This window comes from Cricetulus griseus, chromosome 7 (assembly GCF_003668045.3).
Source record: "Cricetulus griseus strain 17A/GY chromosome 7, alternate assembly CriGri-PICRH-1.0, whole genome shotgun sequence".
NCBI classification, from domain to species: Eukaryota; Metazoa; Chordata; class Mammalia; order Rodentia; family Cricetidae; genus Cricetulus; species Cricetulus griseus.
In genome coordinates, this window is record NC_048600.1 from 116,720,635 (window position 1) to 116,791,681 (window position 71,047).

Sequence of the window (71,047 nt, forward strand, 5' to 3'; positions counted from 1 at the left end):
GCTGAGCCATCCCCCCCAGGCTCCATCTCCTTGTTTTTTATTATGTATGCTGAGGATGGAACACAGTGCAGTGTGAATGCTAGGAAGTACTGTGTCAGAGTGACAACCCCAGTCCCTAGTTGTTTGAGTCCTCAACTCTTCTGGATGAGGTAGGCTACAATAAGACTTCATCTGGGACTTGCCAGGTCTTACTCTTTACTCATATATGCAGATCTGGTTCATATTCTTTCCCATGCTATCATCTTTAAGAGAAGAGCTTTCTGACTAGGAGGCAGCAGTCCCAATACACACATGGCAGGATTACCTGGGAACCTTAAGTATTGCTCTGAATCAGAAGGTCTGAGGATATCCCAAGAGCCTCTACTTTCATGTTCCCAGCTGCTTCTGAGGCAGCCACCCAGCCTGCAGCTCTCAAACACTGTGTATGAATGCTTCTGGCCTGGAAACAAAGGGGTAGTAATGACAATGCCAAGTGCTTTTTAAAAGTTTTCTAAATAAACTTCAACTTTATTCAGCTGACATGTTCTGAAAACAAGGGGTGTAAGTATAATTTGCCAATTAAAGCAATTTAAATTCAACAGGGCAAGCTGGCTTTCGAGAAAGCTTGGAGTAAAACCTGTAAAACCTATGTACTTGGTCCTCGGGTTCAGCTCTCCTTAAAGTGGCCATATATGGAGTATACATCTATTTAATACAGGCGCCCTACCTACTTCCTATCACACCACTTAAACTGCAGCACCAAGGTGCACACACCACCTGCTGGGCTGGAGCTTCTGGCAAGCTCCACTAAGAACTCAGCCCCACCTCCACTAGAGGGCATCCCATTCAGGCTCTCGCCCTTCCCACCACTGAAGCCTGAGGACAGTTGTACCCAGTCAGGTCAGGTGATCTCACAAGGCACTGAATGGGATTGCAAGGGAGGGCATCCATGAGGCAGCCAGCTCAATGCCCTCAGCGTCCAGATCCTCTGGCTACTCTTCTCTACCCCCAGTAAAGAGGCCCACTCTAAATTACTGCAAGTTTTATTCCAAAGTAGGAAGACCTGACTGTGAAGGTAGAACACCAAGTTCATCAAAGCCAAGGATCACTACAAAGAAAGGCAAGTGTGGGAACACTGTCCCAACAATCACTGAAGGGCAAAGGACAGGGGGCTTTTGCTGCCCACATTTTGAGTTCAAATGGCTCAGTTTTAACTTGCACATCTTCCAAAGCCCATATCTGGTGGGATCATCAGGTGCCTGGGGGCAGGGCAGTCAGGTCTGTGCAGTCTAAACTGCACTTTATGACCAGCCAGAAGCTCATGTCAATCTGCCTCCTGAAAGTGAGATCTAGGTCTGAAGATGCTACAAGCCATTGTTTTCACTCCACGGAATTACCAATTCTTCCTAGAGGAGTCACAGATCCCAACTTCCTGGCCATTGAGGGCCCATTTAGCCTAGAGGGGAAGGAGCAACAGACACTGAATCTGACCAGAATCTGAAATTAGTACCCAGGAAAGTCAGGTTAAAAGTGTGGCTGCTGATCCCCAAAGGGACACTACAGATGTACCCAAGAAACCAATGCTGCTACTCAATAGGAGAGAGGTGGTATGTAACACACACTGTCAAGAGGGAAACGGCACAGAGGACACTTAAGCAAACATAGGTAGGGCAATCAAAGGTAGGATTAATACTGACCAGGTTTCCAGTTCTGAGGAATTCTGGGTGTCCGACTGTCCCACCATGAAGCTACTAAATTTAGAAATGTCTGGGTGGGCCTGTGACTAGTGAACAAATAAATTCACTAGATCTTTCTGATACTTTCAGAGATTAAGCACAATAAGCATGCTCAAGATATATTAATTTTCAAACAAATTCTGCAATACACCAGGTATTGATATAGCCTTAATCATGGCTGGGCAAAGTAAAAATGACCTGGTCCCTGAAACAATCTCATAAAGATATACTTACCAGGGACATCTCCAGGGTGGCCTACCAGGGCTGGGGAAAATGGGAGGTTTAGTGGACTGATATATTACTAATATATTTCAAGGGAAAGGAGAGATAGTCACAGGAATTTGAGATGGCAGAACTAGATAGATCTGCAACTTACAAATCACCCTTTTCTCATGGCTACTTTCAAAGGGGCAAAGGCCCACCCACTGAAGCCTGGGTGGAGGTGCCAAGCTACTGTCTCTGAACTGTAAGAGCCAATTGCTGTATTAACTGGAAAAATACTGGTGACTCAGGACTTGTGTCCAGACTGAACACTCCCAGGAACACTGCTGGCCTCACCTCAGGAAGGACAAACACCCAGCAACCGTGGCATGGAAAAGCTTACACTATCAGCAGCAGCTCCAATGTCTCCACTTCTCTGGAGTAGCTGCTTCCAGGGAAGGGTGCTGGTGTTAGCAGTTAGTCACCTACATGTCATGTTTTCTTAGGGGCTGGGACTGGGGAGTGGCTAGAAGGATGTGAGAACTGATCTACCCCAGAAGGCACAAGGAGAGACTTCTTTCCTCATCTTCTCACTTGTGTTCCAGCCCACCCATCAGGAGCCACAGAGGGTGGGCGATGACAGAGAGTGAACAGTGTGGACAGTCCTGTGTGTAAGCCTCACCATGCAGGCTTTCCAGGGCAAGCATTAGCTGTATGGACAGATCACAAAACCCACCCTTCCCTCCCCTAGTGAGAACCAGAGAACAGGGTCTTGACCCACTTCCTAAGCACCACACATCTTGGTGACCCTAGTTCCCACTCCCCAGATGTCACAGAAAACAAAGGAGGTTTGATACTAAGCCACAATTAGTCCTGGGGGGAGGGGTGTCTTCACAGTTAGGGCATACATTTCAAAAGGTGGCCTCCTAGCCCATTCTTGCTTGCTCTGCGCACACAGTGGGAAGGCTGTCCCGTGCTGGGTACAGCTGGCTCACGTCAGGTACTGCACCACAAGGAACATGACTGCACAGGTGAGCAGCATCCCTCCAATCATGAAGCACTTGTCCTGGAAGGCCCGCTTCTCAATTAGCCTCATCACTGTGTTAGACAAGCCGAGCATGTTGGCAATGTCAAGGATCTTTTTCTGAGTCCCCTGGGGAGAAGAGAAGAGAAAGAAAAACAAAGATCAACATAATTTCCAAGAATGGTTAAAGAGCACAAGCCAGGGTTTTCCTAACAGACAGTGTCTTCTTGGTCATGCCCAGATGACGAAAGGGCATGGGATAGAGTCACTTTGCCATGGCCAACTTGTGTTTGGTCAAAGGAAAAGAAGCCTTTCCTCAAATGGTGCTGAAACTGGCTACATATCATATATGTGCATTATACATGTATGTATATGTGTACATTTCATGTATAAGTAAAAAAAAAAGTGAACTGTGATTTACATTACATACAAAACTTGGGGTTGGGAAACGGCTTAGTAAGAATGCTTGCTGCACAAGCACAAAGACCTGCGTTTGGAACCCCAGGATCCGTGTAAAAAGCCAGATGTGGTTAGCCTACAGCCTTCAGTGCTGTAGGTGGCTGAGGTAGGAGAATTGCTAGGGCTTGCTGGCCGCCAGCCTAGCTCCAGATTCAGTGGGAGGCACTGTCAGAGTCCTAGAGGAGGGTACCTACGCATTTGAGTAACACACTCATTTAAGGTGGATCTCCAAATAAACACAAAGGCTGAAAGTATAAGAAAGCTTCTTTAAAAATGACAAAAGAAAACAGAAAATCAGGAGATGGTCTGAAAACTGAGAAGCAATCCAGCTTATGTATCAACCAGAGGATAGATAAACACACTATGGCATACATACACATGGCTCAGAAATAAAAAGGACCTGATTAGCACATGTAATCAAATATGTTATAATATGAGTAAGCCTTAAAAACAGGAAGAAGCCACACACAACAGTATATGACTAGTATATGAAGTTCAGTACCCAGTACACCAATGGACACTGAACTTTCCCCAACCTTTTATGCTACTTTTGTTGTTGTTTTTTGTTTTGTTTCTTGAGACAGGCTTTCTCTGTATAGCCGTGGCTGTCCTGGAACTCAGTGTATAGACCAGGCTGGCTTCAAACTCATAGAGATCTGCCTACATGCCTCTGTGTGTGCCACCACTTCCCTTCTATTCAAACTACTTTGTCAGCATACCTAAGTCAATTCATGACAATTGTATTGCATAGGTATGCAAGCAGACATATCCCTCTACTAGTCACAGGTAAACTACATAGGAATGTCTTTGCTGGAGTTCATTAAATTTTTAGAGGCAAAGTAGCTCAAATAGGAACAAATAAGCTCGGAACACTAGACAGAAAAAATCAAAAATACATAAGAGTGGTAAAGATTAGTTACACCAGTCTGCTGCAACTGTCTTTTAATATTATTTTTGCTTGTTTTCAAGATAGGGTCTCCCTAAGTAACCCAAGCTGGTCTACAACTCATAGTCCTCCTTCCTCACCCTCTCCAGTACTAGGATTCAAGGCATGTGCTACCACATCCAGCCTTTCCTATCCTTGGAATATACAAGGATGCACTGTGTGCATCCAAGTTAAAACTTTTTGCAATGTTAAGTGGAGGACTGCTGCAGACAGAGCCACTATGAGTGGAAGAGCCCATGGCAGAGTGCAAGGCGAGCAGAGGGCAGACTCAAGGCAGACCAGATGATTCAAGTCTTGCTAGGATCAGAGGCTGGCCTGTCTCCTGGTCATCCAGTAGACATCTACTTTTTTGTGACCTGTTTTGGTCCTTATTTGCTTGTTCCACTATTTTGTAATTAAGGCAAAGGGGCTCAACTAGTCTAAGAATTGTGAACCACAATTCAGAGTGTCTTACTCAAATATTATTACTCTTCTAAAAATACATCTAATTTCTTTTCTTTTTTTTTTAGTTTTGGCTTTTCTGTTTATTTTGGTTTTGGTATTTTTGAGACAGGGTTTCACGTGAAACAGTCCTGGCTATCTGAAACTCACTCTGTAGACCAGGCTGGCCTTGACTCACAGAGATCCACCTGCCTCTGCCTCCCAAGTGCTGGGATTAGAGGCTTATACCACCACTGCCAGGCCTAAAAACATCTAATTCTACATACAATTTTAAAAACATTTATTTATGTGCATATGTGTATGTCTGCATTTATGTGTGTGCCTCCATTTATGTGTGTGTACCACATGCATGCAGGAGCCTGTAGAGGTCAAAAGAGACATTGGATGCCCTGGAACTGGAGTTACAGTTAGCCACAATGGGTAATGAGGCTCGAACATGGGTCCCCAGAAGAACATCTCTCATCTGCTGATAGACCTCCTACTCTACATACCATTATTTCCTAAGATGAAAAGCAGCTGAAAAGACAGGCTGGGCCTGGGGCCAAGGATTGCCATTGCTCTTGGGCACAGGACTGGTGGATTAGATGCTGGACAGTGGTGGGCAAGGGTAGCTAGTAGGTCTTCTCCAGGAAGGCTTACATACAGCCTGAGAACAGGTAGCACACCAACTCTAAGTAGAAGGGGCCACAATAGGAATCATCAATAGTGAATGGTTTCTGAGGATCACAGCTCCCAAGTAGCTCCATTTTAGCTTTGCAGTTTTTAATTCTCAGGCTGCTTTCATTACACACAGTATATAATCAGATGTGCAAAGTCTTCCTTGGTAACCCTCTTGCCTTATCAGCTGTGCTAGTGCCATGATTTCTTAGGCAGCTAACAGCCCTTGCATCCAGGGCCCAGCCTATGATCTAGCTGGAAGCAGCACTGCTGTCAATGGCCCAATTACCCAAAATGTTCCGTCATTACCAGTTTTCTGAAAACTTCTACAATGGGTGACAGACAAACACTACCCAGACACATGAGCAGCACTGACTAGGTTCGTGCTCAGCCATATTCCTGTGGACACTTCTAGAATATTTTATATTCTCAAAAGCTAATTGAAAAACTTCCTCAGCTCCCTAGCTCCAGCAATCCTTGATAATGACCCATTCACTCCATAGAGTAGAAATTTTCTTTAGGGCTTCTACTGAGTAAGTGAGTTGTAGTTGGTGTTTACAAGTGAGTTTAAAGTGGGAAAAGCAGCAAAGAAATATGGCAAAGGCTGGGCATGTGGTATATGTATCTAATCCTAGCAGTTGGGAGGTAGGAGCAGGCAGATCTCTGAGTTCCAAGGCTAGCCAGGGATACAGAGAGAGAGAGAGACAGAGAGAGAGAGAGAGAGAGAGAGACAGAGACAGAGAGAGAGAGAGAGAAAGAGATCGAGCCTAAGGACATAAAACCTCTTCTATAAATGTAAATGCTGCCACCCACCACAATTAACTGCCTAAACCACACGGCTTGGCCTGCCTCACTGTTTCCTGATGTTTAAAATATTTGCAGTTTCTTATGAAGTAACAAAACTCAGCACAGGTCATGACACATGGTGCCCACTGTGCTCACATGGACACTCTAGCCTCCAGTCCCACATGTTTTCTGAAAGGAATACCCATCAATAAGCAACTGAGAGAAGGGACCAGGTGAAAGAGACACAAGGTAACATGGACAGGATTCAGAGCCCATGGTCTGCCTAGACAAGGATTAACAAGCCAACAAGCCTCATCAAGAAGGATCTTGAGCCAGGAGTGGTGTCACACACCTTTAATCTCAGCACCCAAAATGCAGAGGCAACAGATCTCTGTTGAGTTTGAGGTCAGCCTGGTTGGCCTAAATAGCAATTTCCAAGCCAGCCAATGCTATGTAATGAGACACTGTGTCAAAAAACCAAACAAAGGAATCTTTGGCTGGGGATGTGGCCCACTGGTAGAGTGACTGGTTAGCATGCATAGGGCCTTACATTTGATTCTCTACATTTCAAATAAAAATAAAATGGAGGTCTCAAGTCAGACTGGTCAGCTGTCAGGGGGGATAAGAAAAAGTTTTCCCAACAGTGAGGAAATGGGAGCTCTGTTAAAGATCCTGCCTTAGAGTGAAAGTGCAGACTACTTTGTCGTCATGCCTTCTAGAACCACCTAAACGTGACCATTAATCTCAAAAAGTCACTATTCCCAACCATAACACCAAAGCAATTATCCCAGTTCTTTCATGCTCCTCTTATATGGTTTGGAGGAATATTCTCTGGCTCAGGTAGAAGAGATCAAGAAGAAAAGACAAGCAGAAAGAGGGACACAGAGAAAAGTGAGTCAGAGAATCACAAGGCTCAAGACCCACCACCTGGGCAGGGTTCCTGGCAAGCCACCTCTGCTACAGTGCACATGGACTGACTCCTCAGTGAGACTGCAGGAGGAAGCTAGCACTCCATCAATAACCCCACTAGCTTTGCCTTAGTGCCACGTGGATGTGTTTTTTAAAAAGTCTTGACTTTCCCTAAGCTGTAGAAAAGAGGGAAGTTCTCTACCAAAGAAGTCAGGACAGCCAACCAGTACCTGTGCAGACTTCTTTAGTGGCTTTTTTGAAAGGGGAGCACCCTCCTGGGCCATTGGAAATGCTGCAACTGCCAGGAGGTGAGCATCAGCAGGCCTATCTATTCCTCTCCCTGGTAAAGATGGGGGAGCTGCTCAGAAACACACTGGAGGTCTATAGAGCAGACAGCTCAATGTGCTCCAATAAAAACTAAGATAATAGTTACACTTCCAAGCGACTTTCTCACAACCCAATGGCTGACAATGCTTTATTCTGGGGGACCACACCCTGATAACAAGCAGAGCCCACACCCCCAAGCCATCAGGACTGATACAGGAAAAGACCGAGGTTGAGACACCATGACTGACATCAATCTGTGTGATGTTTCTGTAAACGACTCCCAGGGGTCAGGGTCAACAGTGCCAAGAGGGCAGGCTTCTTGGACATGTGGCTACAAGAGGAAGAGATGCATACAGACCACCATGTGCTCTGGAAGCCACCTACTTCAGGCTTAGTCAGCCTGAAGGCACAACCCCTGAGATAAATACAAAACAAAGCCTCCATCATAACACACTCCACAGCTGGAATCTAAAAGGAAAACCACCTTAGAAGACTGCCGTGCCTTCATTCTTATGAGAGCAAATCCAAAGAAGCATTTCTCAGCCTCTCATTGGTCCTTTTTTAGCAACCTCAATTTCATGCAAGGTCAGTAAAAAGACAAAGAAACCCTAGCTACCAAGAAATGCCACTGGGTTTCATGACAAGCACTGGCAAACTTGCAAGTTCAAAGGCTTGGACTTACTGTCGAAACATCATGAGCTGGGGACACAGAAACAAAATACAAACACAGATGCTAAACTGTAGGACAAGGTCAGAATAAGAGGCCTTCTTTCTATTCTCCAACAGGGACCCCACCTTCAAGGTCAGTCTCTGGGCCCTCAGTCCCTCCAGAATACTGTGCCCGCCTCCAATGAGGTCATCCATGCCGTGGTGAATGTTCTGGAGGGAGGAATTAAACTGCAGTGATTCGTCCATGGGTATGGTGGTGTCAGAGTCCTGTGAAAGAAATGCAGGCACTTGATTAACTTCCCTTGCTAGTCAGCGTCTGGGGTCTGGTGGCATCTTACTACTCTGCCTTTTGGCCAAGGTCAAGCCAGAAGAGCCAGAGGGAACAAGGCAAGAATCAAGAGTCAAACAGGGAAGAAAAAGCACATCAAAGGTGTGTGTGGGCAGGGATCTGCTTACGCAACAGCAGAGGAGGTGTCAGGCCCATCACTCTTCAAATGAGTCCTGCTATAGTGGTGTTTTCTGTATCTGCCACATTTCCCCACTGAGGAAAAGCTAGCTATTCCTTCAAGACTTCATTCATTTCTCCTAAAGGTTTTCTCTGGCTCCTCCCAAAGATAGCTGTTCATTCAAATGTTCCTTCCTGCTCATGTGCTATTACATATTGTTTTTGTTCCTTAGCTATTTTATCTAAAGTTATCCCTTTGGATAGACTTAGACTATAGATCAAAGGAGCAGTGCTTTCAACTGAAGGCTTAAGGGTGTTCAGGATGGGAACACACTTCTGAGGAAGCAGGAAAAGGTTGCTAAAGAAAGAAAGGCACAAAGACCACAGGCTGAGTACAGGCTATCTGACAGGCTTGGGACCAAAGTGTCTCAGATTCCTGGACTCTGAAGATGCTGGATTGGAGTTTACCTTCTGAGTAGCTCCTTTGGATGCTGGACTTTCAGACTGAAGATGCCCTATCAGTACAGAGCAAGTCCTTTTATTTCACAGGTCTGTTTCCCTAAACTCACTCAGCATGCTGGGAGTTATTTCTATTCTCCCCATTTTGCAGATGAAGAAAGTGAAGCCCAGAGAGACAGAATAACTTATCCGGATAGGCAGGATCCCAGGGCAGAGTGCACAGCCAACTCTCAGTTGTAACCACACTGTAGACAGAAACACTAAGAACAATTCTGGTGGCTCTAATCTCAGTCTGGGCTGGGGAGAGGACCAGGTGATCACCAGCTGTGAGTGTTCTCCTTCCTGCTGCCTGACTGACACAACCTCCTGCCAGGCAATGTCCTTTCTACCACAGAAGCCCCAATTCCCACTGGCAGGAGGATAAAGCATTTGCCCTGCTGCTCAAGTTCAGAACCTACCTTTAGATGGACATTCTGAATTTTCCACTAACATAAGAGCTGCTCAAAGGGAGGACCCATGTTTAGTAATTTTCTCAAATGTTTTACTTGGTACCTTGGTGTTGACTCTAGTATTTAAGAGAACTAATGACTCCCCTTATCTTATGAAGACAAGCACTTATTGACTTCACACAAATCTGTCTCACATCCATTCCCATCTGAAAAGGGACGGGTGTTAGGTACTCTCTTTTAGAACAGGTAAAATGACTAGAGAGAAGTTTCACTTGGATCAATGTTTCTGAGTAGCCTAGTGAATGTGGTGCCACAACAGGCTGGCAATCAACAAAGTAATCGTGAGAGGTCATCTCTGGCCTAAAAATGCCTGAATGTGACGTATTTTTCAGTATGCTACCCTATTTAGTATCATAAGGCATGCTGCATTTGTGAATTGTTAACCACCACAATCTGCCTGCCACCTACTCTGGAAAAACAAAACTATGAAGCCATGTCCTGAGGCACTTAGAGAAATGCACTGCAGCAGGGGATGGAGCGATGGGTTTCTCCTCCTGCCAGTGAGAATTGGAGCTGAAAAAGGTCAGTACATTGCACATTCAGAGAACAATCCTACTGAAGCTACAGGGCAGGGGTAGGGCTCTGAGAAATCAAACATGCAAACCAACAGACTACTGAAGCCAAGCAATCCATAACAGTAAACATCTGTTAACAAATTCCTCCAGGGGTAAACACATTTTAATGCATCTGAGGCTGGAAACACACACACACACACTGGAGGCAGCTTCCAAATGCATCTGAGGCTGGAAACACACACACACACACACACACACACACACACACACACGGTACCATGGCAGTGCCTGGAGGCACACACACGCAACACGCACACACACACCACACACACACACACACACACCACACACACACACACACACACACACACACACACACGACACACGGTACCATGGCAGTGCCTGGAGGCAGCTTCCAAATGCTGTCATCTGCATCTCTACAGATGGGTTAATCTGATCACAAAAACACCTCGACTGTGTGATCTTCCACCTCTGCCCATTTCTTCAATTTACCCACTTCCTCTTCAGGGTTTTGGAGAGAAATTCCCCATCTAGATATGGTCTTAGTGACAATGCACAAAATCTCCTGTCAGTCGACTTGTTCTCCTCCTCCTGAGTCTGCTTCAAGCACCCACTAAGAGGTGATGCCTGGTGACCTGCTCTCAGTTCTGACACCCCCAGTGTCTGGCTTACGTTAGTGGTGAAGGTTCGAGACAGAAGCTCATCTCGCTGTCTCAACTGCTGCTCCCTGGCATAGCGCCGGTGCTGGAAGTTCCTGAGGGCTGTCTGCAGGTGCTGCACATCATACTTGAGTTGGTCGACACGGCTGGAATTAATGACACAGAAGTTAAATTCCAGGAAACCAGAGGTGGCACACCTTGAGGCAGCCTGGCTTGGTACTCAGGGGAGAAGACCTTGCTTCATTTCTCCCCACAATGCTCATAACCAGTGCCTAAACTGACGAGCAAAGATGCCGAGTCAAGCAGCAGCTTGTGGTTTTAGATGGGTGGAATCACACACAACTCCAGCAGCTTTACTTAAATGTCTGCTGGACTGCAACTCTTCAGGGAACAGGTGACAGGAAGCAGGCTTGGTGACCCCTTCCTGACCTTGCACGAGTTATCCCACACTCCTGGAAGAAGCCCAAGGGCAGCTTTGAGGTAGAGGAGCAATGAAGTTTCATGGAACTTTTAGGAGCAGGGGTTGGAGTGCTAGTGAGGGTAGTTTCCTTTGACTTTCATGGTGGAGTATCAAATATTAGATCAGTACTTCATTATAAACAGACTGATTGAGGCGATTAGGACCAGGACATTTCAGCCCAACAGAAGCCAGTGGGAACTAAATAGCAGAGCCAAAATCCCCAGCACCATTAAGCTTTCAGTGGCTAGGGGTCTGGTCAGAAAAATGCATAATTTCAAAATGACCTCAAAGAAACAAGAGATCATAATCACCCTCAAAAGAAACATGGGACCATGATCACAGGCTTCTGAGAAACCTCATACTTTTAATCTGGAGGGTATACTGCTTAGATAAAACTGTGTATTTTAGGGACACTTTATCTTTGCATAGTCTTCATTTCTTTAGTATGTACCCAGATTTTCAGAATATCCTATAGCTTCTAATGGGAGAAAGGGCTACCTCGGTGGGCCTGCAGTATCTGAGCCACATCAGGAGTCAACACTCACAGTTTGGCACTCTGCCTTTTATTAGGGGGCTCCTTGCTGGACAAAATCTCCAGACGCTCTAGATGGCTGAATATCTGGTCTATGCTTGCTTGGATTTCATTTTCTACTACTGCACAAAAGAGAGAGGGAGAAAAAAAATTACTGGAAAACAGACAATAAATCAAATTAAGAGTGATAAATTGTGCTGGGCGGTGGTGGCATACACCTTTAAGCCCAGCACTCAGGCAGCAGAGGCAGGTGGCTCTCTGAGTTAGAAGCCAACCCTAGTATACAGAACAAGTTCCAGGACAGTCACGACTACACAGAGAAACCCTGTGTCAACCACCACCCTCAGAAAAGTGATAAATCAAACATTTTTCCATAACACAAACTAAAAACATGTATTTCAAAAGGAGCACAATGCACATAAGATGAATCAATTCAAGGCAAACTATGTTTCAAAGCATGTATATCCTTATAGCTACACATAGTTGTTAGCTGTCCTGTTTTTAAGGTATATGGCATGTCTGAAGACATAAACTCTCTACCTTTTGAAAACAAACATTTAAAAGTTGCCCAAATAACTCCATTAAGCTAAATGTTTTGATATAGCTCTATTTGGGATTGGTCTCAGATATGGTTAATAAACTCTTAGTAAAAAGGTTCCCAACTGAACTCCTCATAGATGAAGCTAAAAGAAAAGGAAGAAGCATAAAGAAAAGGGACAGTTAGTATGAAAACACCCAGAGGCGTTCTGAAAGCAGGGGTAGGCTGAGATGTGTTAAAGCCCTCAGAATAGACCACATATCAATAGGAAAGACCCAGGAAAGAGCCCTCGGAGGCAGAGGGTGTGATAGTCACTTTCCCTATCCCCTTTGATAAGGCTATCAAAAAGACCTCTTTCCATTTCTAATCAGGCAACAATGAGATTGTTGGGAAGGCAAACAAAGGCCAGTGGGCAGAAACTAAACTGCACAGATCGAGCATCCAGGCAGCTGCCTTCCCCACCAAGAAATGACAACCCTGGCACCAGCTGTTCCTAGACCTCTGCACCTGCAGCAAACACAGTTTAGATTAGTGCACACTGTAGGGCACAAAGCTAAGGGACGGGCCACCCTGAGGAGCCATGGAAAAAAAGGAAACAGAAACAGGCCTGGTGAGAGCTGGCCTTGTGAGAGAGAGGTGACAGGAGCTTCTGTGGGAGGTCTACAAGGCTGGCTCTCAAAGGGGAACTTTGCTCCAAGCCACAACCCCATATGCTTCTCAAAAAAAAACTGTGGTGTGGGAACTAAACTAATTAATATTGCTAGTTGTTTGAATAATCCTACTAAGAAGCCAGAGTTCTCAGCTCAGAAGAGATGGCCAGTTCCAGGTCAACATGTCTGAATTTTCAGACTAGGTAATTAGATTAAGACAGATGGAGAGAGAACTCCCATTCCCATAGGGCCATGTCAGGTTGAATGGAAGGGTAATGGGGGATAAAACTGGTGGAACTCCAGAGGGCACAATCAGGGAACTCTGTAACTTGGCCATGAGGTTTTTCTGTTCATCCTAACAACTCATTCCATGCTGAGTCATTAAGCCCCCAAGGCAGAACACAGTCAGGAAACCCAGCCCATTAGCCCCATGTCATCAGAGAAAGGACTCTGCTCTCCCTGGTTAATTACTCACAGTGCACAGACTGCCTGTCTGCCGTCTCCAGGCGTCCCATGTGAGACTGGATCTCGTGGACCTGCCTATCAAAGGAAGAGGGAGGAAATGAGTGAGACAGGAATAATCACTAGCACTTCAGTCAGGAAAGACAACTTGTTCTAATGCCATCTTATAACTGATTTAAACTGACAGTGCTGCTGAACTGTAAAATTTGTATGTGGCACTCTCGGCCACCCATTTTGACATCATTTCTAAGATCCTAATGCTAATAATAATACTGCTAGTGTTCAGTGAGTGCTTACTGTATCTGAAACACTGCTAAGTCAATAACCCTGAAAGGAAAAGCACTATCACCATTCTCATTTTATAAATAAAAACTGAAACCCAGAAAGGTCATGTAAGTTGCTCCAGGCCACACAGCAGGCGATAAACCTCCACCAGGATCCAGCCAATCCCACTCTCTGTTCTGTGACCCAATGTGCTGAGCACTGGTCTGTCTACCAAAAGTCAAAGGGCAAGAGAGATACAATCCTTGCCCCTGAGAAACAATGTAATTAGGAACTGACAGGCCAGATGGACATGAAAAATCCCTGAGAAGAATTACGGGAAAACCAACACACATAAGCAGAAACAAACAGAAAGTTGAGGGGGGAGTTGTGTACAGTGGGTCAAAGGAATAGAAAGGCTGGGGTTGTGTTTGCTTGTTTTTGAGACAAGATCACATTTATGCAGCTGAGGCTCATCTTGAACTTGTGATCCTCCTGCCTCAGTGCTAGGATTACTGATGTGCATGCCACCATAGAAAATGCTATGCAGACGACATTACAAGGCATTTCACATGGGGTAAAGTCAGGCTGGAGTGCTTGAAAGACATGAGAGAAAGAGCAGAGGGGAGTATGCAGTGGAAGGACCACTTAAGGGGATGGCCCTGAAAGATAGGTATCTCCTGTTTGGTAAACATCTCTCCCTGACAACAGGAGGGGACTGCCATCTCATTTGGAAATGCAACAGGTCCCAGACATTAGGCCCAGGGCACTCTCTGGAGACTCTCCAGGCCAACATCACCTTCAAACCCTTCCTAGTGGTTCCCTATCACTTGTCAGCTCTTGGAATGCTGCTTATGTTAGCCCCAATGCCTTCTGTGCTTATACAGGCACTCTGCACAGAGCCTGTGTGAAAGAGACCTCATCTCCAGTCCATAGCAGAAAGTACAACAATTTTTCTTCACTGTGAACATTACATACTACGATCTCAAATTTTACCAGGGCCAGCCAGGAGCCCTCTCTTGCTTCAGTGTGTCTCTGGCGTTTTTCACAGCTTGCTTGTAACTTCTAAGTGTGACCTATGGCACCAGAACCCAATCCAGCTGTGTAAGACTTCCTGAATGCTCCAAAGCAAGCCTTGTGACCCCGAGAAGCAACCTGTCAGCTGCTTCAGTAAGGGAAATACAGGGTGCTTTCGAAGGGATGGGGCAGGGCAGAGGCAGTGGAGGTGCAGAGGCTGATGCAGGGATGCAGATGCAGGTAACTGATATATGAAACACCCGGATAAGGACAACAGCAGGGACTAGTGGGTTGATGGGCAGGAAAATTAGGATACCTATTAGTAGAAGTAGATACAGGCAATGAGGTAAACTTGTAATGGTGACTTAAAGCAAATCAGAAAGTTGGTGTCATTATCCACTGGAATAGGAACAACAAAAGAAAATAGAGGCAGCAAAAACAACCAAAAGCATAACCAACTCAATTCTGAAATAGTATATGAAAGTTGACTTAATAAATAAGCAAATACATCTGTAGCAGATAACAAAAGGATTGATGTCCAAAATATGTAAATCAATGAGAAAAGTCCAACAGAGCAATTTTTAAAATGGCCAAAGAGCTGGACGGTGGTGGCACACACCTTTAATCCTAGCACTCAGATCTCTGAGTTCCAGGCCACCCAGGCCTACAGAGCAAGTTTCAGAAAAGCAGGGCTACATTCAGAAACACTGTCTTCATTGAAAAACAAACAAAAACAAAACAAAAAGACTAAAGGGCAAATGACAGAAAAGGAAACACAGAGTGTAGACAAATACATTAAAAAAAAAGATCAACTTCAATGATAACTCTGAAAAACACATGTTAAAACCAATGAGATCACATGACTCCCATCAGAACTTGAGAACATGGACTTAAGTAGGGAAACCATACATGACAGTCTCCCACCTGCCTGCCAGGATTCTAAACTGACTAAACCCTTCAAGCGCATTCTGACAATACCTGGTAGCATCACACACACACTGTATGACCCAGCATGACACATTTAGCAGCAAGGCTTACAGAGATTCTGGCTTATATCAAGAACTTGCAACAGATGTTCGTCAAAGCATTTTGTACAGATCTATAAACCACGGCCACATATCTATAATAAAAATTTGTAAGTCTGTAGCAAACCAATTATGTGGTAAAAATTGATAAGACTTGAAGATATCTTTGTTTAGTCCACAAAGTGTGACATTTTATTGCCCCTTTCATGTGTCCTGTGCTGTCCTTTTGTTGGAGATGTTAAATGACAAAAGATACATGCAACATATTCTCTTTCTTTCTTTTTTTTTTTTTTTTTGAGGCAAAAATAAAGTTGTTTTATTATGTAGCCTTGGCTGTCCTATAACTCACTATATAGACCAGACTGGCTTCAAACTCAGAGATCCACCTGCCTTTTGTCTTCTTAGTCCTGGGACAAGTTGTGTGTCACCATGCAAGAATTGTTTTCAGAAACAATTCTTTCTGAAAACGTAAAAGAATGTTCAAAGTTCATTGTGTTTAAGGGTTTCAAATAAAAGACTTCAGATCTATTCAATGAGAGATGTATGCAAATAATACTGTTAATAATATAATAACTACTGAAGTGTTCATCAAGAAAGAACTCATTAAATTCAGCAAATTAAATAAAAGCTAATAGGGTTGGCAAAATAGTTCAGTGGGTGAAAGGGCATGCTGCCAAGCCTGATGACCTGAGTTTGATCCCCAGAACCCATATGGTGGAAAAAAATAACCAATTCCTACAAGCTGTCCTATGATCTCCATTCTTTGGCTTGTTTGCATCTATGCACACTAAATAAATTAAAATGTTAATAAATAAAAGCTTGATATAGTCAATCAATGTGGACATGAAAAAGAAAAACCTAGCACATTAAGTATATGTTTTTGATAAATTTAAAACCACATAAAACAAGTAGCATATACTATTTATGAACACAAGTACAAGAAGAATAATAAAATCACTGATATATGGGTGATAAGCTCTGGGGGTGAGAACAGATGTAGGAGCTTTGGATTCAACTTGTTTATAAATCAATTATCTGAAGCACATACATTAATATGAATTCAACATTGGGTAATGCTACTTATTCACTCATTCACACATTCAACAAACAAATGGGCCATGCAACCACAATGGTCCATGGGAAAGCAGGAAATGAAACGACAGGCCATCAACAGTGGGAAGAAACACAATGAGGATCTTGGCTAATTTAAAGATGCGTTGGTTTCTTCCATGGTATCTACAATAAATACAGCCTGAAGACAGTGCAGATTGAGATTTGTGATTAAACAAGGATACCAAAGGATGCTCTTCAAATAACTGGGATGGACATAAGAAGTAAAAAAACTGACCCTTTCCAGCGGTGACTTTCCTCCCTACAAGAACATGCTTCTCGAAAAGGATCTCCTTCATCCCTCTCCAGAAGAGGAAAAGAAACACAAGAAAAAGTGCCTAGTGCAGAGCCCCAATTCCTACTTTATGGATGTGAAGTGCCCAGGATGCTATAAAATCACCACGGTCTTTAGTCTTGTGTGTAGGTTGCTCCACTGTCCTCTGTCAGCCTACATGCAGAAAAGCAAGGCTGACACAAAGATCTCCTTCAGGAGGAAGCAGCACTGAAAAGTACCTGATTCAAGATGAGTGGGAACTATCCTAATAAACACATTTTGGATTAAAAAATAGAAGAAGAGGAGGAGGAGGAGGAGGAGGAGGAGGAGGAGGAGGAGGAGGAGAAGAAAAAAAAAAGGGTTTGTCTCCTACTTCTGTTTTAAGGAAGTCTCCAAAGCAAAAAGCACATGTTCCATGACACCACAGTTCAGTTTTACATAGGAAACAAATGACAAACTGCACAATTATGAACTGTCTTCTTGAAAAAAAAGAAAGGAAAACACCCCTGCCTCTGCAACACCAGGTCCATGGACTGTCTGGGGTCTTACAAGGGTCTTCATGACCAAAGACAGAACTGGAATGGAAGCTATTGTCAGTCTCTTTCAAGTCTGAGATTCTTAAGGACAGGTGAGACAACACCATCCTAAAAACACTCTTTGACCAGATAAAAAGGATAATTTTAAGAAATTTCAGAGAAACATAAACAACTTTCCCCATTTAATTTCTATTTCTAAATTCTGTTTGGCTCTAAATAAATTAGAAAAGACAACCAATAAAGTAGGTCCAGCCTCTACATCCCATGCTAGGAAACAAATGGGAACATGCCCTGTGTGACTGGCATGGTGGAAGCTCCTAACACAGCACTTGGAGAATCCTTTCCATTCAACTGGGAACCACACAACACCTACACAGCCAAGTGACAGATACCCAAATATGATACACATGGGGGTGCAGACATGAGAAAAAAAAGAAGTTTCAGGCTTTTGTAACATGGGGTCCACCATGGACTTGGGTGACAATATAGCTAAGCAAAGAGCAGGTACACATTAAGCAAGAAGCATTGCTGTTATTTTTTTTAAAGCTTTACACAGGTTGTAGCAAGAATTCTAAATGAAATTGCTCTTTAAAGAAGTCAATGAATCAGGGCTGGAGAGATGGCTCAGAGGTTAAGAACACTGTCTGCTCTTCCAGAGAACCCAGGTTCAATTCCCAGCACCCATATGGCAGCTCACAACTGTAACTTCAGCTGTCAGGGATTTGACACCCTCCCACAGACATACATACAGGCAAAATACCAATGCACACAAAAATAAATAAATAAAAAATAAATAAGAAGTCAATGAATCTGTTGGGCCCAGTGATGGTAATATCTATAATCTCAGCAGGAGTATTTTGAGTTAGAGAACAGCCTGGGGACTGAACCAAGTGGGGAAGAAAAGGTCATGAAACTACCTACCCACCTCCACCATACACAGTGACTTTGTGTGCTCACTGCCTCTAACCACCATGAGCAAGATAGGGCTTGGGAGTTAAAGGCTCTCAGTTGCAAATCTAGTTCAACTATGCAAGATGACAGACACTTAAGTCATTTAACTCCTTGGTGCCTCTGTCTTAACTATACAGAGCTGCTAATGGTTAACAATAATTTGAGAGCTTACAGAAACTAATGTTTAGGTGTAACCTCAGCAGCATCAAGTTAAACTGCTGTTGCTTTTAAAGTAATGAGTGTAGTGGTGGTACACATCTTTTTTTTGTTTTGTTTTTTGAGATAGGTGGTACTCATCTTTCTCTGTGGTGGTACACATTTTAATCCCAGCACATAAGTGGCAGAGGCAGGTGGATCTCTGTAAGTTCCAGGCCAGCCTGATTTTTATAGTGAGTTCCAGATCAGCTAGGGCTACACAGTGAGACTCTATCTCAAACAAACAAACAAATAAAGTAGTGGGTTAACCTGCGTGTGGTGGTGCTCACCTGTCGTCTTAGCACTTGGGTATAAGTGGTGGTAACATCTATAATCCCAGCAGGAGGCCAGTCTGAGCCACACAGCAGGTTATAGGCTAATCTTAGCTACATAGGGAAATCCTGTCTTGAACACACACACACACACACACACACACACACACACACACACACACACACACACACACACACGATTTTCACATCTTCCACTCTGCCTCTGTAGCTAGTTTTTACACCCCACAAGGCAAATTGACAAGTTGGTCTTGAGATAATAGTTCTTAAAACAAACTACTCATTAAAACCACCTGGAAAGCCTGTTCACTACAGAGCTGTTTGCATCTAAGACCTACTTAACCTGCATTGTTTAGAGATGAGATCCAGAATGGCAGACTGGACAATACAAAGAACAAATATAACCATCTTTACAAACACTAGTATCTCAAAAATGGAAGCCTGGCGATTAGCTTCTCCATAAAGTTCACCTTAGTGGACAAATGCTGAAGTATAAAATGTCCTGTTTTTCATCTTTTTTTTTTTTCATTCATTTGGTGCTCGGGACTTTTCCAGTTATCTGACTTTAAATAATTGATTTAATGTCAGTGTACTTTCACAATAAGAGATAATCACAGATTAGGTTCAAAGTTCTAGAGAGATGTTCTAGAGAGTATGTTCTGATGTATGTTTTGTCAATTCAGCAAATAGCATATTAACCTCAATGCACTGCTAGGCCCATGTAAAGGATCGGTTCTCGGGCTATTTTTTTAATCTCTTCCTACCCTTTTTACATAATACACAAATTATCATTATAATGTAGTTTCCGAATTTTCCCTCTCCCAAATCACTCTGTTGGCAAAGTAAAAAGAGAACCATAAACTTCGAATATAAGAAAGAAAAAGAATAGCCACGATCTTATTTCCATTCCTTTTGTTATGAGTTTACCAAGGAGGCCGGATTGACTAGCTTATTTCATTTTCAGACCCAGGGTGTATGACAGTTCGGTGTTGTTATAAAATCAATAGAAAGGCCTTAAAACGGCGTTAAGTATGGCCCTTATCATGTCCAGCTACATAACACAGCAAGTTCCCAAAACACAGGACAATATGAATAAAGGGCACATCACGGAAACTAATTTAGTTATGAACAGACAATCTAAAACTCAACTTTCCTTAAAGCTAACTTGTAACCCAATATGACTAACAATAATAGTCTAGGTTACCTGTATTTCTCTGTGGCACGAAAATGTGTTCTTTAATGTCCAACCAAGAATACAAAACACTTTTTTCGCACAGCCCCTGACACTCCCACTAAGCAATGAACTCATGGACACGGGCTTCGTCAACTGCTCCTCTGTTCTCGAAGCTCTACCAACCCGGAGGACTAAGCTGGCAGGTGATGGACAATGCACTATAACCTGTGTGTTGCTATTTTCCCCTCCCAACAGGCAGTCACGGTTTGCAGCAGGAGCTACCCGGCCCAAGCTTCGCGCCCACACCGGCCCCCTCTCGCGGCGGAGGACAGACATCCCGCAAGGGACTGAGAGATGCGGAGCAGCCCCGGCGGAAACGCTCGACCTCCACCATGGCAGTCGCCAAAGCCCCGAGCCCCGGGAGCCGCCCACCCGGCCGAGCCCAGCCCGCTCCCCAACGCAGCCCTCACTTGTGCGTTTGTTGGTACAGCGGCTCCATGACGCCGGCCGAGCCGGCCTGCGGCTTCCTCGGAACACGTCCTCACAGCCCCACTTCCGGCTTCCGACTTCCGGTCTCAGGACCCGCCCTCCTGAGTAGGGCGTCCGCTGGTGCGCCTGACCCGAGGTGGTTGTGAGGTCGGAGAAGGGGTTGCGAGAAAGGAAAGCCGTACGCGAGGGGTGGGTGTGGCTCGACACTTGGCCCGGCGCGGAGCCCCGGGGAAGTTTTCTGCTGGGGCTTGGCTTCAGGTTTGAATCAGGTATCGGAGAGGACGGTCGCGGGGTACTGACGTCAGAGCCTCAGGGAGAAGTCGCTGGCGCTTTCCGGCTCGGCTTTTTCACTGTGTGATTTCGGGTCTGAGCCGATTTCCCTCCTCAACGCGAATGCTTTTCCTGTCCCGAACTTGTCTGCCCACTAGTCTTCCCATCGCCTTCTGTTGATTTCCGTTAAGCCCACACACAGTGAGTGCGCGTTTAACATGTGTCCTGTGTGACGCGGAACAACCAAATTCCTCCTGGTCGGACTAGAAAAGGAAATACGATCTGTATACAAGTAAACATTCCAAAAGGTAGAAAAACCTCAATAAGTGCAAAGATAATAAACTGAGCTGGGGCTGTCGTCGATGGGAAATTTTTAAAAGACATGAAGGGCGGGTGGCATTTGGAGGAGGACTTGGAAGGGCTCAAGCACTTGTCTTCACCTAGGCCCGTCTCATTTCCATCCATCTAGGTGCTTATCTACAGTTCCTCCCAAGGGAGGAGTTGTTCCTCTTCCTTTAGTGAGTTGTAACTTCTATTTTCTGTATCCCGCATCCCTCCCAGTTTTGTGTCCCAAGAGACTGCCTGCCCGTTTTCATTCTTTCCCTAACATTAAATTTCCCACACAGTAGATGTTTACTGAACATCTACTGTGTGCCATGCACAGACGCGTGGGATAGGAACACAAGCAAAACACATTCCTGAAGTTTCTCTTTCTCACTGTCTATTGACAAGGTTCATAACCTTGAGGCCTAGTAGCAAGCAACATTTAGGCTATCACTGATGTAAGGACCATTTCCCAGGAGAGGAGCTAGAGGGATCCAGGAATCAAGAAGCATGGGTATAGGGCCTTCAAGAATCAATGGAAGGTTTGAGGGTGGGACGGCTGCATGTCAACTATAGTTGATTGGACAGTACGATTGGGGATCATTAGATAAAGGGCTACTTTATTATATTTTTAGTACCTCAGTGGTGAGGAAAATGCAGGGAAATATGTGTACTTGTATGTACCGGTAAAATTGTTTTGGGGTCGTATGGGGCCCTAGGTAAATATTTTTGTGGGCCTTGCTATGTAGGTCTTTTGTTTTTAAATTGTATTACAAAATCCATGGCCCCATATGAAGAACAGTAAGGATAAATAACAGAAAAGAGGAATCTTCATACTCAATTATTTTGTAATAAATACAGCAAGGACTCCTTACAGTATTCATACAACACAAGCCCCTGTTTGGGCCCAGTAACTATATATCTGTTCTTGTCCTTTACTTTTTGAATGTGCTATTTCTAGCCACCATGAAGAGAGAGAGACAGAGAGAGAGAGAGAGAGAGAGAGAGAGAGAGAGAGAGAGAGAGAACAAAGCTGTTACTTATAATGCCACGACTCTTCTGTCTGCTTGGTCTTGGTAGCGCGTGTGGCTTTCCAGTTCCTTGTGCCATTTGATACTACGTCCCTCATGATGCTTCATCCCCTTCCCTCTGCTGGGGATTACTGACTCAGTTCATTACTGTGCTTTGCTAGTGATGGCAGGCGTTGCAGGTGTTGCCTAGAGTCCTGTGTTTGCTACTTCTCTCATCGCTGAGAAGCTACTTAGGAGAGGGAGGGTTAATTTTGGTTCACAGTGTGAAATGATACCATCCATTTTGTCAAGCAAGTCAAGAAAGCAGGCAGCTTTGTGGTGCTGGGAATGGGAGGTACATCTCAGCAGACTAGAAAACAGAGAAAGGAAAAGGCTACCACTCTGTTGAATTTCTCCTTTTCTCTCTCTCTCTCTCTTATTTAGTCTGGGACATCAACCCATGTGATAGTGACGCTCATATTCATGGGAGTATTATCCCCTTAGTCAGTCCTTTCTGGAAATACCCTCACAGACACATCCAAAGGTGTGTCTCACTTGTGTCCTCAGAGTTTCTTTTCTGTTATTTATGTGCCTGTATATGTGTGTGTGAGTGCAGATGCCTTAAGAGGCCAGAAGAGGGCATTGGATCCCCTGGAATTGGAGTTACTGGTGGTTGTGAGCCATCTGATACAGGTGCTGGGAACTGAACTCAGGGCCTCTGGAAGACCAACAAGTGGTATTAAGTGCTAAGACATCCCTCTAGCTCCTCTCTTAGTGCAATCAAGTTGGCAAATTTGATTGCCATAACAAGTAACCACAAAATGCTTCACATTCAGCTAGGGATTTTGTAGGATTAGTGTACAACAGTATAGCTTCTACTGCATTCCTAGAATGTAATTTTTTTCAGTGTTTACTGCACCCTGGCTTCCACTCACTGAAACCCATTGGTAGAGGCAGGGAGAAGATTGGTTAGGGTGGCTCTGGAAGAGAAGTCCTATTCGTGCAAGGCACGTTTGACTCTTACCTGACACAGCTTGAGTTTGACCCGGTAGCTCATGAAGTCATCACATTGATCATAAGGAACAGAGGAGATTGAATACAAAGGCCAGTTGGCCTTAGAAAGTAATAATATCAAATGGAAATAGACACGCCCACTGCTGGAGGACTGCCACCATGTGGTGTAATGCTGTAGAGGCCCAAGTTCCTGTCCTATGACACTAAAGGATGCAGTAGAAGAGATGATGTTTGAGCTACTGAATCCTTGAGTGGGTTCTGAGACAGTGCCTTGGTGCTCAGGATGGCCTCTAACTGACTGTCTTTCTGCCTCAGTCTCCTATATGCAGGGATTAAATGTGAGTCACCATGTCTGCCATAAGACACTACTTAAGTGGTTTGTTGTGTCGCAAAACAGATAGTTGACCTGAAAGAGTTTATTATCCAGTCAGGGCAATAAAGATCGGGACTTACGGAAAAACCAAAAATGCATGATAGCATATAAATCTGCTTGGGGAGTGGGGGGCTGGGAGAAGGCTTGATATGCAGCTCGGTGGTAGAGAACCTGCCTAGACTTGATATCCAGTACTACAGGGGGAGAGACACGGGCAGGGAAGAGATGTTCTTGAACCGTGACTGGAGAGGCTTTCCAGAGAGATAGGATTTCAGCAGGACCTTAAAGTGCACAGACGATGTGTGGTGATGCAGGCCACGGTATCCAGGCAAGTGGAGAGGTAAAGTAGGGAAGGTCTGTTTAGGTGATAGTCTGTGTGGTTCCCCCTTGACTAGAGCAGAGGGTTTTCTCTACCTTGTGACCTGGGATTTCTTTCTGGAGGGTTGAGCCTCAGACAGGATTGTGTGATCTTCATGCTTTCTTCCTCTGAATGTGTGGATACTCACAGTTCTAGGGCTCCAGGATTTGGAACATCACCCCATACTTAGCCTGTTTATTTCCATTTGTGGGGTAGCCAACTTAAAACACAACTACAAAAAACTATTAAGGTTGGTTGTGTATGCCTGCAGTCCCCATGACTTAGGAGGCAGTGGCAGAAGAAGCATGAGTTGTACCAGCTTGGGCTGAACAGGTTGATCCTGTTTTGAAAAAGAAAAAAAAAAGTTTTGGCCAGGCATTGGTGGAATACACCTTTAATTCCAGTACACATTCAAGAAACAGAGACAGGAAGATCTCTGTGAGTTCAAGGTTAGCTAGAGCTTCATAGTGAGATTCTGTCTCAAAAAAACAAAAATTTGATCTGCCTGTCCATTATGATGAAGATTAATTTTTACCTCTGAAACCACATGAGTTTGTGTCTCTGACTGTCTTAATCAGCCTGCACAGAATGATTCTGTTATCCCTTCAAGCCATCAACACCTCTTCCCCTCTATTTTCTACAAATCTTCAGTGTTTCTCAGAAAACTCAGATATAGTGTCACATAATGAGTCTCCAAACCACAGGACTACATCCTCCTCTTGTCACACAGAGCCCATCTCACTAGTCTCATCTCTGGCCATGCTCCCATCCCAACTGTAGTAATCTCAGCTCTCTCCCCAAGGGCCTCTGTGTCTTCTGGCTTTTGCATCTACTATTCCCTCTGCCTCAGGCCTGACCAATCCCCACTTATTCTGCAAGCTCCAATTGTGACAACACCTCCCCTGGGGAGTACCTTAGAGGCCTAAGATGCTCACTAACACTTGCTGTTTCCCTTTGTACTTTGTGCTCCCTCTTGACTCTCAGAAAAGGTGTCTCAATCCTGTGTCCACCATCCTTGGGGCAGGAGATGTGTCCTTTGTCTTTGCATAGCTCAGAGCCTCGTAACAGGCAGGTGCTCCTGGGGTGGAGATGTAGCACAGTGGTAGAATATTTGACTAGGAATTCCTAGATTCAATCCCCAGTATCACAAAACAGCCATCTTAAATAGATTTTTTTGTAACAACTCATTCTCCCAAGTATTTTTCATGGCTCTGTATTCCAGAAATCGAATTACTTGAAAACTGGCTTTTAGGTGATTAAAAATTGCCCACATCACTTGGCTCTGGCCTCTCTATCTCAGCACTTCGGAAGAATAAAACAAAGTCAACAACAAAAATCAACCCACACCAGGAGAGCTATCATCTGTGAAAAGTCTAAACTTAAAGTGGGTGCAGTGCCGGGTAAAATATGCTTCCTTTGACTTTAAACATGGCCTCTTCTCATTCTGTGCTCTCATCCCCTGCTGGGAAGCAGGACCAACGTCACCACCCTGGTTGTCTATGCAGAGACACTGAGCTGCAGAGACTTAACCTGGTGGCCCAAGCTGACTAAAGACGGAAGAGGACAAGGACCAGACTAGAGTCACATGCCACCCTCCAGGCAGCTGCTGTATCACCATCCTGCCTTATTGACTCAAAGTGCTTGTCACAGATAAACAGGACACCTCTGGATCGGGTCTGCTTTAGACAATAGCTTTCATCACCCCCCACCGAAGCCTAGGAGACATTGCCTGACCACCTCTGGGTTTGCTCTGACCCCTTGGATTGAAGCTGAGCAGACAGCAGGGTTGACAGATCTGAATTCAGGGACTGCAGTGAGCTAAGAAAAACACGCATCCTCTCCCAAACCTAGGACCCACCAGGTGGAGGAGATGTTGCCCCAGGTGCTGTGGAGGGGGAACTTGGTCTCCAAGGAAACTGCCCTCTACGAAGAGTCTTTCCCCAAATTGTCTCACGTAGCCATAACAGCCAGAAGCAAGGCAGAGAGAGAAGGGACTCGTCTAAGGAAAGCCAGTGTATTGTAAACAGGATAAAAGGCAATGGGAAGCCCCACTTACCACAGGCTAATGTGTCCCCAGGTCATCAGAGAACTGGATGCCCTACCAGCAGCCCTGAGTAAGGGAAAGAAAATTCCTGATTAACCCCCTCACCTGTGTACAGGGCCAGGGCAAAGGTCTTGCTTTTTATTTTTCTAAACGATTTCCATACTCCTTTAGCATTCAGGGGGACCATACATAGCACAGCTTCTAAGAAGAGCCCTCTCCTCACTAGAGAAATGACCTTGGGTGTCTCCTGGAGCAGGTAGCTGTCTGTATGGCGTTCTTGGAAGGAGTGCAAGTCTGAAAGAAGTAGGCTTGACTTAGACTTGGGGGACTGAATGAGAAATGACAGGGTGCTTAAGAACATTATTCTTGATGTTCTTACTAGGTCATTACTAGGGCCTGGAAAGTGTCTTAATGATAGAGTACTAGCATGCACAAGGCCCTGGTTTGATCCCTAGCACTGGTGGTGGCGGCGTGTGTGTGGGGGGCGCACTATCCATTCATTTATTACAAATCCTTACTGTTAGGATTGTTAGATACAATCGTATCTTAATAAAGAAGGAAATAAAGAGGCTCAGAGGGACTGAGTAAGAGATTCAAAATTGTTGCTGTCACAGCCTAAAGCACACTGCCTAGCACTCTAGCCGGTAGCCCGAGGAGACCAGTACAAATCACAAACTGAGATGTGTTGTGCTCCCTGCCGTCCCCACCCCGCCCCCAAGAACCAATGCTCACCCATAGCCTTGTTCATACCTTGTGAGTACAGACAGGATCTACTACTGAGCTCCAGTGTCACAGCCCTTGCTTTTTCTGCTTTTCTTTCTTTTGTGTATCTCTGAGAAGTGTAAGTAGACAGGCCATATTTTGCAGCTCCTGCTGCTTCTGTCAGCCAGTCTCCACTGGCTTAGAGCACACTTTTCTTTCCTAAGAATCATTTGTTTCCATTTTATGTGCATGGGTGTTTTTGCCTGCATGTGTGGCTGCACACCACATGCATGTCTAGTGCCCACGAAGGCCAGAAGAGGGCATCAGGTCCCCTGGACCTGAAGTTACTGGTTGTCAACCACCATGCCAGCACTGGGAACCTGCTCTTCTGCAAAATAGTAATTTCTCTTGAAATGGCTGAGCCAACCCTCCAGCCCCACCTTTGGCTCCTTGAAGGCCTAATGCTATCTGTCTTCCTCCTCTCCTGCTCCCTTCCTTCCAGATCACTGAGTCACAGACTCTGCCCTGAGTTCTACAGACACTGTAATCTCTACAGCAGGCTCCTCTGAGATCAGGGTGGGGTGTGTGGACAATCAGAAAGGGTTTCCTGTTGAGCATGAATGAGGCTTCAGGGCAAGACCCAGAGGAGGGCAAGTACATGAAAGTTAAGAATGGTCTCAGTTGGAGTGTCACAGGTGGTATAGGCATAGGAACCCTGCTTGCCTCTCCCTGGTGCTAGTCTGCTTAGATTTCAACATGGTGCTTTCAGGGGACGCTGCATGGCTGCAGAGGTCCAGAGCTAATGTCCTAGCAGACCCAAGGTGCTCTAAAACTCCTGCTTCTGAGGTGACCCCTTTTCAACACCCACAGAGACAGTCTGTGCCCCCCCCAAAAAAAAACACTCAACCCCAAACAAGGCAGCTGCAAGCCGTGGCTGTGCTGGCCATGAGTGAAGTCCTCCTTCTCCCCTGCCCCAGTCCCTGCTGTCCCTCTAGGAGACAAGCTGCACTAATGGTGATAATCTCGCAACTTTGAAGGAAGTACCCTGGACCCCGAGGCATGAGGCCCGAAAGAAACCCTCTGAGGAGAGGGCCAGACGGCAGCCATCCCTCAGAGGCCTCCTCCTTGCTGCAGGCCATGGGGCCAACATGTCCCAACACTGTCAGGCTTCCTTGCACAAGCCAGACCTCACAGAGTGAGGGGGACACATGAGGAGGGGGACACAAAGCTCGACAGGAGGATCTGGACTCATCCATCAAGAACCGTCAAACAGCAGGGCCGCAGCCTGCTGGAACGCTTGCCTTCTTAAAGGAGCCTTCTGCGGCTCACCCACCCCCTGCACCTCAGCCTCCTGGAATCAAGCACATTCCACTAAGGGGGGATTAGAGGGTCGGCAACCCGGACTGGCCCCCAGCCTGCTCTCCCACAGAGCTAGGACCAAACATCCCTACCCCCCCCACACACCCTCAAATGGAGCTGTGGTTAGGGAGCCCAGGGCAAAATAGAAATTGATGGGGCTTTCTGTCTGCCCCTGTGTTAAAGAAAATAGCATACTTTTGAAAGGTAATCTTTATTACCTTTTTTTGTTGTTGTTGAAATCAGGGAAGCTGGATTCTACTGAGGGTCTTCAAAACCTTGTTTATGCCAAGAGCTGGGGATGGAGAACAGGAAGATGCCCTTACAGGGGAATAGAGGACAGAGGACCAGCTGGGGCGTCCTTTCCTCCCAGCCCAGCACCTGCCAGTCTTCCTGAAGTTTGTGGGCAGCCAGCCATGGGCACATGAATACATTTCTGTTTCATATGCTGTTTCACCATCCCTGACTTCAGTTACACATAGACAGCCACGGCCACCAAATATTAAATGGAATTTTCTAGAGATACTTTATGCTTCAATTTGCCTTTATTATAGTATATCTTATAGTTGCTCTACTCTGCTTTTGGTTATTGATGTTCATCTCTTCATAGGCTGATTTTATAAATTAAACTTCACTTGACCTCAGCCAAAAGGCAGTTATAAATTGAACTTTATGAATAGGGCAAATACAGCATATGCATGTTTTGGTACTCTGTTTCAGGCTTCCATGGAGAACCCTCCCTGCCAGGTGGGCCAAGAGGAGCCTTGATGGAGAGTATGCCATCCTGAGAACAGTGGGACCAAGGCTGACACTTGCTCACTGACATCAGAAGGGTCTTGGGTGCAAATCCTGTCTCAGCCTACTGCTGCCAGTTGACCTTGACAGGCTACTTGGATTATCTGGATCACCCTCAGTTGGCAAGGGTCTATAGTACATTCCTGTACATTCTAGTACATTTCAAGGCCACCTTGCCTTGCCACCGGAGAGACCTGGTTTGGACCGGTAGTTGTTGGGGTATCCTTAAGCAAATCTCATGACTACTCTTAAAGATTGGTTTTTATTTTGTATTTATATGTGTGTGCAGTAGAGGGTTGGGATCCCCTGGAGCTGGAGTTACAGGGAGTTGTAAGCTATCCAACATGGGTTCAGAGAACTGAGATTGGTTCCTCTGGAAGAATAGCAATTGCTTTTAACCGAAAAGCCATTTCTTCAGCCCCTGAATGACTAAGCTCAAGGAATTTTTTTCCTTCCTTTCTTTCCTTCTTCCTTCCTTCCTTTCTTCTTTCCTTTTCTCTTTCTTGTGTGTGTGTGTGTCCTGAATAAAAACAAGTATTTGACGGTACTCATCTTAATACAAGGTTGATTAGACTATGAGATGGAATTCATTACTCTGCCTCCAGGCTCCCTTCTTTATTGCTCCATTTCTCTTGGAAGTTTCACAGTAAGAGCCCCAGTGGTCCTCAGTGCAATGGAGCTGGGCCATAGTTACAGGCTGGTCTCCAGGGAGGACCCTGTGATGGCTTGGCACACCCATGACACTCAAGCACTGCTTTTGGAGGTGAGGCTGCATGGTTACCTAGAGCATCCATGCTAGCTTCTGTGCATGCAAACCTGGACCTCTCCACTTCCTGGATAGATGACCTCAGACAAGCTGCTTAACCTCGGTGTGTGTGCTTCAGTCTCCTCATCTGTACACTGGACTCAATGATTGCACCTTCATGAGAGGGCTGTCAAGAGGTTTATTGTCATTCATACATGACAATGATAGATACCACAGATGCTCATTATCCTGGCAGGCCTTTTGCCTACCCTGTCCTGTTAGGGCAAGGAAGTCCTTGCTGATCCTGTGTCTGTGTTCTTACAGGAGAGGCAAAGGAGCCAAACTCCAGAAGGGGCCAGTATGAAGAAGGTCTTTTGCTCAGCCTCTGGGCCTGATCTCCTACCCCACCCATTAGCCCTGGGCCCATGCCAGGCGCAGACTGGCCCTCTCAGAAGTGGGGGCTGGGCTGGGTGAGCAGCACTGCTCAGGAAGGGGACGACAGGCAGGGAAGGATTTTTAACGCCCAGTGGCAGCACAAAGGTGGCACAGGAGGAGCTTCCTCTGCAGGAGGAAGGGAGAAGGTCGGGACCCACATCCGGCCCCGCCTGTTCCTCCTCGAATCTGTGGAAAGATGGCCTGGCTGCTCCAGTCTCTGCTGGGCGGGGCTTTCCTTTACACTAGGGCAGGTCCCTTGGAAGACCCTTGTGGACAGGCTGAGGCATACACTCACAGGCTCAGATCCTATCCTCCCTCGTGCTAGCACGCACACGCAAACACACGGACACAGCTCAGGGGCTGCAGGATAAAGCAATTGATTAATGACTTGGCTGAACCAGGCTGCAGAACTTCACTATCTGGGGGCACAGGGCTGCTGGAATGATGCTTAACTGCCAGTGTTCACTGTCTGAGAGTCAAGGTCCAGGCTCACTCTCTCTTTGTGCTTGACATGTGTGAAATCACCCTGCAGGACAATGCTGTGACTTCTAGGTGTTGTCCAACCTTGCTGGGATCAGTTACTCCAAGCGCTATCTTCACAGGGGACCTCTGGATTCTGTAACACAGTCTTGCTAAAAAGTCAAGCCCATTCCTCTAAGGCAAATGAGGTATCCCTCTTTTATCCTATATAGAGGCAGGTTTGGTACAGTGTAGAACTATTCTAGATCTTTTATGGTGGTGTTGGGCAGCATCTGCTTTGTGTGTCAGGAAGAGAAGGTTCATGGAAAGGGTCTTCAAGGCAACAGGCAATCTTATCATCAAACAGGAGGCAGAGTTCTGCAGGAGACCCAGGGCAAGGGTACTCTCTATGAGATCTTTGCTAGGATTCAGTTTTTCCTAGCAAATCCAAGTGGGAGCATTCTTACATTCACGTGAAAGCTTCAGGCATTGAGTTGGGAACTAAATGCCCTCCAGTTCACTCCAACTTTGCTCAGATATATAGTGAGAACCTGAAGAGCAGATGATAGAACTAAGTTGCTGTGAGAGCTGATGAGTTCTATCCACTCGTCCATCCATCCATCCATCCATCCATCCATATATGCATTCATCCACCAACACACACACACACACACACACACACACACACACACACACACACACCCATCCACCCCAACCCATCCAACTATTCAGCCTCTCACCTACCCTCCCATCCATCCACCCACCCACACCCATCCATCTATCCACCCCATCTACATATTCATCCACCCACCCATCCATCCATACATCCATCATCCACCCAGTCATCCATCCATCCCTCAAGTACTCACAGACAACCTGGCCTGTTGTTGAGTGCTGGAGATCCAAAGAGAAGAGACCTATAGTCTTTACTTTCCAATGGTTTCCCAGAGATAGACAGTATTGCTTAGGATGCAATGCCTGAGATGGCCTAAAAATAAGAAAAACATCCTTCTATCTTTTTTGCCTGACTAGCTCCTAGTCATACATAGTGCTATGTCATGATGTTGAGATGGCTGCCTCACATTTGGAGACTGTATGCCAATGCTGTAAATAGCCAGTAGTTTCTTCATGTGACCCCCTTGGGAGAAGAGGCTTTCTCACAGTCCCCTGTAGGTCCTCCATTAGCTGGCATGCTCCAACTACCCATACTTAAATCCATTTCCTTGAAAGAAAAGGGGATGGCCACACCTGACCTGAGTGAGTAGTTAGGCATGTGGTCAAAACTGGGATTTTTTTTTATCAAGAGCAGGAACTACCTATTGGATTGGCAACTCATGGTGTCTGTTGGCATCCAGACACAAGATTGATGTGTTTTGTGTTTCTTCCCTTCCCCAGAAGCAGCACGGCTAATACGTCCCTCACTTTCTGGGCCTCCTACTTTTCATGTTTGTTTTTTTGTCCTGGAAGGTCTGCTTGGCCACAAACAGAGTGTTTGTTGTTAAAACTTGGCCAAGTGAAAACTTCCTGCTATCACATTTTCACACACATACACACACACACACACACACACACACACACACACACACACTACACTTCTCTCCCTTCGATTTCCACTGCATTACTAGGAACCCTAGGGAAGTTGCACTGGACCCTCCCACCACAGATCTCCAGATCTACTCCACACAGTATTGGTCAGAGCAGGAGTCTGAGAATCTTTCTTCCTAGATAAATTACAACAGAGACCAGGTTTGACCTCAGCATGGGCAAACAACACCCAAGCTCCTATGCTCCTGTCCTTGCCTTCCCAGGTACAGAGGCTTACAGCTGGACACACAGAAGGAACAAAAGGACCTGTGGGAAGTGACTCAGCCTCACTCAAATGCTTCTGCATGCAGAGCCACCACTATTGGTCACACCCCTTAGGATTCTGGGAGCAGCTTCTTTCTTGTAAGACATCTAGGAACGCCCCATGCTGCACCAGAGCCAGACTTAAGCCCTTGGTGCCGAGCTGCTGGCTCTGTGTAACAGGCCTGATCGCACCCTGTTCACTTCCCCAGCTGACCCGGCCCCTGCCCCACTGCCTGCTTGTGGTGTAAGTGGGCTGGCCTTATACAGAACCCTCTACTTCACCCCTTCCTCTTGTCTTATCTCAGGCTTGTTTTATAAGTCCTTCTTTGAGCCCTGGAGTTATCCTTCCACTTTTATTTTATTTCTTTCATTGCATCATGCCTGATCAGAAAATACATTGTTACAAGCTCCTTCCCCAAGAATGCAAGCCCATTGAGATTTTGGACTGATCTCCCCCTGGGTAGATCTCAGGGTCAAGAGGACAGAGTTTGGTTTGTAGATTGTGTTCAGTTATAAATAAGTTAGTGAATTTCTAGTCCAGGCCACTTTGCTAGTATGAATTAGGAAGAAGGATTATATAGAAAGTGCCCGATGGAGAGTAACTTTGAGGTCATCTTCTCACCCCGAGAAGCCAAACGGCAGGAGAAGCAGAAACTGATGACCTTGTAGCTACTTCTTCCTCTTCTCCACCCTGTTCTCTAAGGTGATAGGGCTTCCAGGAGCTTGGGAAGCAGAGGAGGATGGGAAGCGGCTGTGAAATCATCACCCTGCTACATTATAATCATGCCAAACAGTAGTGCTACTTGAACACTGTTTGTGTACCAGATACTGAGCTGTGTGGGCGACTTTACAGATGAGGATGCAGTCTCTCCTGGGGGTTAAGTAACGGTCCCTGCCTTAGCAGGATGTAGCCAAGACTGTACACTCATACTCTCATAGGAAAGCAATGCCTTTTAACCATCTCTTTAGACTACTCCTTACCCCAGTGTAGGGTTACTGCAAGAAATAAATGCACTAAGAGTCTACCCACCAAACAGCTAACACACAGGCACACTCGCGCACTCATGGGTGCGCGCGCGCGCGCGCACACACACACACACACACACACACACACACACACACACACACACACACACACACACACGTCACTCTTGAAATACACAATTCAGTCATTTGCAGTATCTCCAGAGAACTCCCCAATCACCGCCACAATCTACGTCATCACCTCTTCAAAACCCCCATAGTTATTCGAAACCCTTCATTCCTTCCTTCCCAAATCCTGGGCAGCCACATATCTATTTTCCGTCTCTATGGGAATTGTGGATGCTGGTGAGTTTGTAGCATTAAGGACTGGCCCTATGATGTCAGTTACCTGGCACAGGGCAGACACTGGAGCTGAACATGAGAGGGGGGAGGAGGCTGACTTGTCTCTGGGCTCCTAGCTGACGTGAGTTTTCCTGGACCTACAGCTGATTCAGCTCTGCTCATGCGTCTTTGAAGCCTGTGGACCTCCTCCCTTCTACACCAAGCAGCTATGGGTACTCTGTAGTCTCCTCAAGAACTTGTTTGGGAGTTGTCTGGAGCATTTTACTTGAAACTTCAAAGCCAAGTGAGGCCAAGAGTTTGGGTCCAAGGCATCCCTAGCCAAGGACCCTGCCCTCACCCAATTCCTGAGCTATGTAGGATCTGACAGGGGTGGTCAGGCCAATGTTGTATGTCTGTTTTTCCATATACTTGCAAATGGGTCCTGAAATCTAGGAAGAATAAGGAACAGTGCGTGTCCAGGGCTGCTTTGCATTGGGCAGGATGTTAGAAGCATCACCAGGTCTGAGGGTCGAGTGGCAGAGACGGAATAGAAACCCATAACCTGAACCCACCTAAAGGAAGAGAACCAACTCCATTAAGTTGTCCTCTGACCTCCACACACGGGCTGGAGCACTCATGCATCATAAGCTCACACTACACACATGGGCGTGGGGAAGAGAGAAGAGAAATGTTGTTGTTGTTTTCAAGACAGGGTTTCTCTGTGTATCTTTGTAGACCAGACTGGCCTCAAACTACTGCCTGCCTCTGCCTCCCAAGTGCTGGGATTAAAGGTGTGTGCCACCCCCACTGAGGCTGAGACAAGAGAAATTTAAATGATAATAAGAATTGGGCATGATGGCAAGTGCCTTCAAAGTCATCACTTGAGAAGCAGAGCCAGGCAGAGCTTTGAGTTCAAGCCAGCCTGGTCTACATTCAAGTTCCAGAGTAGCCAGGTCTACATAGTAAGACCCTGTCCAAGAAGGAGGAGGAGAAGGAGGAGGAGGAAGAGGAGGAGGAGGAGGGGGAGGAGGAGGGGGAGGAGGGGGAGGAGGAGGAGAAGGAGCTATCTAGGAAAATCACAACCTTTCTGAACAGCTACAATACAAATACAGAGTCCTGTTAAGGGAATCAAGCACACCATCCAAGAGCATTGCCAGGCCAGGTTCTTACTGCAACATCCAAGATGGACACAGGTGTGACCATCTCTACCTCATGGCCATAGTCCAGAGAGGTTCCATTTCTTATAATATCCTATTTGCTTGTGGTTAGTCCATCTAGTCAGCCTGCAACTGGTGGATCCCGGGGCAGTACCTAGCGTCTGGCTGAATTCTTTGGAAGCACTTTGTAAGGCATAGACTGTGGGTAGAAGTTAGTTATTACAAGTCGTTGATGGGCTGGGGAGCAGGGTATCCCAGTCAGCAGCCTCTGAATTGACCGATGGCTGAACCCAGTCTGGGCGCCCTGCCCTGGGAGCAGGGCGGTGCCTGGAGATGGATGGCCCCATGTCCTCTCGGCCTGGTCCTGCGGAAGCCTAAGGCCACCTTCCAGTAGTTCAGCACTATGATACAGGCAGGGGTTGCTACAACGGAGGTAGGATCCAGCAGGTCCAGGCAGGTCTATCGTGCTGAGGCCCAGTGCTCCTGGTGGCTGGGACGTCCCAGAGAAGGCAGGCAAGCATGTCCTGAGCCCAGGCCCCTGCCCGGGAGGCCCCGCTAATGACCCCGTGCATTCCGGACTGCATGGCCCGGGAATTGGCTGAGGGCAGAGCCATTAGCTGGAATCCTCCCAATGCTCACACATCTGAGTGGAGGGGGGGGGCGAAAGGGAAAAGTTGAAAAAGAGCTAATTATCGCTTTTATCAGAGCGGTGGGTTGATGGGTCCTGCCCGAGGGCAGCTGGAGCTGCATTAAAGATTAAACACCAGGTGAGGGGGGAAGCAAGGCTGTCATTCCACAGGAGGGAGGCCAGTAGGCTGCCCCATGGAGACCTGGTGGCTTTCGGCAGCCTTAGATCTGTCAGCCGAGCCCTCTGTCCCAGCGCCCACCACCTCCACATTCCATCAGGGGACCCCCACGGCGCTCAGTGCTTCCGCCACTGTGAGAAGGGCAGCTGAAGTCCATGTCTGCTCCCTCAAGGGATGCAGGGTCGGGGCAAGCCTAATTACCCAATTGGTAGGTTTCCTGGCACTTGTCTTGGGGGACTTAATGACTCCTGCACATCATCTAGTGACCTCGTGTGTCAAACCTACATCAGAATTGTATGGGGCCTGAAAAGGACCCGTGAACAGGTGGTCTGACCTTCCTTGTTATTACAGAGAGAAGTGCCCTGGATCGAAGAGTAGGGACTTAGTCCCGTGAGGCTGAGTCACTTCAGGGTAGGGCTGCATCTTCATACAGCCCTTCAGTGAACTAAGGTGATAGATTTAGAGTGGTCAAGGCCAGGGGACGCTGTTATACCATTACAACCCAGGGTTGTTTGTGAACACTGGGCTGGCTCTCAGGAAGTGAATGTTAGTTGTGTGGATGAGCTTGGTGGTTAAGAGAGCAGGGCAAACATTCTCTACCTTCTGAGGACTTACGCACTGGCCATAATGAATGATGGCCATGTGATGCCTCCTTCAGTCCCAGCACTCGGGGAGTAAAGGGAGGAAGTATCTCTGTGAATTTGAGGCCAGCCTTGTCTACATAGCAAGTTCCAGGCTAGCCAAATCAACAGGTGAGACTCTGTTTCATTTTTTAAAAATGAAACCAAAACGAAACAATAACAACAAAAGAACGGATGAGGGTGGGTATTATTTTAAACTTTCAATGTGGAGGTGGACACTGGGCTGACCACGGAAGGGTAACATCAGGCTGATGGCTGTGATAGCCCAGCTGGGTTAGTCTTCATTGTGTACTTGGTGAAGATGTCCACCAAGGGCTGGGGGTGTAGTTCTGTTGGTAGAGGGCTCACCTACCATAACAAAGCTCTGGATTTGCTGCTTGGCTTCACATAGAACTGGGAGTAGTGGTGCTTGCTTATAATCCCAGCATCTAAGAGGTGGAAGCAGAGACTAAGAAGTTCAAGGTCACCCATGCTAAATAGAGAGTTCAAGGCGAGAGAGAGAGAGAGAGAGAGAGAGAGAGAGAGAGAGAGAGAGAGAGATCAAGACATTTCTACATCTACAGAGGCACTTAACGTTGATTCTTCCTGGGAACCCAAGTCCTGCCTGGCCAACCCAGCTCTTCTGAAAGATCTGCTGTAACCCAGGAGGTTGGATCAGGCTCCAATTGATGTTGTCTTGCTGACCATCAGGCCAACCTCTCTCGAAGCCTCTGGAAGAAGCCTGGGCTTTTGCACCAGTTGATGATTTGGGGCTTCCAACCTCAGGCCAGAACTTAAAAAGAAAAAAATTAGTTCATTCTTTGCGAATTTCCTACATATATCTATCCCCACACACCCTCTCTTCATCTTCCTCTGGCTACCCTGGGGTTTTCTTCTCCACCCATTTCTCTCCTAGCTTCATGTTCTCTTCTTTACAAAACAAAGGAAATAAACAAAAACCAAAAGCCCCACCACTAATTAGTACTGCCCATATGTGCATGGGTGTGAGACTGTCCACTAGAGCATGAGACACTTACCAGGGGCCACACCCTCAAATAAGAAGGATTCTTCCTTCCCCAGCAGCTACTGGTTGTCAATAGCTCCTCAGAAAGGAGGAGCTTTGGGAGCTCTTTCCCCACCTATGCTGGACATTTGGCTGGCTAGATCTTGTGCAGGTAGCCACAGCTGCTGTGAATTCACAAGTATAGTAGTGTGTCAAGATAGCATTTCACAGCATTTCTGCCGTTGTTTGGCTTTTACATTCTTTCCAAACTCTTACCTGAGGCCATTGGGTGACAATGATGTCCCACTTAAGGCTACTCGGTCGCTTATTCTTCGAACTTTGACCAGTTATGGGTTTCTGACTGACTGTTGCACACTGCAAAATAAAAGCTTCTCTGTCCCAGGTTGAGGAAAGCCCAACTCTATGGGTATAAACATAAATATTTAGAAGGCAGTTTGATAACATCCTCAAGTCAGAACTTGGTGGATTTTCACTTCTCCCTATGGCGAGACCTCACTGATGACTTGTAGATAAATACCTACCAAGGACAGGAGGATCCTGGCCTTCCCTACCTGCTCACATATACTGTCCCATAGGCAGATACCCGCAGCCCATGCTGATCTGAGGTAGCCCAGGACAAACCATAACGAACAAGTCTGAGTAAGAACACAGAGAAAAAGGAACAGGGGTACCATCCACATGGATGGTCAGGGATGTCACCCAGCATGATGCAGATGTCTACGAAAGCAGGTGCCAGAGTCCTGGGCTGCAAACTAGCTTTTGTGGTCCCCACAGAGCCCTCAGGGCGCCGGTAATTAGCCTTTTAATTTCTCATAGGAGGACTTGGTTACATACATTCCCCTACTATATTGTGAATACCAAGAACAGTTTTGCTTACCCCTAAGTCCCCAGCATCTGTCCTGGCATATTGAGGGGCAGAATAACTGATTGAAGGTTAAAAGGGGAGGAGAAAAGAAGAAATAGGAAGGAAGGAAGGAAGGAAGGAAGGAAGGGGTTTGGCCTAATTTTCATTGGGACTTTTGATCCCCTACATATTGTATATTTGCTTTTTGAATACCTACCCCAAGCAGGGGGAGGAGAGAGGGGGCTTTGAAAAGGATTAGGGAAAAGAGGACAAGGAAAAGGAAGGAAGGAAGGGAGGGAGAGGAGGGAGGGAGGGAGGGAGGGAGGGAGGGAGGAAGGGAGGGAGGGAGGAAGCAAGGCACCTTTCAAGAAATTGAGGCTGATGATAGGCAGTCTGGTGGGAGAGAGATGAGGAGCCCTTCTCTCTGGCTCTCCTATGGCTGAGTCCAAAAAGTTTATCAGCAAGAATCAGGTGGAAAAGGGGCATCAGGACCATCAAAGGACAGAGGAGCAAAGATGACACAAGGAGGAGGTACGGCATTGGCTGAACAGTGACAGAGGTGGTCAGGTGGACACTGGTTGAAAAGGTAGAGATGCAAGTGGGACAGACACTTGGTGTGCTCATGTGACACCCTTCCACATCCAGTTGAGAGGGGACTTTGAAACCTCCTGATGGAAACTTCAGTAGAACAGGTTTATTTGGTTTGCAGCCGAACTCTGGGTTCTCTGAAGTCCCTGCAGAGAGGACTCCTCCGGATCAGAGCACAGAGAAAGACTACCACTTGTGATAAGGGTTAGACTCTGCCTTTCCAAAGATGTTTCTGGATGCATGGCCATCAGGGTGGGTGGCAGGGGACACATCTCAAGGCAGGTAATTTCTTTGTTCTCGGTACACGGAAACTGTCAGTCTCTGAATTGAATGGATCACTTGAGATGAGAGAGATTTGAGAGTCCTCAAGGCTGTACCCACTTCCCTGTCTAGCTGTGACTTTGGGCAGGGTGTTGCGTTTTTCTGTGTCACATTTCCTAACCTGTAAAAATGGTGATGGCAGATCCATCTCAGAGCCAGAAAGAATTCAACAAAAGGAGGTATATAGACATACACGCAGATAAAACACTCATTCACATACATTTTAAAAACATGCTTTTTAAACCAGGCAGTGGCGCACACCTTTAATCCCAGCACTGGGGAGGCAGAGGCAGGAAGATCTCTATGAGTTTAAGGCCAGGCTGGTCTACATACACACAGAGGAACTCGTGTCAGAACATTTTAAAAAGCGGAGGCCCAGGCCTCGTCACAGTGGTGGGCCCACAGGATGGAGACTCACAGGAGTGTTTGCTGTCATGATAGCTTGTCTTCCTCTGGTCCTCACGTTTGATGCCCTCGTTACTCCTCTTCCACCTTTGTCTCTTCCTCTGAGGTTACTTAGAGAAACTAAGGCTAGCAAAAACTGTGTTTCTATACATGTTCATGTACACATATGTCTATATGCACACGGAGGCCAGAGTGCAATCTCTTCCATTCCTCAGTTAACATGTGTCTTTTTATCTGTTTGTTTCTGAGAGAGAGTCTATCTAATTCAGATAGATGGGTGAGAAGCAAGTCCTGGGAGCCTCCTATATCTACCTCCCCAACACTGGAATTACAAGCTTGTGCCACTGTGCCTGGCTTCTCATGTGGTTTCTAGGAATCAGCATTAGATTCTCATACTTACACAGCAAGTAAGTACTTTGCCAACTGATCTGTTCTCCCTAGATCCCGTGGCAAGATTCTTGAAGCTTGGTCCTGAGGAAGGCAGACTTGTGGCAGTCTTTAAGGACTCACTGGGGGGGACATTGTCCACAAGAGATGTCACATCTGTGTCTTCAAGAAATAGCCTCAGCTCAGGAATTGGCTTTACCAAGAGTCTCTCTAAGGCAGAATTTCACAACCTGTGACTCCTCGCAGACTGAAAGCTCCGAACATAGTCCCAAGTAGGGCACTGCCTGGGACTCTGGGCAATAATGCTGCAGTCCCAGGGGCTCTCACTCCCTGTGGTCAGCCTCAGTTGTTGTTGGCCTTCTGTGGAGGGTCTGTTCCCCTTCTCCCCCAGGACAGCCCATGCTTGCATTGGCAATCCCACCATTGCCATGGTTTTCAAACTGCGGGTCACAACCCCTTTGCCGACCCTCTAGCTCTAAAAATATTTACATTACGGTTCATAACAGTAGCAAAACTACAGTTATAGAGTAAAAGCAAAAAAAAAATTATGGTTGGAGGTCACTGCAACTGTATTAAAGGGTCACAGCTTTAGGAAGGTTGGGGGCCTCTACACTAGGGGAACTCACAGATCTGCATTCTTCCTCTCGGATCACCCTCCAGCTGGGCAGCCCCTGCTCCTTGTGGAGCTCTTTAGGCAAAGATAGGAAACCACAAAAATGTTAAGCTGAGATGAAGGAACGTAATGGGCTCTAATCTGAACTGACAGCGGCATTATTAGCCAGTAAAAGGCCGCAGGAGCAGCAGGGATAGGCAGGGAGGGAGGGGGAGAGAGATGGAGAAGGGATGAGGGGACAAAGAGACACAACTGCTTGAGGATGAGGCAAAGCCTCAGGGCGTGGAAATGCAGGCAGGGCTGCGGCTACTACATTTGGCGATCCCAGCGATGATGGAAATAATAGCAGCTTAGATGCTTGGCTAGCGAAGACCATGTGTCTGGCTCTGTTTGAAGCCATTGCACTGGCAGAGGCATTTGCATGATGTAGGTGCTAGTATTCACTTCCATGTTTTATAAATGGCAGAGAAATCAAGACAGAGGGACCCAACAATAAAGAATGACGACTCAGGTGTCAAGGCTGTGCGATGGCTGCTCACACACAGTCAAAAACAAAGGTCCCTCTTGGGACTCCAGGAAATGCACTCTTGTGTGTGTGTGTGTGTGTGTGTGTGTGTGTGTGTGTGTGTGTGTGTAGTGTGTGTGTGTGTGTGTAGTGTGTGCACATGCTTGTGTGGGAAGTCACTGTCAATATCTTTCTTTTCAATCTCTCTCCACCTTATTTTCAACAGAGTCTCTCACTGAACTTGGAGCACATCCATTCAGCTGGAAGTGGCTGAATGGTTACATCCAGGGATCCATGTCTCTCCTGTGCCCAGCACTGGAGTTACAGGCATCCGCCCTGCCCAGCTCTCACATGAGGGCTGTGGAACTGAACTCCAATCTTCCTGCACATACCAGGGTCTTTTTCTGACTGAGCCATTTCCCCAACCCCAAGCAGTGCACTCATTCAGAACCAAGCCGGGCTGAAGGGAGGGCTAGATGGAGCCCCTGCCCCAGGTTCTACAAGGAAAGACAAGATGCTCTTCCAAGCCACAGCTAAGTATGGCTCCTGGGGTCAGGAACATAGGGGTCAGAGGTCTCAATTAACCTTTTGGAAGACAGAGGTCAGAAGTCTCATTTAGTCATTTAGGGATCAGAATTCCATTTAACCACCAGGATCTAGAGGCCATGGTCACTGATAGTTGGCTGACTCCTGAAGGCTAGGATGCAATTGTACGTTAAGACATGACATCCACTTGATTCCGAGAAGGGAGTGTACATGTTTGTCAGCCCTTCCTGCTGCACAAATGTGGTCACAGACTAGAGATAGTGATCCAAGAGAGGAAGGGACCCTACTCTGTAAAGAGTGGCACTCTCCCACCCTTCACACTTCTTGATGCCCAGCGATGATGCAAATAAGAGCATCTGAGATGCTTGGCTCCAGAGGATCATGTGCCTGGCTCTGTTTGAAGTCATTGCACTCGCAGATGCAATTTGTATGATGTAGGTGTTAGTATTCACTCCCATGTTTTATAAATGGCAGAGAAATCAAGACAGAGGGCCCCAACAGTACCTCCTAACCATCTGGCTGGCTTCTTCCTGACCTCTCAAAACTGCGGGACTTTAAGCCCAGGGCCCTGGTTAACTCTTGTGGTGCTTAGCTCTCTACTGGGACAAGAGGAATGCTTCTCTTCCTGCCGTAGGGAACACTCCATGAGGGATCTGTTTAGAAGCTGGGAAAGCCAAAGCCTGAGCGTGTGAGCTCATGACGATCCCTTCACTTTTACATGCCGTGGTTTCCTTATCTGTAAAGTGGGGGTAGTGATTGTAGTATGGTGCTCCCAGTAGGTGATTGACAGAATTAGCCCATGGAAAGCATTTTTGCGCAGCACCAAGAGGCTTTCCTCTACTCAGAAGCTGATTTTCATGGCTACTTGTCCGGCCTGCAGCAGCATGGTTCTGCTCCTAGCTGGCATGGGGAGGTTTCTTGGTCTAAGACGGGAGATGAGCAATCACATGACTAAGGCTTTGGTCTCTTGTTTGATGGACCACTGTTTTAGATGGATCAGGAGCTTCCCTGACAAGGACACCCTGACCTCCTCTGTGCCTCCATGAGCCGAGGGGTACTTGGGTGGGAAGTGTCCATGCTACATGGTGATGGGAGATCCTGGCACCACAAATATATCAGTGCAATTGAACCCACAGCGTTTGGGCCCCCTCCAACTCCCCCCTACCCCGCACTGCCGATGACAGGAGCTGTAACTGGGAAATAATGACAGCACGGCCGCACATGAAGTACATTCTCTGTGCTGACACTTTCTAGGAACACTCTAATCCCCTCGTGACTCCGAAAGGTTGGTTTTTATGACCCAATGCCATGATCTCCCGAAGCCTCCCTTTCTCCCTCCCTCTACAGCTCCCTATCAAGCCAGTAGCTCCTACTGCTTCAGGCAGCACTTGGGCCTTTGAACCCCTGGGAACCTATTCTGACAGCCCTAGGCCAAGCCTGCACCCCACTTACCCACCAGTGTTCCCCTCTTTTCTCCCTTTGTTATAATTCGTCATTCATATCTCTAACCCCAGAACTCAGGAGGCTGAGTTAGAAAGATCATGAGATAAAACAACTCCTCAAACTTCATCTTAATTTATTTTATTTTATGGTATGTAATACATTCACATAGTTTGTGATTCAAACGCAATGACAAGGAACACAGAGAAAGCCGGGGATCTGCCTACCTCTTCCCCAGCCAGAGCTCTGTTGCCCCAGGTGGCAGGCTGTCAGTTTGAATACTTGTTTATTGTCTCTGTCCTTCACGAGAAGGAATTGTGCCCGTACCATTAACAGCTTCATCCCTCATACCAAGGACACAATAAACACACCGTGTGTGCCAACTTTCCATCCATTTATTCATCCACCCATCTGAGAGACCCATGTAGAAAAATATTGAGGCTAGGGACTATAGAGCATCCCTGTAAACCTAGCTTCAGCTGTCACACAGATTCAAGGCTGGCCTGGACTACATGAGATGTGGGAGGGATCCGAGGCTCTGTGAAAGTAACTTACCTGCTTCACTCTGTCTAACTTCCAAGTCTATGCTCCCTGGGGACTGCTTATCTGACCATTAAACCTACCAGCTGGGTGTGGTGGAGCATACCTTTAGTCCTAGCACTCAGGAGGCAAAGGCAGGCAGATCCCTGAGTTTAAGGCCAGCCTGGTCTACAGAGTGAGCTCCAGGACAGCCAGAGCTGTTACACAGAGAAACCACATCCACCCCCCACCCCCCAAAAAAACCCAAAACCAAAAACCACAAAAAAAGAAAGGAAGAAAGAAAGAAAGAAAAGAACCTTCTTCTGGGACATTTGATCATCCTCTGCGAACTGGACTCTGATTTCATTTTTTTCTTTTTTAAATTAATTTATTTTCATTTCATGTGCACTCATTTGCCTCCATTTCACCTGAAACTGGAGTTACAGGCAGTTGTGAGCCTCCATGTGGGTGCTGGAAGTTGAACCCGGGTCCTCTGGAAGATTAGTCTATGTCCTTAACCACAGAACCATCTCTCCAGCCCCTCTGATTTCATTTTTCAAGAGTGACTTTAAATTGGGAGCATTCACAGTACCCTTCGTTAATTACTGTAATGTAAGAGTCATGTGTCAAGAAGTAGACAATCAAGTCACCAAAGGCGTCTGGGCCCTCCAGTCACATCCCATTTCAGCAGCACCCCAACATGGCACTAACGATGCCATTGCTGCAGCCAAGCACCCTCAGGGCCTCCCTTTCCTGCTATCTAGTGTTCTATGGATCTGTGATGTCTTCTCTAGCTTAACCCCTTCCTGGCCAGGTCAGTGTGTCTGGAGACACAGCGGCCGAAGCTGGGGATTAACACTAAGGCTCAATAACAATTTGGGTAGGCATTGGGATGAAGGTAACCTCTTCCTATAGTCTCCAGATTAGCTCTGTCCCAGGCCATGTAGTAAGTACACCTTCCTGTGGGTCCTCTGGAGGACTGCAGGGAGTGGCAGCAAGGAGCCGATAGTCGTAGAGAGGCTGATAACCTGAGAAGATGCCTTCACCTATGTGCCAGCCCTGCCAGGGCCCAGCAAGCTATTTTCCACAGCGCCACCCACACCCCAGTGTGGGAACTCCAGGCTCACGCTTTGGCCTGGCCTTGCTCCTGGTACTGGAAAAGGAGGCAAGAGGGAGCAAAGGGAAGGAAAGGGAGGAGAGAGAAGGGCAGGGAACATGGGCAGTGAGGAGCCAGCATGTCAGGCCGGGACAGGGTGTCAGCTACAACAGGAAATCTGCTTGGCCTGGATCCTGCTGAGGGAGAAATGGGGGTGGGAGGCCAGGATGGAGACGATCACACACCTTCCTTCACCCATGCATTTGTCTTTCCAGTCATTCACCCATTGCAACAAAGAATGTCAATCAGAGAGACAAATTCTAATTGAGACACATGCCAAACGCTAAGGAAATATAAAAGAGGGAGCAATATAAACGATAGGCTGCAGACAGGCAGAGGTGGCACACGCCTTTAATCCCAGCACTCGGGAGGCAGAGGCAGGTGGATCTCTGTGAGTTTGAGGCCAGCCTGGTCTCCAGAGTGAGTTCCAGGACAGTCAGGGCTACACAGAGAAACCTTATCTCTAAAAACCAAAATAAATAAATAAACTTTAAAAATAAAGTAAAAGATAGGCTTCAGCTCTGGGGAAATGGAGACAGAAGGCTTCCTGGAGCTCATTGGCCAGCCAGTCCAGTGGAATCAGCGAGATCCAGGTCCTACTGTAAGAGACCCTGCCTCAAAAAATGAGGTGTGGGTCTCCACGTGCAAGCGGATACCTGTGCACGCACATCCAAACACATATATGAAAATGGAAAAAAAAAACAAAATGGAGGACAACTGAGGAAGACATGATGTGATGCATCATCACGCATGTGCATATTCATGACACATGTACACATGCACAAAAACAAATGATAATAATAATTTTTTAAAAGATGAGCTGCAGAAATGGGGACTGTCATAGAAGTAGGTAGATTTCACTGGAGATACTTAAGCCTAGACATGAATGGAATACAGAAGCAGGTGGCCTCTGTGCTCCTCTAGTTTCCTCTTTTCTTTTGTTTTTGTTTGTTTGTTTGTTTTTGATTTTGTGTTTTGTTTTGTTTGAGATAGAGTTTCTCTGTGTAGCCCTGGGTGTCCTAGAACTCACTTTTTAGACCAGGCTGGCCTCGAACTCACAGAGATCCGCCTGCCTCTGCCTCCCGAGTACTGGGATTAAAGGCGTGCGCCACCACTGCCTGGCCGCCTTGTAACAGTCTTGCTGGGTGACTCAGGCGAATGACCGGAGACCAGTTTTCTCAGCCTCAAGGTAGGGATGGTACCAATTTGGAGGGTTACCACACCATGCAAACACGATGACGCACCAGCACCAGCGAGGAACCTTGCGAGGTGCTTGGCATCTGTGCAGAGCATGCGCAAAGTCACTTCCTGTTGCTGCTACCAGCAGCAGTAGCCAAGGCAGCCGCTTCACCTGCAGAACTACAGGCCTCTTGTCTTCCAGCTGGAGAGACGAGCCAAGCGGAGGCCGTTCCCCAGCGTCCCCCATCCCCGGCCCCCCTGGTCCTTGGAGAAACATGAGAAGCTGAGCTTGAGGATCTTATGTATGCCCCCCACTTAATCCTTCCTGAACTTGGGGTGGGGGTGGGGTGGGGGCGGCACCACTGCCACACCTGCCCTGCTCTGACAGTCCCGCCTCTGGGCAGAGAAAGCAATTTCAGAAATGACATGTTGCCAACAAGCAGAAATCAGTTTGTGAATTAAAATGTGTCGGCGTCAGGTGACCTCAGGCTCAGCGGGCTGGCTGCATGGCTGCATGAAGACAGCTGAGATTAGAGGCTGTCAGCCATGGGAGGGGCTGCTGAGGAAGGGTGGTGAGACCTGGGGCTACCGTTACTCTCCAGGGCCTTTGCTGCCCGGGACTTGTTCAGACAGTGAGGCAGGAATCCCAACACTGGGCAGATCTGCCATGCATCTGACTAGCCCTTACCTCTCAACTAGCCACTCTTTAGAGTGAAAGCTAGTGTGTGTATGGGGATCTTGCTTCCTTTCCCTGTGCCAGCTCCAGCATAAACACACTAAGGGCCTGAGAAAGTTGGAGAGGAACATGGGCCTCATAGCCCCTGGGCGCTTAGGAAGGATGAGGGGTGGGGGGAATAAGACACCTATGAGGTAGCCAGCCTAGACTCTGCAAGTATGCAGAGGAGAGAGAAGAGCCCTGCAAGGGTGGAGGAAGGTGCTATCAACCATGTTGAGTGCTTGCAGATCCCCGGTGCCCTTTCTGGTGCTCCAGGCCTTGGCTCAACAATCTCTGCATTCCTAAGGCAGAGATGGCAAGTCTCTGTTCTTCATTGTGGGACCTTGCAAAGGCATGGAACCTGTCTCCAACAGGCATGTCCTATCTGATGGCTGCATACACACCAGAATAACTGTCTATCAATATTTCCCCCAGCTGGATATGGAACATGTGGGGAGATTGTTCTGTGCAACTTCGGGACTCTGGGGAGTAGAAAACTTGACCTTGGGACATCTCCGTAGCTCTAAGATTTGAGGTCACCATGGTGATGCTCCAAAAATTGTAAACCATGGCAAAGGCTGGCAAGGGCAGGGTTCTTGGGGACAGTGAGGATGGACACCAACATGGGGGATGGGCTGATTGAGAGCAAGCCTCGATCATAGGTTCAAGGGCATCCTGGATGTTTCCCCTATCTCCTGCACCTGTTATTGGAATCCCCTTGAGAATTCTCCTTGTCCTGTCCAGTCGCCTGAGAATCTTAGAAGATTCCAAAGGGAATGGGCCCAACACCAGGCCCTAGAGAGCCCTAAATCTTGCCTCTGACAGCTCAATCAACAAATATGTGAGGCTCCCCAGACCTCAGTTTTTAAAATCCATATAATAGGAGTGATGGTTTTACCCCACAGGGTGACTGTGAAGATGAAGAAGACTGTCACATGAGAAGGGGAGAATGAACAACTCTTCTATAGAAAACATCAACTAAGGGCTGTGGAGGTGACTAGGCAAGCATGAAGACCTGAGTTTAATACCCAGAACTCACATTTAAAATGCCGGGGACTTGTGTGCTTGCCACCCCAGTGCTGGAAGGTCTCTGGTGACTTGGTGAGTAGCCAGCCTGGCTTACTTGGTGAGACCCAGTCTGAAAAACAACTCCTGAGGAATGACATTTGAGGTTGTCCTCAGGTCTCCAAATGCAAATGCTTGTGCACACTTGAGCACATTTCATAAAAAATGTTATTGAGGGCTGGCAAGATGGCTCAGTGGAATCAAACCTGAGTTTGATTCCTGAGACCCACATAGAGGAAGGAAAGAACCACCCTCTGCAAGTGGTCCTCTAGCTAACACATATATCCACCACACTACACACAGATAAATATGTGTAACCTTAATAATTTATTCTTTTTTATATGTATGCATATGTGCTTGCTTGTCTGTTTGTGCCCTATATGCATGCCAGTGCCCCTAGAGGCCAGAGATGTTGGATCCCCTGGAGCTGGAGTTATAGGCTATTGTGAACTCTTCTATGTGGCTGCTGGGAACCAAACCCAGGTCCTCTGTAAAAGCAAGTGCTCTTAATCACTAAGCTGTCCCTCCATCCACAATAATGTAATTTTTGAGAAATGTTACAAGGCAACCAAAGAGTTCCACAGTCTTGATCTGCCTCTTCACAGAGGAGTTGTGAACTTCAAAGGGAAAACAGTGGCTTCTTGCATGGGAGCTCTGGCAGAAACCACATAGTCAAGCGACGAGAGTGAACATTGCCAACCATGGATCTGCTTGTGGTCACTAACAACACACCACCCACACAGCTTCATGGAAAAAGTTAGCCTGAATCATGTTTCAGGAGACAATCACAAACCTTAGTTGGGAGACTGAGACATGCAGCTTGAGTGTCGATACATAGAAGAATTATCAGTGTCACTGGGAAGCAGGCAGGGAATGCATTCTAGAGTACAGGGCTGCAGAAACACCACTCTCAGTGCAATGCCTGACTCGTGAGTGTACCCAGGAATGGGAAAACAGTGTCATAAAGGACGTTTGAGGTCCAACTAAAAACAAGTGAGCATAGATGGTATCCCAGATAGCATCACAGCTCTCAGATGTGATGATGGCTTGGGCTTCTGTTGTTGGTCTTAGGGGAGTGTCTTAATGACGTGAATTCACAAATGAGTTGTCAAAATGAATATGCAAACACACACACATACACATGCACACACGAATGGTGTGTGTGTGTTTATCTGTATATTTATTTGTTTTGTGTGTGTGTGTGTGTGTGTGTGTGTGTGTGTGTGTGTGTGTGTGTCTGTGCCCGTGCGTGAGTGGGTGCATGGGCACATATGGATATGGACACCAGAGGGGACACTGGCAGTCTTTTTTAATCACTCTCTTCTGCTTGTTGTTTTAAGATAGGTCTTTTGCTGAAACAGAATCACCATTCAGCTAGACTAGTTGGATGGCAAACTCCAGGATCTGCCTATCTCCCACCACCTCCCCCCAACACTGGGGTTTCAGGCACATGCAGCCATGTCTAGTTTTTAAGTGAGTACTGGGATTATAACTCAGGTCCTCATGTTTGCACAGCAAATGCTCTTACTCACTGAGCCATCTCCCCAGCCAAGACGAAATGCTTTCTTTTATATTTAACATAATTTCTTTACTGAAGCTTTGGGAATTTCACATCATGAACCCCAATTCCACAACATGGGGCAGAAAGGACAAAGAGCCTTGAGTCTGCCTGTTGGCAGAAGGGACAGACCTCTGTACACCAGGTAACCATTCCAGCCTCACTTCCCCTGGCTCTGAGAAGGGAAGAGGCCGTGTGTCAGGAGGGGCTCAAGTGAGAGAGATGATAAAGCCCTGCACAAACTGAAGCCTGCTACTTCTGTCATTGCTCAGAACCAGCTGGAATCCATGCCCAAGAGCACAGGGCCCCAAACATGTTAGAACGGGATACAGGGGGAAACATGGGTACCCTCAGGGCTGTCTCCCTCCCTGAGGACCCCAGGTGAGACAATGTAGCCTTCAGCAGGGCTGAAGAACTGGGGCAGGGCAGGCCTGAGCTGGGAGAAAAGGACTGTTTGCTCCCCTTGCCCCGACTAGCTGCTTCCACCTCCCTTGCACCGGATCCTGGGGAAGCGATGTCTTTCCAGCATGTGCTGGGAGAGCAGGAGACCTGAAGCTGGGGGCATGGAGATGATACAGAAAGAGCCCAACCCATTGCAAGGCCGTACTTCTTTTTTTAAGATTTTATTTATTTATTATGTATACAACATTCTGCTTCCATGTATATCTGCACATCAGAAGAGGGCACCAGACCTCATAACGGATGGTTGTGAGCCACCATGTGGTTGCTGGGAGTTGAACTCAGGACCTCTGGAAGAGCAGCCAGTGCTCTTAACCTCTGAGCCATCTCTCCAGCCCTTGGCCGTACTTCTTGTTTGTACTTGGCTGTACTTCCTGAAGGCTCCCACTTTGCTTTACACTATTCATATCCTCCTCGTGTTGCAGGCCACAGAGCCAGGGCCTCTGCAAATATGTTCAGCCTGGTCTTATTTGATGGGCAACCTTTGTTGGATGATGGCTTTACTCTAGGCCTCAGTTTACTCAGAATTTATAACAAGGGGTGTGTTCTTGCCCTACCTACCCCAGAGGAGACATGGAAATGTTAGGAGGAAAGGACCCCTGTTTTGGAGGCTGGCAGATCTGTGTACAGCCTGGCACTGCTGCCTGCTGGTGGCCATGAGGAGCATTCCTATCTATTAACCTTTATTCTTTAGCCAGGGCAGGTGACAGCATCTACTGGGCAAGATATTTCAGCAAACCAAGACAAGAAGAGTACAAATAGGACTGGGGAGATAGCCCAGAGGTAGAGAGTTTATCTTGCAAATCCAAGACCTGAGTCCAATTCCCAGAACCCACATAAAGCCAGGCTTGGTGGTGGTGCACACTGGTAATTCTAGCACTAGGGAGGCCAGCAAGCCTGGACTACCTGGTGAGCCCCAGGGCAGTGAAAGAACCTATCTCAAACAAAACAAAAGGGGAGGATATCTTCTAGATTCTCCACATGCATACACACACACACACATACACACACACACACACACACACACACACACACACACACACACACCAACTATGAAAAAGGAAGCACAAATAACCAGTGCATAGTTTATTGGTTTGTTAGCTTTCTTCTCTCCAGCACATCAGCCTCATGAGGCTGGGACTGACTCTTAAGTGTGTGACAGCGCTGAACAAATAAGGGCTTCCATTGCAGTTCTCATATGTGCTCAGATGGGAAGTGCTGGAAGTTCATGGTTGTTGAGAGATGACACTGGAAAGAAAGACATGATCTACAGGGCTGGCACAGTCTGTGTGGTCATCCGTCTGCCAGACAACAGAGGGTGCCAGAACATCTGACTTCATGTAGGCCAGGAGACAGGTTCTGCATGCCCATGAAAGCCAAGCATGTATGACTTGAGGAAGGGCAGGGGACACTGGGCTAACAGGGAGTCCCTGCATTCTGTCTGGTGTGGCTCCCAATGCTGGCAGCCTGCCAGGATGCCAGTCCCATTTGCCAGTGCAACTGATTTTCAAAGAAAAAATTAGAAGTCCAGTGGGAAATAATCCATTTTTAAAGGGAGAAACACAAAAGAAAGCAAACAAAACTCATCCATGGGCTGGATTCTATAGTCTGATCATCTTGGGTAATGTGGGATGCAGGCCCCCTAAGAATAACCTCTACGAGTCTTTGTCTCTCCAGGGTTCTCAGGAAGTCCCAGTCCTGAGACATGAGACTCAGCTTGCTGGAGAAACTAGCATGTGGTCCAGGGGGAAGAGGGGAGTACACACAGCAAGGACCTCCCTTAGTTTCTAGGTTCAGGGTGAGATTGGTGGCTTTGGCTCTCAGGTTTGGAGGAGGTCCACTCGCCCAGTTCTTGGGGCATGTTCAAGTCAATATTCGCTCATTGTTCTCTTCTGTGTGACTTTGAGCACAGGCCTCCATCTCTGGGCCAAATCTGGAAAATGGGTACAGTAGTTTGGCCTCCTCTAACCTAACCTTACAGGGAAAATGGAGAAATCATGGGAGAGTGAAGAGAGGGGTGTTTCTAAATTTGGAAAGTGCCCATCCTTTTTGTCCTTTATGAGCAAAACCCTTTGGGCAGAGCAGAAAGGCCTCCTGGGGCTCAGAGGTGGCGAATCTGCAGACCTCACAAGAAAAACCCTGCTCAGTTTCACAAGGCTCATCTCAGGACACACATGTATTCCCAAGCTCCAAGACAGACTTCCATGAGACACAGGAACTGTGACCTCCCTCAGCTACCTGGTATCCTGCTCCGTGAGTGCCCCTGGGAGACCCAGTTGTGTTTTCCCAGAGGCTTCTGGGTAAACATGTTGACCCCCACATGTGGTGCCCAAGAAATAGAGAAGCTATATAAATAACATAAATACTTTCCCATATATCTTAGCTATATAAATTATTTTCTAAAAACTATATGTATGAGGTAGGCAGAAATACCCTGTGAACATCTCCCTTAAAGTTCCAGTCTGAGGGGCCCCAGCACAACTGGGGTGAGATTTTAGGGGGATAGAAAGAAAGGGGTCTTGGAGAAAGAAAGGAGAAGGGTGGGAGAGGGCCAGACTGGGGGTGCCCTAGGGCATCAGTGTTAATGACCAGCCTAGGCTTCAAGTCGACATTGACCTTTCTGCATTCCCAGCCCTCCTGACCATGGAGTAGGGGTACAGGTGGTATGGTTGTAGGTCAGAGTGTTCTAGTCCCCAAGATGTTTCAGGTTCCCTTCTTGCCTGTGTAGCCTCCAGACAGGAGAAGAATGCTTTAGGTTACCAAGGAACAAGTCAACCTTCAGCAGAAAAATAGAAAGCCAGCACTCAGTCTCTTTTCTCCTCCTGCCAAGCTGTTGGTGGTATTCTTTGGTCAGCAAAGTCATTCCAGGAGAGGGTCTCAGGTCACTGTGGCTCTCCTTGGAGCTCCTGCCATCAAAGATCCTGCCAGTATTCTCATGCTGCCCTGAGCCACTGAAGATAGGGTGGCCCCTTCTGGCCCATAGAGCCTCCTTCCTGGAGCTGTCATGGCCAGTATTCACTGAGCACCCACTGATTCCAAAGCTTCCTGTTCCCGCAGAGGGATAGTAACCCCAACAGGGTTCAGGGCGGAAGGAAGCTTATGGGGTGGGGGGTGGTTAGCAGCACAGCCAGCCAAGTGGCCAAAAGCTTCCCAAAGGAGGTCATTTCCTCCTGGCTGGCCTTGGGTCCTGCTCTGGGGAAGCTTGCAGACTCCAGCAGAGTGACCCCAGTGTCCTAGGCTGGAGAGATGAGCCCTGCTTCATGGGAAGCCTGTGCCTGGCCAGGCTGTGTGTGTGCATCTGTGTGGGCCTGTACCTGGGCACTGGCTTCTCTTCTTTCACAGGGCCTTGGTAGGGGATGATGACCACTTGGTCCATCAGCAGTCATTCTGCTCCTCTGATAGGAGCCCGAGTGAAGTGGCCATTAGTAAAGGAACGGACCACTGAGGAAAGAGGTTTAGCAAAGACTTAGCCAAGGCAAAAGTCAGCATCAGCATCCTGAGAGCAGGGAAGTAAGCAAACACGTGGCTCATGAGCCAACCATTCTTCACAAGTGTTACTAACATGTATGGGGGTCTCTCAGTTCAAGGAGACCCCAGTCACAGGGAACTGGCAGAACACACTTCACAATGGTGTTTCTATACAGAGCCTGCCATATCTCTTCCATGCATCAGGACACTGCCTCTCCTCCTCTGGGCTGTGATTAAAGGTTCCTTTGACCACCAAGGAAAAGAAAAAGGGCCTCTGTCTCCATCACTCAACCCTAATTGCATTATCCGAACCCCACCATGAAGACTGGTCCTGCACCCTTCTTATGTGCATTATGGGTCTCACTGAGCTGAATGGCTGTGGGGAACTCGGCTCTCAAGCCAAGGAGACAAGGAGGCAGCCTTGAGTACCAGGACACAAGACTTCAGGGCATGGACTCTGTGACCTGATCCACCCACGCCTAAAAAACTTTCCTTGCTCCCAATAAATATCTCAAACAGTCTCCAGTGTGCAAAGCACATCTCCCCCCAAAGCAGGGCAGGCATGTGGCAGCCAGAGCTCTCTGCCATCAGAGTGGGGCCACCACAACAGATTGGCCATGCTCAGTTGGATAACCCCCACCCGACTCCAGCTGGCTCTGCCTTCCTCTTCCATATCCTCCCAGCTTTTGTTGGCCTTGAGATAGGAAGATGTTTCTCTCTTCGGGCGTAGCATCTCCCCTGCCCTACCCTGGTCCTCTCTTCTTAGTCTGTTCTGCCCCAAGTCCTCAACCAGGTTGGTGATCCTGGGACTTAGAGGCAGGGCTTTATTTTTCTCTGCTGAGTGGTGATGAAGGCAGAAGGAGGGCCAACGATCAGTTGGGGATGAGCCATGAAGGGCACACTCTTGTGCACGGCATGTGCTTTGGCAGACAGGCGCTTGCCGGAGTCCCGTGCGACGGGAGTCCTGGCAGTACCACGGTCTCATGTGGCGGAGGCCTAGCGCTTGCAGGTATACACAAGTTCTTGCTGTGCGCACTGCTGGCACTCCACATAGCAGCACCACTGCACCTGGCAGTGGCAGGAGAAAGCCACCACGCGGCTCTGGGTGTCGTAGCCTCGCCCGCAGCATAGGCTGCTGCAGCTTGCATCACGAGAACACACCCTGCCCGCGGTGCCCGGAGAGTACTTGCTGGGCCGGCAGAAGCTGGGAGAGTCTTCCATGTAGACGAGGTCCCCAGGGCGAGGTGCTAGGCCCTTGGCAGGCCCACCTGGCTTAGCAGGTGCCCATAGCTCCAGACGGCCCAAAGCCTCATTGGTGGCACTGGATACCTTGACAGCCGTGTCATAGCGTAGCTTCAGCACCTGGCCAGTCTCCCGAAATGGGGAGAGCTGCTTCCAACAGGTACGCACAGCACAGGAGCCTGACACGCCATGGCACTTACAGGTTGTTCTCAGGCCACTCTTCACAGCCTGTAGAGAAGGGCAGAGTGGAGGCCTGTCAGTGGTCTAAGCCTGCTCCACCATGCCAGTTCTGCCAAGGAGTGTCAACAGAATGAAAGGGTACAAAGGCTTACGTGAAGGCGACAAACAGGACCGGAGTCACAATGATCTAAGACCCTCAAAGTACCTTTGTCTGTACTAGGAAAAAGTTTCCCTTCCTCTAGGCAGTGCACTCCTGGGCGAAGGCAGTATGGGACAGATCTCAGCCGACAGCTCCTCCACTTGGCCCAGAGTTCTTGTGGAGTGTACAGTCTCCACAACTGAACATGGCATCCCGGCTTCCTAATGGAATTAAAGTTCTTGTCCCTCCCCGCCTTCTCGCTCCAGTAGACATAGAGACTCACTGCTCTCAGCTCTCTCATGGCTGGGTGTCCCCGGCTAAGTTCCTCTCCTCTCTGGGCCTCCTTTCTCTTCTGCTTACAAAATAGAGGAGACCTGGTAGTTGTCATATTGAAGTCGTCAAATGACACTGGCTTTGTTGTTGGAATGGAGCCTTCTTTCCAAACACTCCTTTATCAAGGCATGATGCCTAGGAGTATGTGCCCTCAGTGCCTGGTAATGTGCAGAGAAGTTCACGGAGGGGGTCTGAAGTTCATCCCGAGACATTTGTGTGTTAGGGGTAGGGCACTGACCTCCCTTAGATCTGCTCCCTGCCTCTGTACCCTGCCTAGCATGGCACTTTGGGCAATAGGGAGGGGATTCACTCACCTTGATGCCCACGTGGGTGTTGTGGGCATCAGCTCGGGCTCGCAGGTCCTTGCTTCCTCTCTTGGGCCCCAGGAAGTTGCTTAGGAACTTGGTGCTGTACTTCAGGTTGTCACCACATACACCCCATTGCCAGGCCTGCCTGCTCTCCAGGCCCGGGGAGTCATCGCAGGTGCAACGCTCCATGCGTCCTGCACTACAGGCCCGGGCCAGCGCATGCGTGAGGGCAGCTGCAGACACAGCATACAGGAAGGCTGTCTCCTTGAAGCCTGTGCAGGAGGAGAGGAAGCTCAGAAGCCATCTGCAGCCCTTTGAAGGTAGGAGGTACGTGGGGCAGATAGTGGGTAGGGTAAGGAACTGTGAGCATAAGGGCACGGCTGTGTAAGGCCTTCCCCTGTTACCTGCCCTCAGACTCAGGCTGAAAGCTGCCCCTTAAACGGCCTCCAGACTTTCTCTGAAGCATGTGCCCAGCTTTGAGGGCAGCAGGACAGGACTGCTAATCTCAGTAACTTATACAAAAAGTGACTTGGGCACCTGGGACAGGACCAGGCTAAAGCCAAATAGACATCCTGATTTGAAGTACTTTTATGACAAGTTGGACAATCTGTTTCTATGGATTCCTAAGCTGTCTAATGTCTCTCAAATGTCCTCTGCCACCATCTGTAGGTGACCCAAAGACAGAATGGTCTGGGGGTCCGGTCTGACATCCACCCAGCACTTGGACAACCACTGTGCTCACATTGGAAGGTGACCCAAGCATGTCTCCCCAAGTCCTCTGCTCTCGGTGTATCTGGGGCACTGGTGATAGCTGAAAAGAGAGGAAAGCAGGCCACTAGCTCTGTCTCAGACCCTCCCTTCGATAGAGAGCAGCTGGCCTAGAGTGGGGCTGACCACTGCATTTTTGTAAAAATCCCCATTGTAGATCTAAGCGAGATGAATGGCTCACACCTACAATTCCAGCACTTGGGAGATCGAGGCAGGACCATTGTTGAGCATTTGAAATAAATACAGAGTGAGTTCCAGGCAAGCCTGAGCTACAGAGAACTAGTCTTCCAAAATCAAATAGCAACAACAATAAAAGTACCTATGTTCCTTCTGCATGGCAATGGAATCACACTACAATCCATTTTCTCTTCTAGAAGGTGCACTTTCCAAGGGAAACTGGGTCACACTCAGCCTGTGCCTCTGGCCCCTTGATAGTGCCTGGCTCATTGTGGGCCTCTGAGGATACTCAGCAGATGGATAGGGCGGGAGAAGGATGAGGAAGAAGTGGGGTCAGGTGGGAAGGGAAGGAGGGAAGGACTCATCAACGGATGTGATGAAGGGTAACACATGAGCACGTGGACAAAGGAATCTGCCTGACTTGCACATCTGGACCTCTTAGTAGGTGGTTGGGGCCACCCACCTCCTCTGTCATCTCTTCCAGGAATGCCGTGTCCTTTCCTCTCTTGTGTTATCTTTGCTCCTCTGTCCTCCCAAACCACTGGCCTTCAACAGACCTTACTAACTCCCCAGGTCTCTTCTCACTTGGGACTGTGCCCAGGTCGTCAGCACAATGAGGGCTGGGTGTAACCATCTCACCACCTACAACCCCCCACCAGCCCTCTTCCTCCCTCCCTTCATGCTGGCTTTCCTTATCCTCCTCCCCCTCGAAGTCCTCCCTGCTGTCCTCCCCACCTCTCTGGAGCAGGCCGGTCCTCCCCTCCAGGCTGCAGTTCCAGCGCTCCTGCCTGAACTGGAACTGACATTCCAGCAGCCCCAGGTGTGCAGCGTCCCTCAGGGTCTCAGCCAGGCCAGGCTCCCTCCTGCAGAGCTGCTTCTGCCGCCGAGACAGCTTCAGCAGGTCACACTGCTTCAGGTGGGCACCAGCCTGTGCCGGGGCTGCCGCTGTGCCCAGGCCTGGGAAAGGCGTCAGGACATCACGCCCTGTCAAGCTGGAGAGGATGAGAAGGGAGATGGTGAGCTTGGGGTCCCTGCCTGTGGAAGGCAAAAACTCATCCCATGGGGATGGAAAGAGGCTGCCTTCAATTTTTTACCCCCTTGGATGGCAGGCCAGTCCCCAAAGGGTTATGCTCTCATTTTATAGAGTAGAAAACCAAGTAACTATGTAGCAATGATTGGAATAGAACCTCAAACCCAAGTTCTCCAGATTCTAGTCAGTTCTTATCTACCCTGGTTCACCAACTTGCCCAATTGGGAAAATCCTGAGTGCTTAGAAATATACAGGTAGGCTGAGTGTGGCGGTGCATGCCTGTAATCCCTGCACCAGGGGGTCTAAGGCAAGAGAATTCTATGTGTGCAGGGACAGCCTGGGCTACACAGCAAGATCTGTCTCAGACAAACACAGATTTCCAGAACCTGCACTTGACTGTTCTGTTTCTATAGCTCTGGAGCAGGGCCTGGAAATGTGTACTTTTGTCACATCCCCTGGCCCCTATTGTGCTCAGGCAAGTATGGGAGATGTTACTGTAGCGTTAGTCACTTCCTGGTGGGGAGTGCCACCTTGCTACCAGGGTTACGCACAGGGGGTGCAGACTAAATACCCAGCTGAGGTCCCTGTATTCCTCTGTCCCTTGTGTTCTATTGCTGCCCAAGTAAGCCCATGCCAGTCTAGCTTATTTCCCGAATCCCAGGTGGATCATCAACCGTCTGGCCGTTTGGTGCCTGATACAAACAGAGGCTTGGGGAAAGGAAAGGGGAGTAGGAGGGAAAGAGGAAGGAGAGAGGAAAGGAGGGGGAAGGGAGGGAGGCAGGGGGGAGGGAGGAAGGGAGGGAGTCCCAAATCCCAGACTTCATGATCTATATCCAAAGCCATCAATCCTAGAGTCAGACCGCCAAATTCTAAGCTGCATCCTGCCGCATCCTAACCACAACCTTGAAAACTTGGCTCCCTCCTTGACATCCATGAACACCAATACCCTCGCCTCCCAGAGGCGCTGTGGGGATTGCATAGAAGGCACAGGCTAGCCAGGCAGGCTTGCTCTCCTGCTGGCCGGTACTTCCTTCTCTCCTCTTGAAAGGTGTCTTATATTCTAAGTAGGCAGTGTCTCCCTTTGTCCTGACATATATGGACAGCTTTGTGAGGAGGTGATAAGTAGCTCAAATGGTAGGCATGACCAGTTGGGGGCAAGCTGTGATCCAGAATTAGAACTGTTCCCTCTCCCCGAACCTTGCTGTGACAGTGATAGATGTTTGTTGTCCCCCACCCTGGTGTATGCCATGTGGATGAAATAGACGTCATTGTCAGACCTGAGCTAGAGAAAGCAGCTCCCTTTTTGAAACAGTAGGCTCTCAGCCAGGGTAAAAGAGGGACCAGATGGGGTCTATCAACAGTCCCACCTGGATGTGGTACTTGCCACCTTTGTTCATGTGCCACTAACTAAGGTAAGTCCTGTGGCCAAGCCCTGAGCGGTCAGAGAGGCCCTTATCCCAGAGTCCAGGGCACAGCATTACCGTTGGAGTTGCCTGCCTCAGCCAGGACATTTGGCTGGATGCCATAGCCTCTCTGTCTGCCTGAGAAATAGGAAGCCTCATTGGAGGGTGGGGGTCCTGGCAAGGTCCCAGGTGCCCCTGTAGATTCCAAGTCTATCAGGTGTGCCCAGCCTGGCGTGGAGCATATCTCCGAAACATTGAGCACAGACAGATGCTATCGGCTCCCCCAAGCCCAGCCTGGACCCGGCTCCCCTCCCAGACACGGTGAGGGAAGGGGCCCGTTAAACATTAATCAGGGGGCAAATGGGTAAGTTTCCAGTCCATCAGGCCTATACCCAGACCCCTCCCTGCAGCCTGGCAGGAAACCCTCGGAGCTTGACCCTGGGCAGGCAAGGAGCAGGGCCCGAGGTCAGGTCCTGCTGGCCAGGCCCCACCTTGAATGGTTTCCAGTGTAGAGGGCAGCTCCAGGGCTACTGGGAACATAGGTCATGTAGCCTCCATCAGGGGCTGGTGTAAGGGATAACTGGCTCACACAGTTCCTATTTCAGACACTGGAACTTCCCTTGTAGAAGCAGATTGACACACCAGAGAAGAAAATGGCAATGATGGGCATTTTAACCAATGGGGCTACACATTCTTTAAAACCTGTTTCATATTCATTAAAAAAATAATAAAACTAGAGGGCTGGGGAAGTGGTTCAGTGGGTAAAAGTGTTTGCCCTGGAAGCAGGAGGACCTGAGTTCATATCTCATGTAAACTCATGTAAAGCCAGCCATGGCCCCACACACCTGTAATCCCAGTGTTCCTTACAGTGGGTTGGGAGGCGAAGGCAGGGTTAGATCTGGGGATGTAGCCCAGTTGATAGGGTGCTCGCCTGGATTTAGCCCTGGGTCCTTTTGTTTTAGTTTTTCAAGACAGGTTTTCTAGCCAGGCGGTGGTGGCACACACCTGTAATCCTAGCACTCGGGAGGCAGAGGCAGGCAGATCTCTACACAGAGTTTCTCTGTGTAGCTTTGTAGACCAGGCTGGCCTCGAACTCAGAGATACACTTGCCTCTGCCTCCTGAGTACAAGGATTAAAGGTGTGCGCCACTACCACCCAGAGCAAAAAACATTTTTTTTAAGATTTTATTTATTTATTATGTATACAACATTCTGCTTCCATATATATCTGCACACCAGAAGAGGGAACCAGATCTCATAATGGATGGTTGTGAGCCACCATGTGGTTGCTGGGAATTGAACTCAGGACCTCCGGAAGAGCAGTCGGCACTCTTAACTTCTGAGCCATCTCTCCAGCGCCGCAAAAAACATTTTTAATCTGGGCATGGTCCAGTCATCCTAAATTACAGAGCTAGTTGCAAGACTGGTATGCAGCTCAGCTCAGTGGTAGGGCGCTTACCTAACATGAGCTAGGCTTGATTACCAATATTCAAAACAATTAATTAAAGGAACAGATATTATCTTACCATTATGATACTATTATATGCTATAACATATAATATATTAAAATATTACATTCACTCAGATGGTAGTGGCACATGCCTTTAATCCCAGCACTTGGGAGGCAAAGGCAGGTGGATCTCGGTGAGTTCCAGGCCAACCTGGTCTACAGAACTCGTTCCAGACAGCCAAGGCTATTACACAGAGAAACCCTGTCTGGAAAAAAAAAAACTGCATTCATTATATGCATATACAAATACACATGCCACTTTTTGAGTACCTACCTACTACTACTACTTAGGACTTCAAAATATTATAAACATGTGATTATCAAAATATTATGAACATGTGATTGTCTTCTGCCACTCATTCCTCCTATCACGGTTGCCATATGGTCCCTGTCCGTAACTGTGTTTCACATGACCAGGCTTGCCTCGAACTCAGCTGCTTGGATGATTGGATTGGTGATGAATTGATGACCCTAGTAGAACCAATCAGTCTTTTCTCTGTGAATTTAGAATTTGGATAATGAGAATACACTCTTGCTTTTCTTCCTTTCTTTCCTTGCATGGCTGGGCCCAAGACCCAGAAAAGAAACAGAAGATGCTGAGCCGAGGAGAAAGAAGAAGAAGGAACCAAATGCTTTGAGAATGGCAGAGAAGAGTGTGGAAGGGAGTTAAGTCTGCCCAGTTGATGCAGGGGATACTTCTGGCCCTGGTCCCAAGGATCGCCCTGCTCTTGCCTGATACACTTACACTGTGGAGTCGTGGCTGGGAGTTGCTTGGTCTCCCTAAGGTCATTGTCCTTTGTTATTGCATGCTGTGCCTGGCTATAAAGTAACAGAATTCTCCAGGCTGCCTTTGTGGTTCTGCAAACACTCGCACTCATCAACAGGCACCTGCCTTTTTAATTTCATGTAATAGGCACTGAGATTGATGGCTCCAGAAGTCCAGTATAAAGTCCGTTAATTTTATTAGCGGTAATGACACTTAGTAGTGATTAATGGTCAGGAAAGGCAGCCAAGCACACAGAGGCCTCGGGCCCCACTGGGCCCCAGTCTATCAAGAGCTGCTCTCAGAAAGGGTTCCCCAGCATTTTCATGGGGCTCCCACAGGGCCTAGGAGGGCTCCTGGGACTCAGTGTTGTTTTTATATGTGTTCTGTGTTGCCATTTGGGAAATAGTAACCTTTGAAGAAATGGTGATACCATAGAAAATGGAGAACGACTTGGCTATTTCCTTACCAGGACTAGCAAGACCCCCTCTGCTCACCTGTCCCATGGCACCTGACATGCGGTGTGTGACATTTTCATTGCATTCCGACAATAAAGTTTGCTTTGAATCAGAGATGTGGGGCTAGCCACTAGCTGGCCAAAATTAACCATAGATGTTTTGGAGGACTGAGGACAGACAGGTGACAGGAAGTAGTGAGGTGGGGTTGAGAGAGGATCTCAGCCTTTTGAATGGAGGAACGGGAGAGGAAATCACTGTGGTGGCTTCTCTGCCACTTCTCTGGTCACTCAAGTTCTTACCCTGATATCTGACTCCCAATTTTTTATTGATAAAGAATAATCAGATAAACGCATCAGATGTGGTAGGTTCTTTTGACCAACTCATCAGAATCCTGAGCATTGCAGATCACAGCCTTTTCAGTGGCCAGCTGGTGTGGCATCTGGCACCCCAAGTGCAAGGACTCCACCACATGTTAGCCCAGACACTAGGGAGTGAAACAGATAACGGAAGACTAAAGGGGTGTGTAAGGAAGACACTGCTCTGTGCCAATCAGAAACTCACACACAGGTCACGGTGTCACCTGTGACCAGGATCGAGATGACAGAGGGGGTGAGATTGCTAAGTGGCCTTTAGGATGGTGGGGACAGAAGTTCCTTAGGGCCTTCTTCTGCCTGACTCCACGCCCCTGAGCCACTGCAACCACAACCCGTGCTCTGGCCCAACTAGGCTCTCCACTCCCATCTCCTACCAACCCCCCAACTCCTGACCTCTCTTTTTCCTTACAAAACAACAGCCTATGTGATCATCTTCCTTCCATTCATTGCCAGTGTGCAGTGTCCCTTGGGTCACAGCCTGGGTCCACAGTTCCTAGTACTCAGGCTAGGGATAGAAAAGAAGCCGGCATGCTGAGACATCCTCTGGCTTTGACCCTTAGGCTAGACCAACTGTTCCTACCCCCAAAGTTGCTCTTGGGGACTTTTCTCAAGCATGACCTCCTCCAGATCTCCTCTGTCTATTGTTGGTCCTTCCTGTCCCTCCTCCTTTTACACCTCTCCCATCCACAGGTTTGCTTAAAGCTGCCCCATCATGATGTCACTTCAGGAAGCAACAGAAAGCTATTAATGAACTCCAGGGGCCACTCAACACCCCCCAAAAGAAGTGGAACACTAACCAGTACTCCAGTATGGAGAACTCCAGGACCTCATGTCCCCCAAGCCATTCTGCCCTGAGTAGTCTGGTCCCAGGCTTTCTTCTCATTCAGAGGTGACCTCAGGGATGTCATCCCTGAGCTCATTCCATTTCATAGGCAAGTATACACGCTGGCGAGACCCTGTGCCTCTGGGTACCTGGTCTGTGAGATGGAGACAGTAGCATTCTCTGTCTCTCATCAGGATTGTTGATGAGATCCTGCCAGCTGATGTCAGGAGAGGTCCTAGAACGGTCCCCTCCTGGCACACAGTATGCCCCCCGGCAAGTGTTTTGTTATTAAGCACCAACTGTGTACATGGTGCTGGATATAAGAATATGGTCCTGCCTTCCAGAAGCTCACAGCCTAGAGGGGAATTTGGTTGGACTAAAGAGTCATCTAAACTCTCTAACAGCCCAAGGATCCAGAAAAAGAAGAAAGCTTTGAATCAGGCTAGCCGCCTAAGAAACAAAAAGTAGCTGAGGAGCTCTCTATGTAGGTGACAGCCTGACCTTGGCCAGGTTCATCTTGCCAGATGCAGAGGGAGACAGGAACACTCCAGGCTAGGGAAGACAGCTGTTCTCCCAGCTCTTTCTACTCCAGATGATCTGTGGGTTCCAGTAGAGGTTGCCCCAGGATGTGAGTGGCTAGGTGGGATGGGGAGAGGCAGGGGGTACCCATGGCATTAGATTAATGCAGGGTATCTGGACTCTTGCTTGGAGGGCGAAGGTGCTGAGCCTGGTACCAGGGCCCATGCCAAGTACAGGCTGCTACTGGGATCAGGAAAGCCTGAGATGCCTGGGGCCTTGGCCTCAGCCCTGCAGAGCCCCATAGATGCTCCTGATAACGGCTTCCGCTGCAGGGCCGTTTGCATGGTCAGTGCTCCCTTTGTGCTTTCATCTTGAGTATCTTGGGCCCCCATCCTGGCCCTGTCTGAGCCTCGGCACACTCCCACACCCGTGTGCACACTCCCATACACATGTGCATGCCCTCACACTCGTGTGTACACTCCCACATCTGTGCACACTGTCCCCCTTTCTTTCTTCTCTCCCCCACAGGGGCAGCTCCATGGGGGCAGTACCTGCCTGGACACTAGCCAGTCTTTCTTAAGAGAGAGTATCCAACAGCCACCTCAGGCTGCTTACCTCAAGTCTGTCATGCCCTCTTGGGTATCTCCATCTTTGGACCCCCTTTTCTGAGACTCCTGGGTCAGATTGCAATTCCCTCATGAAGACATCTGTACTCGGAAGCCTAATTGGTGGGTACCCTTCCCATCTGTGCTACTGCTTTCTGGTCTTATTTCTTCAGTCACCAAGCATCCCCCATGGAGGGTCCACCCACAGGCACAGGACCACTTGTTATGTCTCTCCCTGGCTCCACTCCCTGCTCCTTCCATAGCTTTAACCTCATAACCCAGAGGCATAACCCTAGGGAATGGAGTTGGCCACATCCTCCTACTTGGAACTTATGCCGAATCTGGCTCCCCACTCTGGTCGCTCCTCAGAGAGAAAAGAGCCTGGCCCAGCTGTGGGCTTTGTCTCCAGCTTCCTGTCTCCCTGGCTGTGAGCTGAGTACAGCATTAGGGAACTGCTGGGGGAGCTGAGTGGGCAGTGGCAGCCGGCCATCCAGATAGCATTTTACATCCCAACAGTCTCCTGATTTAGAGCCGCTGGTTCAACATCTGCAGAGGAAACACTCCCACACCCTACCCTTCCCTCCGCACAGAAGCTCTGAACGGAGGCCTATGTTCCCGGCAGGCATTGCTCAGGTGGCATAATAGCCTTAGAGGGCCCCCCAAAGTCACTCCTGGCAGAGGGATTCTTGGCCTCTGAAGATCTGGAATTACAAGCATCTCCCAGAGCTTTGGCTGGGTACAGACAGACATCCCTGGGACCATGACATGTCAGGAGATGCCTTCTCAAGTGGACCAAAGGTTTTGGGAGTATTGTAGAGGCTGATAGGGAAGGAAGGTCTGATGCCCATGGAATTCATATAACATTTATCATCCAGGGTGATCATGGCAGGGGTGGGATGTGCTCCACATTTCCTGGAAGTTTCTGCCTGGTCATAAGAAGGTTTGTAGGAAGCAAAACCAGCCATTGTTGTGGCCAGTGCCTGAGGTACTGGGGACACAAAACACAAGGTTCTGGATGTTCAGGAAGGGGCCTCTCAGTACTTTCCTCGAGCTTCCTGGATATCTGGGAAGACTGGGACTTTGATTAGGGAGAGGAAGACCCTCCATTTAAAGGGCTATTTTCATGGTCTGAAATTCAGTCTCTTCAGCTGCAAGTCAGAGTAAGGCTTTAGCAGAAGTGGCCTGCCTCTTCATACTAAAGTGTGAGAATGCAGCACCAGCGCAGAAGAACTGAATTTTGTAGGTCGAGAGAGATATGAAAGGGGGAGGGAGGGGGAGAGACAGAGACTTAACTCAGTCTTTAGCCCATCTCTGAAGACAAGCATCCCCAGCGTCTTGGGTCCACAGGCCCGAGTAACGGCAGCATCAGGGACACAGGCCAGGCACAGGGGTGGAGGGTGGGCAAGGAGCACATGCCCTTCCCCCAGCTCCACCCTAACTATAGGATCTTAGCTCCTAGGCTGAGTGGCTCAGCTAGGGTATGCTAATTCTCTGACTCTGGCTGGTGCCCTCTTCCCACAACCAGAAGATCCAGGCCTGTGCATGCTCAATCTGGGTCAACAAGAGTCTGTGGTCTGTTGGCAAGGGCTCACTGTCTTCCTGTGGGTCCCAGGGATGGCTACAGCTACTACTCTCTTCCCTCTCCTCCAAGGAGAGGAGGGGCACCCCACACCCAGCCAGGTAGCCACCTCTAAATACTCAAGCAGAGCAAGAGTAGCCCAGGGCAGCCTGGAGAGTTGGGGAGTCCAAGATGTTCCCTTGGGAGTGGAGCAGAACCCCAACAGCTTTCCACCTTGGCCTGTACTGACTCCAGCCAGGGCTGAAGCAGAGAGCTGCACCCCTCAGACCAGGCTGGGATAGGCTCGTCCCATCTTCCTGTCAGGTCTATCTCAGTCCAACCTCCACACCCCTTTTCATGCTGTCATCCCTGCCTGCAAGGTCTTTTCCCAGGTTCAAAGCCCTGGTGTCCCCTAGAAACTTTTCTAGCCACTGCCTTTGAAAACCCTTGAGTCAATCATTCAGGAAGTGAGAACGGTGACTCTGGGGCCTTGTGTGACACCCAGCCTCCTCAGGAAGTCCTTGTTTGACAGTCCCATCTCTCGCTCTCTTTTGCCACCTGCATGCATATTATGCCTTAAGTTCTACACGATTGACTGCATAGCTTCTCCAAGTCATAGGTGAACTCCTTGGTGGGGGCTGGCACGACTTCTCAGACCCTTAGGGGCCATCCCTAGCTTGCCATTCCCCCAGGACAGATGTTTCTCAGACACCTGCTGCCTACATCAGCCCCTGTTGTTCAGTGTAGTCCGAGATCCCACTCAGCCTCCCCAGGACTCACTCCGATGGCTTCCCCAAAATCTTGCTCATAGGCTTCAGGGCCACCATCTTCAAACATGCAAATCTTTAGGGAAGACATTGGGAAGGATCAGGGCTCTGCAGGAGCCTGTCTGGGGCCATACCCTCCCAGTCCTCACCCCAATTATTTCTGCACCCTCTTCCCAACACCAGGCTTCAGGGGCATCTGACTCTAGCCACACAGCCCCTTTGAGGTCTCAGAGAGGTAGGCCAGGTCCCTCTGAACTACACATCTTGAGGTTGACATATGCTTGAGCTCCCTTTGAAACCTGGTGAGGACTAGTTCAGAGACTGACCCATGTCTTTCTTCAAATGAGCCTGCACAACCTCTCATGGTGACATGGTACCATGGGTTCACAAACCTTTATCAGTAATCCAAACTCCGGAAGGCTCAGTGAACCCTAAGGCTTTGGCACAATTGGGATGAACTGACCTGCCCAGAGTTCAGACCAAAGAGTGTTATGGTCTTTATTTATCCCAACCTATCAATGTGCTCCATGAAAGTTAACCAAGTGTCTGTCTCTAGGTGCTGTGCTCTGTGTGGGCAAGGACACCATATGACCTCTCTAGCTCAGTGGCATCTTGAATTGCAAACTGTACTTGGCCTGGAAGCTATTGTGACATCAAAGCAGACCCTCTGATCTTGCCCTACCTCCAGCCTTCAGAGCTTGCAGCGTTGACCAGAATGTGCTGGCTAAGGTCTATCCTTGCTCCTTCATTCCTCCCTTCAGTCTTCATCTCTCTAAAGAGGGGTCCCAGAGGTAGGCAACTACATGACCTAAGTTCTCATCCTCCTCCAGTTCATCCCTGCTGCCCATGACATGCCCAGTGTGGCCGACTCCAGGAGCGTGGGTGGCTTCCCACCTGCTCTTCCTCACATCCCTTGCTGACAGAGAGAGGTCAGGGAATTGGACAGGTTTGGGTGCAAGAAGCCAAGGATCTGCAAAAGAACGCTTGCAATGGACACAAGGGAAGGGGAAGGCCAGCAAGAGAAAATGAACACTGTTCACTCAGATAGTCACTCAAGGACCGGGTGACACCAAAGGCTATACGGACAGGTCCCAGCTAACAACAGGAGCCCTCTGGCCACAGGGAGCTTGAGAAACGAGCACAGGATAAGTTGGATAACAAGAGCTGAGGACCCACTGTGCAGGAGGCCCTGCACATGTAAAAGAGAAAGACAAGAGCAGAGGGCAGGAATCAGAGGGCCCCTGCTGCCAGGTAGAACAGGCCTGCTCAGCGGGAAGAATAAGGCAGCGGGGCCAAGAGGTTACTCTGGATTCCCACAAACTAGATAGATTTCAATATTGGTACAGCTAGCCACTCGCTGTGTGACTTTGGGTGGAGCACTTGGTCCGTGTAAGCTTTCTCCACCTGGCTATATAAGATGTTAACATACCAGCACCAATCTCCTAGGGTATCATAATGGCAAAATGACATCTTGCATATAAAGTGACAAGCATGGGAAAAATTCAGTTTGTTCCCAGTTATAGGGCAGTTGGGAGAGAGGTGACTAGGAAGAGAACAGATGTTGCCACAAACATTCTTTGGTGGGATGTGAGGTAGCCCATCAGATTTCTCCCAGGCCTTCTGTAAGGTATGAGGTGTAGGTGACATTTCAGTACTTTGGAGGCTCTTCTGAAGGGAGGCATTGCAGGGGAATGGAACCCAGGGCTTGCCTATACTCTTAGCAAGTGTTCTACCACTGAGCTACGCCTTTATTCCTGTGTGCAGTAGTTTAACCCTCACAACAACCTTGAGAAAGATCAGTCCATTTTCAATACAAGTCAAAATGGCTGACTTGTCCTGCATCATCCAGTAAGTCACAGTGGAGGATTTGAACTCTGAATGTGTGGCCCAAAGTCCAGTAACACTGACTGGCCTGGAACTAGCTATGCAGACCAAACTGGCCTTGAGCCCACAGAGATCTATGTGCTTCTGCCTCCCAGGTACTGGGAGCAAGGGTGTGCACCACCACATCCAGCTAGCCCAGTGCCCCTTCCATTAGAGCAGTGGTTCTCAACCTCCCTGCTTCAGCGACACTTTAACACAGTTCCTCATGTTGTGGTGACACCCTGCCATAAAGTGATTTTTGCTGCTACTTCATAACTGTAATCTTGCTACTGTTATGAACCATAATGTAAAAATCTGTGTTTTCTGGTCTTAGGTGACCCTTATAAAAGTTCATCCATAAAGGGGTCACGATCCATAGGTTAAGAACCACTGTACTAGAGGCAGCCTTGACTGTTTCCATCTTGCTCTGGTTGCTACCAGCATAGGAGTAACCCTAGTGGATGATTTGATCCATTTCCTGAGACCAGCCAACTCCCAAAGGCACTACTAGTATCTCATGCTTAGATGATTCCAACAGGTGAGGGTGCCTGTTCAGCTTCCCTTCCCCCAGTCACTTCTCTCAGAGAAAAGCTACTCCCATTCACTAAGGTGCCTGGTTTGACCCAGAGCTCAAGGCTAAAGCACTTGTCTTCAGGGATCACAGCTCAACCAGGGACTGGTGGCCTAAAGCCCTTCCCACAGACATGGTGATTCTTATCGGGGAGCGTGCCTTTACTCCATCACTCTACAGCTGCAAGGTTTCCTTTACCTTTTCCCCTCTTACCCTGTCTTACTTCTAAAAATAAGGGAGTGGAATTAAACCAAAGACAACACTCTCTAAACATGGAAGACATTTTAAAAATATTTGTTAAGACCTAAGTCAGGTGTGGTGGTGCAAGCCTGCAATCCCAGTGCTTGCAGGGTAGGGAGATGGGGAGCAAAGGGTCAGGATTTTAACACCAGATTTAGGAATATAATGAGTTTGAAGCCAGCCTAGGCTCCTGAGATCACCTATCCCTGTCCTACACATAAAGAACGTTGCCCAAGAGTCCTATAATGGGAACTACAAAATATTGTTGAGGGCAACTTACAAAGCCCCACGTAGACAGACATGGGTTGTTTCTGAATCTAGAAACCAATTCTGTGAATTCACAGAATTGGTTTCTAGATTCAGTACTGTCACAATCAAAAGCTGATGCTAAAATCTATGTAGAAACACAAAGGACCTGAATAGTCAGAGCAACTTCTGAAAAGTTGCTGGCTTACTATAAAGATCCATGTGGAAAATAGTATGCCTGGATCTGTACCTCACATCATGCACCTAAATTCACAAACTTAAGTGTAAAAGTGGAGTCTGTGAAGCATCTAAAAGGAAACATAGGGAGAAAAGGCATACAAGAAAAAGTTGGATGTTATCAAAATTCAAAAGCTCTGTCTGCCCCACCCACCACCCCTCCTCTTTCCTTTTCAGTACTGGGGACTGAACCTAGGGCCTCTCACATCCTAGGCAAGTATTCTAACACTAAGCTATAACCCAGTCCTCTTATTGTGACAGCGTCTCACTAAGTTGTTCCATCAGGCCTTAAAATTTGTGTATCCTTGGCCTTAGCCTCCTGAGTAACAGGAATCACAGGCTGTGCCCCTAATCCTACCTAAAACTTCTGCTCTTTAGAAGTATCAAACCAAAACAGGTAAAATATTGCCAATACTTTTTGACAAAGGACTTGTGTCCAACATATAAAGAACACCTATGCTTGATTAATAGAAAGACAACCCCCCAAAAGATATTCTAATGACGATATGAAAAAATGTTCAACACATCATTCACCAAGGGGACAATACAAATTAAAGCCACAATGAGATACCAGTACACACCTCATAAAATAGCAACAATTAAGGTTGAAGATGTCAAGCCACATGGAGCAACTGGAACACTCAGACATTCCTGTGCAAATGGCATAGCCCTTTTGGAAATTATTTGGCCATTCCTTATAAATTAAACATATGCCTAATAGGTGACCCAACAATCCAGTCCCCCAGAAATAGAAATAATATACATCCACCAAAAAAAAAAAAAAAGGTGTTCATGGATGCTCACACCAGCTTTACTGGAAATAGCTGAATACTAGAACTAACTCAAATGACCATCAGTTGTGAAATCAATAAAAAATTTGTGGTATGCTCACATAATAGAATACTACCCAGGAGCCAGGTGGTACTGGTATATACCTTTAATTCCAGCACTCAGGGGGCAGAAGCAGGTTGATCTCTGTGCATTCAAGGCCAGCCTGGTTTGCAAAGCAAGTTCCAGGACAGCCAAGGCTACACAGAGAAACCCTGTCCTGAAAAACAAAACAAAAAAAGAATACTACTCAGGAATAAAGAGGAAAGAGTTATTGAAATATGCACAGATATAAATCTCAATAAACATCATCTAAAAATGTATAATAATTGTGATCACCTCCAAGGAATTATAAAGGTATATCCATTTGGAAGACCTAGTGTTCTGAAAATGAATGCAGTATATCATATGTAATGAGAACTTGGGTAAAATACAAGTGATGTTTTCTTTCCTCCATGAACCCACAAGGACCGAACTTGAACAGCCATGCAGAGAAATGGCCTGGTGAGCTGGCCCACTGCTGCTCAGTCAGCTGGGTTCTCCCAGGGTGCAGTGACAACAGGCCAGAGCTCAGAGGCCAAGTTTGTCCAGGCTCTGAGATGCCTGTAACATGTTGTTTGACAGAATCCCTAACACCTAGAGATCCCACGTCTCCCCACCCTGGCACACCTGGAAGTTCAGGGCTTCCTAATGGTGTTGTGACTTGGCCTGGGTTAATAGACAAGCATACAGCTTATGTAATGGGCTCTGCCCATGCTACATCCTGTCACCCAACTCAGTCCTGAAGTCACCCCAGGAGCTTTGGCACTAGACATTGCTTCTGTGTGTATACAGTTACAGAGGCCAGAGAGACAACCACAGGTATCATCCTTAAGAATGCTGTCTATCTTTAAGATGGGGTCTTTCATTGGGCTGGAACTCATCAATTAGGCCAGATTAGCTGCTCAGTGAAACCCAGGGATGCTCCTGTCTCAGCCTCTCCAGCAC

The 71,047-nt window shown here is 47.8% G+C and overlaps 2 protein-coding genes and 1 long non-coding RNA gene across 4 annotated transcripts; 1 reads left to right on the forward strand and 2 right to left on the reverse strand.

The window, feature by feature from the left end:
* Positions 1–476: 476 nt before the first annotated feature.
* Gosr2 (golgi SNAP receptor complex member 2) lies at positions 477–20,842 on the reverse strand. Of its 2 annotated transcripts, XM_027427918.2 has the most exons (6): positions 20,688–20,840; positions 13,398–13,462; positions 11,748–11,856; positions 10,756–10,888; positions 8,261–8,401; positions 477–3,069 (listed from the first exon to the last, which is right to left on the reverse strand). In XM_027427918.2, exons 1-6 carry the CDS (start codon positions 20,714–20,716, stop codon positions 2,908–2,910), a joined length of 639 nt encoding a protein of 212 aa, XP_027283719.1. In that variant the 5' UTR covers positions 20,717–20,840; the 3' UTR covers positions 477–2,907. The 2 variants fall into 2 exon arrangements, with proteins under 2 accessions (XP_027283719.1, XP_027283720.1); XM_027427919.2 differs by lacking the exon at positions 8,261–8,401 and having other exon boundaries at positions 20,688–20,842.
* Positions 20,843–20,956: 114 nt separating this feature from the next.
* On the forward strand, positions 20,957–28,794 carry LOC118239221. Its single transcript, XR_004770906.1, has 2 exons — positions 20,957–21,284; positions 28,404–28,794. It is a non-coding gene; the product is annotated as an uncharacterized LOC118239221 (long non-coding RNA).
* A 25,321-nt stretch (positions 28,795–54,115) lies between these two features.
* Positions 54,116–63,537, reverse strand: Wnt9b (Wnt family member 9B). Its single transcript, XM_035448158.1, has 5 exons — positions 63,361–63,537; positions 58,778–58,943; positions 57,002–57,301; positions 55,328–55,593; positions 54,116–54,589 (listed from the first exon to the last, which is right to left on the reverse strand). The coding sequence occupies exons 1-5, from the start codon at positions 63,535–63,537 to the stop codon at positions 54,116–54,118; spliced, it is 1,383 nt and encodes a 460-aa protein (XP_035304049.1).
* Positions 63,538–71,047: the final 7,510 nt, after the last annotated feature.

What these genes read in the sequence shown, in the direction of transcription:
- Wnt9b (XM_035448158.1), bottom strand. Translation starts at nt 63,537, where the DNA reads ATGGGGGCCCAAGATACTCAAGATGAAAGCACAAAGGGAGCACTGACC. An exon ending in TGAGGCAGGCAACTCCAACG is followed by an intron (nt 57,302 to 58,777) that starts GTAATGCTGTGC and finishes TGCCTTCCACAG; the next exon opens with GCAGGGACCCCAAGCTCACC. An exon ending in ACACCCACGTGGGCATCAAG is followed by an intron (nt 54,590 to 55,327) that starts GTGAGTGAATCC and finishes CCTTCTCTACAG; the next exon opens with GCTGTGAAGAGTGGCCTGAG.
- Gosr2 (XM_027427918.2), bottom strand. Translation starts at nt 20,716, where the DNA reads ATGGAGCCGCTGTACCAACAAACGCACAA. An exon ending in CTGTACCAACAAACGCACAA is followed by an intron (nt 13,463 to 20,687) that starts GTGAGGGCTGCG and finishes TTCCTTTGATAG; the next exon opens with GCAGGTCCACGAGATCCAGT. An exon ending in AGACAGGCAGTCTGTGCACT is followed by an intron (nt 11,857 to 13,397) that starts GTGAGTAATTAA and finishes TCTTTTGTGCAG; the next exon opens with TAGTAGAAAATGAAATCCAA.